The sequence below is a fragment of the Pollicipes pollicipes genome, unplaced genomic scaffold, assembly GCF_011947565.3.
Source record: "Pollicipes pollicipes isolate AB1234 unplaced genomic scaffold, Ppol_2.1 Scaffold_3447;HRSCAF=4054_pilon_pilon_pilon, whole genome shotgun sequence".
Taxonomy (NCBI): Eukaryota; Metazoa; Arthropoda; class Thecostraca; order Pollicipedomorpha; family Pollicipedidae; genus Pollicipes; species Pollicipes pollicipes.
In genome coordinates this window covers 14413616-14485704 of record NW_023596297.1, presented here as the reverse complement: position 1 = coordinate 14485704, position 72089 = coordinate 14413616, and the positions used below count along the sequence as shown (strand labels likewise).

Below are 72089 nucleotides of genomic sequence, written 5' to 3'. Positions count from 1 at the left end.
GGTCATCCTGACATTTAAAAGGTCAAACAAGGTCACCGACCTTAACGGAGCATGTGAAATTTTACTTAGAACAGTTGCCCAGTTTCTAGGGACCCTTAGGAGACCAATCTGAAATTTAACCTTGTTTGACATTATTTGACCCGAAGGTCATGACCTAGGAACCTCAAACTTCGAACTAAGACAGTTCACGTACAGGTCAACACACCTTATTGAATTCGGTGTCTCTAGCTCTCTTAGTTCCCGAGATCTCACTGGGAGGGTCACATTGACCCCCCCCCCCCAACCCGAGCGAAGGGTATCCAACCGGCCACCCGAGCGCATGCTAACACCCAAATAAAAAGCCGAATACCGCGAAGTTTCGGTACCCCACGTTGTATTACTAACACAAAAAACACATCTTCTGATAGAACCCCTGATGACACTGGCATTGCAATTCAACCTGGTCTATCCCCGGTGGAGCATGCATCGACCGATTTTTTGTATAAAACCAAAGATATGTTTTAGGTGTGAACGTTCGTGATAAATAATTCACGTACCACAAGCAACGGTCGATCAGAGTCGGAATGAACGACCACGATTCCGCACGCAACGTGTGCCAAATGTGAATTTCGTGCTGAATATCAAAGCAAGGTCGTTAGTAAGGTCGCCAGATACAAAATCGAATCAGGCCACCCAGCCTGCAGGTTACGACGGCCGTTGAAATGAGACCGCTAAATATGCTGCATCACTTCCAATAAGTCAACAAAAACTATGAGCAATAAGTTTAAGGCTGGGTGTAACTAGAATACGTACCAATGGAACTATGGTCTTAAAACTCTTCAGAAGCCTGTCTCTGCCATACCTCAGTTTTCGAAACGTTGTGAAACCTGTGTGATTCACATACACTGCCAGCAGTCAACTTCACAGGCTCACCAACTCATTTCAGGTCAAAATTGATATGGTTCTCTTGTTATCTAAAAGCAGCAGATCACTTCCGCATTTGCCGGTTATCTAAATCTCAGTTTTTCTCCCTAACGAATAGCGCGAAATTCATAGTAAGTAAAACAAACGCACGTACCTCGTGACTAAAACACGCCGATCTCACACAACAACCGCCTGCCAAGCCTAGTAAAAACCGCTCTCTGCTGCCGAACACTGTGTGCAAACCAGGCGTAGAGCTCCCAACGTGATCAAGTTGCGCCTTTGGTAGAAGGCATTGCGACCTTTGACCGGCAGGAAAATGACTGAAGTAAAAGCAAGGCTCGCACGTCCTCTCGCTGGTTCGTGAAACCTTAAACTGGAGCAGAACATCGAAGTTTCCCGGAAAAGCGCATCCTGACATCAAATGCCTCAATGTTAGAGAATCCTGACTACGTTTTTGTTTCGAAGCTTACAGGGAAACACGACACATATCATGATGGATCAAGGTAAAATAAGACAAGGTAAATGAACGAAAAAGGATGAGAGATCCCTCCAACATTGCCAGGATATATCTGCCCCTTAGCTCGTGGCAAAAGCTCAGACAAACGGGCGGAAAATTTTGCTGTAACTGGCGCTATCTGTACACTTTACCATAATGAAGAATTATGGTATAGTGTACCTCCCAAGGCAGAGTTTTGAAAATAACCCACTGTCAATATACCAATGTGTGCTGCATAAACGAAGGCATTGACATATCACTGGGACATTTCAGCTGACAACTGACGTTTTAAGGTAGAACTCATGGTCACAAGACAATGTCAAGCAGAAATAAGGATATAAAACCAAGGGTGCCTGACGAATAGAAGATGATCCGGAACTGAACAACCTATGCAAGTTAAACAAATAAGCCATTCAAACTACATCTCCACACGACACACAACAAATATAACTTAGGGCTCCCCAGTACACGACTAAGACAAGCAAGCCATTCAAGCCACCGCATCCTCATACCGTACGCAGCAAAATAATGCTAAGGTCTGCCCAGAACACGGCTAAACAGAAAGCTCCCAAAGGAAAAACAACGAGCACTAGGTAAGGAGGACACTTACCAAGCCATCGCTTCAGACGATAGCCATTCAGACTCCCGCATCCTAACATCCGGTGCGCGGCATCGCGCTAAGGGCTGCACGAACCGCAGGCGGCAAAGGCTCGTTGACCCGCGCTGAATACACAGCTAGGAAGTAACTTGGTGCAGGACATCAGCGTTTAAAGGAACGACTGGCAAACTAAAGAAACGACTGAAGATAACGACTAGCAATTTCCAGGCGTACCATATCTGGAAAATCCCGCACGAGTCAAGCCTCAGGACAACGTGTGTGTGTGTGTGTGTGTGTGTGTGTGTGTGTGTGTGTGTGTGTGTGTGTGTGTGTGTGTGTGTGTGTGTGTGTGTGTGTGTGTGTGTGTGTGTGTGTGTGTGTGTGTGTGTGTGTGTGTGTGTGTGTGTGTGTGTGTGTGTGTGTGTGTGTGTGTTGTGTGTGTGTGTGTGTGTGTGTGTGTGTGTGTGTGTGTGTGTGTGTGTGTGTGTGTGTGTGTGTGTGTGTGTGTGTGTGTGTGTGTGTGTGTGTGTGTGTGTGTGTGTGTGTGTGTGTGTGTGTGTGTGTGTGTGTGTGTGTGTGTGTGTGTGGTGTGTGTGTGTGTGTGTGTGTGTGTGTGTGTGTGTGTGTGTGTGTGTGTGTGTGTGTTCGGCCACGTGTCTGTCTGATGTGTCTGATGTGATTTTACTTTACTCTATTACGTAATTATGACAGATTCTACGTGCAGCCGGACCAGCTTGGGCCCCCAAAGCTGCTGGGATAAAAATGTTCTTTAAACTAGGAGCGCTAGCCGACGCTGCGCTAAGGCCGCGCAAACCGCCAAACCGTGTGACGGCATTCACCTGTTTGCGATCCCGTCATCCATGAACAGGAGATGCACATTTCCAGAATCGTTTTTTTTTTCTTGTTCACGGTGGTCTTGATTTGGAGTTGCATCAAGGATGGGCAGCACATGCAGCAGAGAACACTTGTGCTGGATATCCGTTATCCCGGAAATGGGGGGCGTTGTAGCTAGACTATACTCAGGTGACGAGGATCAGAAGAAACGCACGCCACTCTCCGCATTTGCGATATTAGCACCGCTTTCTCCGTGCCCTTTGAGTGCGCCAAATTATAACACAGCATCGTCGCGGCGACCGTTGAATTAAGGTACAGCTGCGTGACGTAGCTCCCGCACGGCTGCACCGCTAAGTGTTGGGGGATGGGAATCGACATATTTTGTGTGGTGAGCTCCAGCGTCATAGAAATCGTAGGTGGTTGTTCAGGGTTTTCTATGGGCAGAGTCCACCCATGGGCCCGGATGTCATAAATATTGTTCAAATATCGCATGCACAACGTCGGTCTTAACAAACATTTAATTCCGCTCGTTCAAAGTCCGCCCCCAATCAACGACAGGCCCTTTTTTGGTCGACATCTGATCCACTCGGAATTTGGCAGACGGCGGTTCATGTGCCGTTGTGCAGCTGTGTTCATTTAGCTGCCCCCTGAGGCTGGAGGTCGCCCATCACAGGCCTTTAGAGAGAAGCAGCATCTCAGTCTGACCTTCCTTTGATTCTTATGTAAGTGATAAATCAAGATGTGTTTATTAGCTATGCCATGCCGAGTGTATTCGTGTCTGTGCGCGTGGTTTGGGTGCGTGTTTCTGTTCTCTGGACCTCTTTCTTGTATCCACTCGAGCTCAATAATAACCCCTAATCTGAGTAAGCTTTGAAATGCGAATAATAATGTTGTTCATTCCCATACAAGGCGAGGCTCATTCTAACCACCAAACTTAAGGTACATCAAGAGCCAAGGGCCTGATTGTTGGTTCTTCGCACGTAGCTTTTATTCTTTATCATACCAATTTTAATACCACCTTTTAACAACAACGACGTGGCATTCTCGTGCACAGTCGCGGAGGCAAAGGCGAATATTTCAATTGAATTTCCGCCAAGAGCACCCATTCCAGGAATACAATCTGGGCTACAAAAGGAAAGAAATACTTTGTGTACCAAAATGTCAACGATGTGATTCGAACTTAACATAAGTTCAAAATTCTTAGCTCATCACGTCTTGGTAGTGCTGAAGTACCACTACTCAGTGCAGTTGTGAGACATAACTGTCCGTGAGGTTTCACCAGGCTATGCTTTTGAGCTTTGTCCCAAAGGTGGCACACTCTCTTAAGAATATAAACATTCTTGTAAGAGCCAGAATAAGGCAGAGAGGCTCCCTTGGACTACTCCTTGCATGGGCGATGATATCGGTCAAGCCTTGGTACGATGCTGGTGAGCACGACAGTACTGCTCTTATGCGTTCTACTCGAGTCCAGTAAATGGCTTGCAAGGCTTCTGATATAACATATTCTTACATTTTGCAGCGGAATCTCGCCAAAAGCACTCGTTGCGGAATATCAAGTAAAATATTCGATGCAACTAAAAGTATATGGTCGAGGCCCTTCGACATGGAAGACTACGGGTACTGCATGGCAAACATGCATTTGAGAGCCGCCTGGACATGCCTCCCAGTCCGTTCAACATAGAAGTTCGGTCCGTCTGAACCGCACTCCCGGTCCGTCTGAACTGCACTCTCGGTCCGTCTGAGCTGCACTCTCGGCCCGTCTGAACTGCACCCTCGGTCGGTCTAACCACACACTCTGAGAGAGCCTGAGCACGCATTCTGAAGCTGTCTAGACACGCTCTTCCTGCTCGAATCAGAGGTTTACAACATGACACAGCGGAGTACGCTCTTAGAAGCCCGAGCCGTGCGGCGGTGTCACCGAGCATAACGGTGTCGTAGCCGGCGCTGAGGGCGTCCGGCTGCCACCTGAGCCCTCCCATTTCGCCGCGGGCTACACGCTGACCCCCGTTTGACTGCTCTGGTCTCCACAAAACGCCCGCGATGGCGCCGTGGGCCGCTGGGGCTCGCTTCGGGATGTGATGTGGCCGGTTCAGACCCGACGGCCTCGAAAGCGTCCGCCCCTGGTCCCTGCTGGACGTCCCTGTGGAAACGGTGTCGGCGAAGGCGTGATCGCGACAGCGGGAGTGATTACGTCTGGGGGTACGACACGTCCGGCCTCCGTAAGGGACATCTCATATTCAGCAGCCCCCATGAGCTCACGCGTGACAGCTCGGTGAGGTGTCGTTGTCAGTTGCAGCACGTTTTGGCACTCAAGTGCACTCGGGTGCGCAGCTTGTATGTAAAGTGCGAGCTAGCAGCCCAGTGTCGCTCGTGGTATGTCGCCACCTACAATCACGTGGGAGGGGGGGGGGGGGGGGGAGGGCATCTAAAGCTGTCATGCTGCTGTGTGTAATGATGGGATCGAAGAACTCGGATGAAACGAGTTGCCTCAGACCGCTTGAGCATTCATAACTACAGGCACTGCAAATCGGCTGGGCCGACCGGAAACGGTCCGCAACGTATTCCCGGAGCTTGAACTTTGCTACTTTTAAACCCCGGAAAGTGGCGGGTTGAATGAGTTCAGCTGAGAAGGGCTTTACCAACGGTCTTGAAATGATGCTTAAGTCGTGTGCTGCACTTAACTCAGGTGTGACGAGGAGGCTGTGGATCAAGAGGATTCGCTATAAAATGCAGGATATTACATGTGTGAGAGCCGACACCGCCGGTGTTCCCAGCTCTCAATAATCCAGCATATACCACGTTCAAAGGGTTATGTCTCCTCTACAGCACTCGAAGGCATTATTCTACGCTTGTCGGTATGCTTATTCAACGAATCGATGAAACCAGTCTGCCGTAGAAAAACTTGGCCGGGTATTTTGCTATGATTATTTGGGGATCAGAGTACTAGCCAGGTGCAGTTTGTTGCTGCCAGCCCGATCCCGCCATCACAACAGACAAATTCCAGCGCAGCACTTCTGGGGTGTCCGCACCTCTTGCCATCGTGGATCGAACAATCTTGATTGCGTCATGAAACTCTGCGACACGGCCGCCCCGTGCCGCTGTGATCCGCTGTTAGCCAGAGTTAGCCGCCTTCTCCGAGCCCGGTGATTGCACTGGTTCTGGGACGGGAAACCAAAGGTCTGTCACCTATGGTGACCCGATGTGCAGGTCTTAAGTCAGCTGATCAACGGCACGGGTCGCAAATTCAAAGCGATCTGAATGGTTTACGTTTTTGCAGGAAAAGGGGATGCAAAATAGTATGCAAATGTCTCTGCTAGTGGTCAAGCCAAATCTGCCTGAAAATCATAGGCTATAGGGTATGGTAATATAGGTATATATATATATATATATATATATATATATATATATATATAATGGTATATAGTATATAATAAGGAAATATAGGTATATAAAACATAGGGTAGTGACGTCATTTGATACAAGGATTATATTATATACCTATATATATATATATATATATATATATATATATATATATATATGTGTGTGTGTGTGTGTGTGTGTGTGTGTGGTGTTCATAAGGTATTTAGATCCATTAAGTATTCATGATGCTCTATCCAGTTAATAGTAAAATACCAACGTTCTGCCTCGATACGTTTCAGTTCGGGTTGAGCCTGCTTCAGTCTGGACAACCCGTTCGTTCCACGTTCTATCGTAAAACTCCTGATCCTCGCGCGTGCATTGGTTGTGGGGTAGCCCCCTCCTAGGGCACTTCTTTAACACATTTTGCACATCATGTTTTGTTTTTACGTTGAGCTCCCCTTGAAAGTGCTATGTTTCTAGCAAATCAATGCACTTTTTCTCCCTGACCTATATATCACATTTTTGCTCTACACCCTCTCCAAACGAACAAATTTTACATAATTAATCGAGCGGCCCAGTGGGTACAAGTGGATAGACACGGAGTGGTACACCAATGCCCTTTCTGTCCTGACAATTCATAAATGGTGTGCCGAAAGGGTATGTAGAGTCCCCGCCGTCCCTTCGATATAGCATACACATTCACACATTACAATGGACACCATGTGTAGCGTTGATTGCTTTACATAGTCACTCGATCACACGTACACAAAATTTTAAGTTCCTTTTCTGAACAACGACCCTGATCAATCCGCCGGCGGAGGACGTGGTCTCTTGGACAGGAGGTTCAGAGAAGGTGGATTTATATGCTTGGAACATCACACCTTCAACGGGAACCCGACGTAAAAACAAAATTTAATGTACAACACATGCTAAAGAAGTGTCGTAGGAGGGTGCTATCCTAAGCGGCACACCTGCATATGCAAGGGGCTGCTGGTACTGTTACGCCTTTCGCTGGCCCCTTCCGCGAGCCGCGGCTTCATTGCCGAGCTCATGGGAAATGCCGGCGCTTCCTCTTCCGCACTCGCCACGGGATAGCGCTCACGACAGCTGAGATTGCGTCCGCTCCCGGGCGGGTCCGCGACACCCAGCTAATCAGGCGGTACGGGAGACCCCGACGACCCCACTAGTTCCCGCCGGCTCCCTGTGGCTCCCGACAGCTCCCGCCGGGTCCCAGTGGCTCCCATCACTCCCCGTCGGCTCCCGTCAGCTTCCGGCGGCTCCCAGCGGCTCCCGCCGGCCATGGCAGCTCCCGCCAGCTCCAGCCGGCTCCCGACAGCTCCCACTGGCTCTCGTCAACTTCTGGTGACTTCCACTAGCTCTAACCAGCTTCCGGTGGCTCCCGCCAGCTCCCGCCGGCCCCTGGGGCTTCCGCCAGCTCCCACCGGCTCCCGGTAGCTCCCGCCAGTCCCCGGCGACTCCCACCGGCTCACAGTCGCTCCCGGTGACTCCCGGTGGCGCCGGCTCGTCGCCGACAGGCCACAACTCGGCACCCATTAGCGCGCCGACATGTCCGGATTACTTTCGGATGGAGTCAGCCGCGGCGGCAGCGCGCCCAAGTTGGCGGCTGGAACGGGCCAAGTTGGCGGCCTCCTGCCGACACCCGCCGCCAGACCGCGCCGCCTCGGCCCGCTGCGGGAGCCCGCACTCCGAGCAAAGGAACACCGGGTGCAGGAACTCCGAGGGCAGGAACTTCGGGCGGAGGAGCCCCGCGGACCTGAGGCCCGGGAGTTTGGAACTCTAGGAAGCAGCCGCTCTGGTGATGTGACAATCCAAAGGCCCGGTATTCCTGTGGGACTGACACTCCAGCAAGCTGGCTCTCCGGGCTCACTCGAGGGGAAAGATGGTACTCTGGAGAGGTACCACTCCTTAGAGGTCCGGGTGGCTGGTACTCCCGGAAGACGACACTCCGGGAGATGGCACTTCTTGAAGATGTTGTCTCTAACGTGCCGGGGAGGCAGCGTTCCGGGGACCTTTTACTCCAAGAGCTGCCACTTCGCCGATATGGATACCGGAGATCTGATTATCAGGTAAAGGGTGCTCCGAAGACATTGTGCGCCAGAGAGTGACACATCGACCTCTGGTTAACGGAAATGGTACCACGGCGAGAACTGGTGCTCAGGGTAGCTGGTGCTCCGATCCGTAGTACCCGGATATGACGCCGTGGCGAGAGCTGGTGCTCAGGGCGGATAGAGCTTCGGTCTTTGGTACCCGGATATGACGCCACGGCGAGAGCTGGTGCTCAGGGCGGATAGAGCTTCGGTCTTTGGTACCCGGATATGACACCACGGCGAGAGCTGGTGCTCAGCGTAGCTGGTGCTCCTGTCTGTGGTAGTCGGATATGACACCGCAGCGAAAATTCGTGCATAGGATAGCTGGCACTCCGTCCTCTGGTACCTGCGTATTATACAACGGCGAGAACTGGTCTTCAAGGCAGCTGGCATTTGGTCGCCATTCTAAAAAACTATACGCCACAATCAAGCGGCTTCAGAACCCGCGTAATGCGGAAAATCGCTAACCAAAACCATCATCTTATCCCGCGCTGTAGGACTCCGTAACAGCACAATCGCCGCGCAATATTCGCGGTGCCACTCACTCAAGAACTGAGCATTGCTCTGCAGCTGGCCAGACCCGGCCTCGGGTAAGGCCGACCGCGCCACAACGAGGGCGGCGGAGCGATCCGGCAGCTAGCGGCAGTTGGCGCGCCATTTTTCAAGCGCGCGAGTGGCGCGTCGCGCGTTCCGGTGGCCGGGCGGCCCGCGCCCTACAATAGTCGGCCGGATGATTTGTGTGTTGTTTGGCGGACACAGCTGGGGGCCGCTCCAACTTCCCGGCTAATATCTGGCATTTATCGGGATTTACAAGTTTTGAAAATCGCTTAGGCCCAGGCGGAAGTGTTGAGCGATGTGCCGGCGCAGCGTTGGTGCCGTCGACGCCGTCGGCGGACGGCCTCGACGGAAGCGACGGCCGCTCAACGGCCGGGCGGTGCGTGGACGTGCGATCGGCCGCGAGGAAGGTTGTGGCGCGTAATCTGCTGTGCGGAAAGGCTGTGGCGTGTGATCGGCTGTGTGACGAAGCTGTGGCATGTCATCGGCTGTGTGGCAAAAGCTGTGGTGATCGGCTGTGTGGCAAAGCTGTGGCGTGTGATCGGCTAGTGGCAGAGCTGTGGCGTGTGATAGGCTCTGCGGCAAAGCTTAGTCGTGTGATCGGTTGTGTGGCAAAGCCTGGGCATGTAATCTGCTGTGCGGCAAGGTTGTGGTGTGTGTTCGACTGCGTGGCAAAGCTGTGGCATGTCATCGGCTGTGTGGCAAAAGCTGTGGTGATCGGCTGTGTGGCAAAGCTGGGGCATGCCATCAGCTGTGTGGCAAAGCTGTAACGTGTGATCGGCTAGTGGCAAAGCTGTAGCGTGTGATCGGCTAGTGGCAAAGCTGTGGCGTGTGATCGGCTAGTGGCAAGGCTGTGATGTGTGATCGGCTGTGTGGCAAAGCTGTGGCGCGTGATCGACTGCGCGGCAAATCTGTGTCGTGTGATCTGCCGGTATTTTGATCACGCGTTGTATAGCTCTAACTTAGTGACAGTGTTTTGGAGGCCGTCATGGTAACATCAGCCCTTGTCAAATGTCAGGATGGGGAAAAATAATTTTAGTTCGTTTCTTTGCATGCACCACCATAGGGCTCATGCTAGATCTTTCCTACGTTGGGGTTCCTAATTGCTTCGCCTCTGTCCCGTAATCCAACGCCCCTGTTTGGAAGTTGGGACGGGAGATGAAGGCGCCAGCTGTCCGTAGTACGATGGTCACGTAACGCGTTAACATGCATTAGCCGCACATAATGCCGCCCTTCAAAAGGCGGGCAACATTAACATAACAAATGTGAGATGCTAGGCCCAACTGACGACCATGAACGTTGCCCTAAGTTGGTTAGAAGCATATATAACAGAGATCGTGTCTGGCATGCAATGGCACGCGAAGATAGAGGATCCGTGTTTGGAATGCTTGGCTTTAAAGACAGGTCCAGCCAGACAGCAGTCTACCATTCACTTGTGAGAACTTTGTCCCACGCAGCAGTCTACCATTCACTTGTGAGAACTCTGTCCCACGCAGCAGTCTACCATTCACTTGTGAGAACTCTGTCCCACGCAGCAGTCTACCATTCACTTGTGAGAACTCTGTCCCACGCAGCAGTCTACCATTCACTTGTGAAAACTCTGTCCCACGCAGCAGTCTACCATTCACTTGTGAGAACTCTATCCCACGCAGCAAGTATCAAACATTCCTGTTTGGGATCAAGAAGGGCTTTAATGGTTTGATCCCACCGAAAGCATTATTTTGTGGGTGAATGTCTCGAAAGCTGCGCAATTGTCTACTAATTCGTACGACATTCTCCTTTATGCCAGGCGTTTCCCTTCCTCTTGCTCTCTGCGCCTTTCATAACCCAGCGAGGTTTTTGACTTCATTATGGAGCTCCATGGGATAAAAGTGGCAATTTCAACTGCGGAAACACTGGAGGTACTCCAAATACGGCAGCACTGTCGGCTACAGTGTCATGATGAGCCTAACTCAACAAAACAATGCAGATTCAGTAACTCCTTGTTTTTCTGCATCTTTCGGGTCTGAAAATATATTTCAATAATTATAGCTTTTGTCTCGTTGCATGATAGACAAATCTGATAACATCTGTAACAGGAGCAGTCTTTTTCGACCACTTTAGGGCAATTTGAACGAAATGGTTCACTTCTGAGTGTGTTATTGCGACGTTCAGAAGTGCATTAGGGCGACCGCGATACATTTTCAACGTTTAAAACAGACATCCGAGTTTCGAACGGGAGCAGATATTACGATTGCCCAGGAGCAAGTCATATCAAAATGTGTGCACAAATATTTTCGAAGTCACTGTGGCTGTGTAACTGAACGCTTGATGACGTGTCTTTACTTACTTATGTGTAAATATGAAGACACTCATTAGACGAAGTGAAACTGAAAATTGAATGAATCAGAGTACCTAGGGTTCAATGTCATTCTGATTCTCTAAAAATATACCACTATAATTATAAAAATGTACGCCGGCTATCAGCGTGCCCGCAATATCTTAATGCAGCAAACACTCGACGACAGGCTTCTGCATGCTTCCACTGAACCTCATGGCAATATGTTCCTTCTGTGTGAGACCGCGACACAATGGCGCGCTTTTATGCATGCCATTCCTTAAATGGATGTAAATGTGCTGAAACAGTGTATGATTGCGCCATTCATTTTTTCTCTTGAGTATTACGTTCAGACGGTTTGAGCATAGGGGTCTTCTAGCACTGGACTGAATTACGTGAACATTACTGGGCATTACGGAGAGATATGCCACCGTGTAAGGTTGGCCCTCTAGACACAAGCCCACGGGGTATCAACCATACGGGTTATATAAGGGGTTGCTTACTTGCTATCCACTCCCAATTAGTTCTACGCACCTGTTTGCCATTTCACCAGCCTTGGTTATAATTTACAAGAAGCAGAGGAGGATTTGCGTCCATTTTCAGTATCGTTCCTTTCATGACGCCAACCTCAGCGCATGTATACAACTTGTGATATAAATAAGCACGACCAGTAATATTCAAATTATGCGCAACGTACACTGCAGGCATTTGTGGATGACCTTACCAATATTGGTACGCGTATCCAGACTTTTCCGAAAACATCTTCCCAAACCAGCAGTTGCCCATTCCACACGGTCGCCCATGGACGTAGCCAACTTAGGCCACTACAGAAAAGGCTGGCTGTTCGAAGTGCGCGAACCAACTAGCGTTGGTCCAAGCCCCTTGATCTTATTACCCCGCAGCGTTGTCGATAATATTTTGCCTTCTATCAATCTTATCGTGCTTACGCAATTTGTTGCCGGGCGTATGAAAGTGCTGCATCTTCCAACGCCGGTTGCTGTTGAGCTATGTCGCTGCAATCGCTGTGTCGCCTTTGAAAAGACTGACCAGGTTGAATTGCACGGGCGCTATCTCACCTACGAATCATTCCAAAGCAAAGCTACCGATGATAAAATTCTGGCCACCTTCAGAAAATCAGAACTCTTCGCGCGGCGGACGAATCAGAAGCTCCGGAATCAGGCGCCGGCGGCGCGTTGTTTGACTTCGCCCGCCCTGGCAAACTTAGCAACCGTCGGGTGCGCCCGATTGGAGCAATGCACGCGCCTTGTTTGGCCGATGATGTGATTAGCTGATGGTGTTTCGGTTCGTGTTCCTCCTCGGGCGGGGGCGAAATGGGGCGCGCTTCAACGTTGGCTAACGTTTACGCCCAAAACGGCGGGGAAAAGGCAGATAAATAGAGTAGTAGATGCGTGTGTGTTGGGCCTATGAACAAGTCTACGAAAGCACATTGGTATTGATTATCTCATGCGTTGCTTGTGTTGTAGATATTCATACGAACCTCATCTTATCATAAAAGCATGCTCGATGCTCTTATCTCCCAAGAAATAGTTATAAATGTAAAGTTAATGCATGTGTATAATCTCTGCGTCCGTGCAGAAAAATGCTGCACACATGTACGCCGTCACTCGTCTGAAAAGAGAGGGTTTCCGACGGAGCTTATGGGTCCCTGGAGTGCGGGAGTGTCCTCTTATCGTCACAGCCACAAGAAACGGGCGGCGAGCTCGCCGACTCCCCAGCGGGCTTGCGGCGCACTGGGGCCATTTTGGTGTCACGATTACACTCGACTCCGATCGGCATACTAAACGGTGTTGACGGCGTCACTCTGCGCCCCGACCAGCCCAGTTCTGTCGAGACAAGACGACCGGGATCATTCCAGTGGCGCCCCGGCCAGGCGCCTGGTGTCCTGCTTACAAATGGCGACCGGGCTGCGGGAGGAGGGAGAGATGTCACGACTCGCTAACGGAAAAATGTCACGGACGTGTGCGGCTGGCATGAGTGTCATTTCGTGAAGATGACATTATTGGTCAAAACCCAAAGCGCATGGTACCGTTAGAAGGGCGAATAAGCACCCACGCACAGATGAAGGCACTCCGAGTTTTGGTTGAGAGCTAAATTAGCGAGTACTCTTGCTACTGTTAACAGTGTCAAAAAGAACTTCGCTTTAGATTCAAGAGGTCAAGGCTTTGAACCTTCTGCATGGCAGCATGCGGGGGATAAAGCGAAACTCTGCGCATACGTAACGCGAGTGAATGCGGATCTGCCGAGCTCCAGCAATATCAACAGTAGCCTGCTGAAAAGCCGTCAGCAGTTATACTATTAGTTAACCGTCGACGACTTGACTTTTAACTTGTCTTGACCAGGAATAGCAATATCATTTCTGTCACGAAACGAGCACAAGAGCATGTGTTATGCGTTAAAAGGTAAATGCTCTAATCTGTTCGTTTAAGTTATGCCAGAACTTTTGGATTGAACAGATTTTTGACATCAGTGACACTATGCAGTGCTTGGTGTAAGCCTGACCTTGGTCTGATCCTACCATCTCATCGTAAAACGCTAAGTCCGTGGAAGAATTTCAAGGAGAAACTTTCAATGGGCCGTTCCATATTTGAAGATATTGGGGCAAACGTTAGATTTCACGGAAATAGCTCACTTGTAATTATCGACATGCTTTGATGTGCAAAAGGCGTTCTAAATACCATAATTGCACTAATTAGTGGATGTGGTCAGCATTTTTCATTTCGGTTAAGGCAATTTCCTAAAGTTGTGCTATTCTCAGCCACATGCCCGTCATATCCAGGCTCGCCCAAACATCTACGTTATTTATGGCGAAGCCCGGTTCCTGTTCGAGTCATGCAATTAGCAGCGTAAGCCCCTACGCGCCATGTGCGTGGTAGGTTTCTATCAGCACCCTCCGACCGCGGCCGGCGGGACCTCTATGACCCCTGTGCTGCTGCGCGGCACACCGCTCGCCCTGCTGGCCATATTGGTGTCACTGGTCCACCGTGTGGACAGCGTCGGTGGACAGAGCAGCTATGCCCCACCGCCCATGTTTGCTGTCAATCCTGCGCTCGGGCTGGGAACTACGCCCCTGGAGGTGGTCATGGGGTAACATGACCTGGCCCGAGACGACCTATCGCTGTTTGGTCACGTCGGCTGCTGACTGATCGCGGGGCTAACCGGACATCCCCAGGACGTGTGGTCAATGGATGGGACATCGGAGAGGCGTTGGCGATTAATGCACCGCGGCGCCCGGCGTCCTGCGATTTTGCCGTAATCCGCTATCGGCGTACATACATATGATTTCAGCTTTGTGTGCTGTTTGTATGCGCGGATGAAAGCTAGACCTAATTCAAATCAAATCAGAGTTAGCATAATAAGCACATTTAGAACGCCAAACTTCAGTGGTGCGGAGACAAAAACGATGCTTATTCTCATGAAACCCTCTAAATGTAGAATCCTTTAGACTAGCGTTCAATGCAAATTTTTAAAACTTGTGATATATTCTTAGACACATTGTTACCAACGTAGCAGAATCAGTGAATGCTAGCAGATTTCCAGCAGAACCCACACGGTTTTTGGAAAGCTAGTTTGGAACCGTTTTCAACATGGTGCAAGCATGATTGAGTGGATCAGTTTGCAGCAATTTGTACTAATCTCGTCAAGACGTCGTCCCTAGCCTTCAGGCGCGTCGCTTCTGACACCTTTGTCCAGGTCTTGTTAGCTGAGTTTGTCACATACTGCACCAAATATCATTCCTTCCTTCTCTACATTATATGTATATGCAATATATATATATATATATATACACACACACACACACACACACACATATATATATATATATATATATATATATATATATATATATATATATATATATATTGCACTTTCCCGGATTTTGTCCGGCCTTTATTTGTTCAGCTTTATCAGACAGATGACAACGCAGTACTGCCAAAGGCAATTAAGGGGACTGATCTTCCAAGGCCAAATCAGGTCAAGATTTATAACTGATAATATTCCTGAGGGGAGGTGTTGTTTAAGCCATGGCCGAATTTGATGCTCGAGCCTTTATCACAGCTCATATCAGCGTATCACTGACGCGGTTTGAGGAGACCTTTCCAGCGAAGCTCTTGTTATTACAGGGTGCCGCGATTAGTTCGGAAAATAGCGGATGTACACGTACGCTAGGGATACACTCGTGACGTGACCGCACACGTGGCATACCACACTCACCGATGTGTGCCAATGGCCACCCAAGGGCATTTACCGTGACTTGACGCGGCGCACATCTTGACGAAATGCGACGGATCGTTTCCGCTTCACCACAATGCTGTCAGTACAGTCATGGTCGAGATCAACGACCTAAGCAGGTCCCATACAGGCTATTCAATGGCACTCCTCCCTTACAGCTTTGCGAGGGCTATGCGATACTGCTGTTGACTGCGGCACGCGCGCGTTTCTGAGCAGCCTAAATTCGCGAGGGCGGCTTTAGGTTTCTCGGCATTGCCTGTTTGTATGCAACGCGCCGCTGGCATGTTGACTTTAGTGTTCGATATAGATTTTGTAGCGAAGCTATTTAAAGCGGCCGGTATATGCGGAGACAAAGCATAAATGCGCCAACCATGGCGTGTTAGTTTGGATCTAGCCAGATTAGCTTTTGCAAAACGATAACGATGCATTCAGGTTATGAACAAATCTACAAATTATGATAACTGTCAAACAAAAGATCCTTTACAACCGCTCATTTGCATGAAGTGGTGTAGTTTAAACTTCAATCAGAGAATGGAACACATGTGTTGACATTGTAATGTGTCAACCATGTACCAGAAACGTCTCGGGTCAAAAGGTGTAAAAACAAAGTCAAAAGACAAGAGAGGAAGCTACAAGGCGCTACAAAACACAATGAACACACGACCGGTGGCAACGCACACACATGCATGTTCACGAGGGCAAGCAGGAACAGATCCTTTCAAGTGAGTGAGAGTCTACGCCCAGGGACGTAACTCTGAAGGTGTCGCCAGTGTTATATGACCACCTCGTTGCAGCTCACCGCTCTCCCCCCCACTTCAGTTTGACGAGCTACGGCAAACCACCACATTCACGGTCAAATGTCTAAGGCATGACCACCGCGTGCTCTCGTAGATATACTGAAGCCGCGAGTCTGGGTGCTGATTTTTGGTACAGAACTTTAAATCCATGTTATCCATGGTTCAGTGTGTTAAGTTTGAAAGGTGTAAAGCTGCTAACGAAGCCCTAATTGCCCACGCCTACGCTCACATACACACACACACACACACACACACACACACACACACACACACACACACACACACACACACACACACACACACACACACACACACACACACACACACGTACGCACGCACGCACGCACGACCGCACTCACGTGAAGAGCAATTTTGATCTAAGAAAATTGGCAACCGAAGGCTTTTGTTTTCTGAACTTGGAAAAAACATGAACAAGATTAATCCGAAACGAGCTTGCGAGGAACACCAGCAACCAGATGCAAGCCGGTTGGGTGCGACTCGTTTCCGGCCGCGCTCCGCCGAGCGCGGCTTGGCGCCGGTCGTGCTCCCCTGGATCCTGGATCCTGGATCCCTGATCCTGGATCCCTGATCCTAGATCCCTGATCCTAGATCCCTGATCCTGGATCCCTGATCCCTGATCCTGGATCCCTGGATACTGGATCCGAAACAGCCGCCAAACGAGCGTGGGAGCCGCGGACCCCATGGGCGCCGGGTAAGACGGCCGTCCTGGAGACGCCAGGCCGCAGCCGCGTCCCCAGGAGGCGACTCGGACCACCGTGTTCCAGCTGTTGACGGACGTCATCGGCGGGCCGCCGGTGTCGGCATGGCACGAGTCCTCACCGCCATCGGCTGCTCCGGCACAACTCATCGTCGGGATGATCTCGCACAGCGCACGGAGGCGCTGGGCGCTGGTCTGAGCGCGAACGGTCGCCTCGAGGAAGACCGTGGCCTGCGAGCCGTTCTGGGAAGCGGTCCGCCAGCCACTGGCGACGGCGTCGACGCTGGCAGTCGTCGCGGGCGGGGAGCCAGGTGGGAGCCACTGCGTTGTTCAGCGCCCCCGTAGGTGATCGGCGTGGGCAAGCTCAGCAGCTCGAAGTGGCGGTCGGTCGTGACCGACTTGTAGAGGCGGTGAACGATCACCCGCGAACTGTTAATTAAAGCGGAGCTCGTTGTCCAGGCAGTCGATCCGGTGTCCACTAAGCAGCGCCGGGGCCTGAGCAGCCGGGACATTGCAGTGGGCCGCCGTCAGCACGTACCGATCTTTAATGACTGTGCCTTCACAGAAAGTCCTGTTGCCACCGGCCGTCACCAGGCCGGCCTGCCACGGAGACTCATTGATCTTGGTCTCCGCGCCGCCGACATTGCGGAACGATCTGTTGGGAATGCCACGTCTCTGCTAGGTGCGGTTAGGCATCGAGCGTCAGCTGGCTAATTTTCCCACGGCTGGACCTAAATAAAAATGAGACTACTGATATTTTTGTAATCGTCTTATTGTTGCAAGGCTGGATCTAAATTACGGAAGTTGTTTGCAAGTTTGCATTTGCAAGCAACGTTATGCTCATAGCGACATGTAGCTGACTGTTCGGTGTTGGTGGTCTCTGGCCGAAATAGAGATCCTCGTTGTCCCAAAGGATCCCCAATCGATGCAACAGATCCTATGACATTTGGGGCCCGGCCTTACCGTCTGGGGTTTTAACGTAGCATACAGTAACCCTTCAGTCCCTTCAACCCTCCAATCGGGCCTTTGGTCGTCGGTCCCTATCTACCGGTCGGTCGTCGGTCGAGGGCTCTTCGGGCCCTCCTCGGGCCTCCTCAAAGACTGTCCATTGCCGACTCGAGGCCCTTTGCCAATACGGGACCCCTTTTAGGCGCTGGGGACCCTGGCTGATGAAGTGGGCCGAAAAATGTAAATTGCGGGCCCCGGCCCTGTCCCGCCTATGAAATGGGCCATAAAGCCCGTTTCACTCATTCAAGACACGGAGCGTGTTCGGTAGTGGTGGTGCCTGACATAGTAAACTTTACGGACTAAGGGAGCCCCAATCGGTGCAAAGAGCGCTCTGACTGGCATTTAAAGGCCATGTCGTGCGGCCCGGGGCCCCTTAATACGACATCCAGCGCACCATTCGGGCTCTCCGAGCCCTCATATCGCGTACTAAAACTTTGGTCCTGCCACCCCTCCCCCGGACCTACGGAAGAGTGGAGCAGTTGCTCCTGTCCCCCTGCCGGTGCCACTGCATCCCCCGGCGGCCTGCAGTCTGTAGAATAAACAGCTGCTTTGAGCTGGTATCCCAAAAAATAACCAACTTTCAATATATCAGGATAACTTCCACCGCCTCAAAGTATGAAGCAAACATTGTGCCAGCAGATTCACAACCAGGAAAGACGCGTGGCGCCTAGACCACCTTCCTATTCCTTCCGGATGGTGTCACTCGTGAGCAAGACCACTGCCTTGAAATGCCCGTCATTATCATAAGATGTCCCACTGATTGATGTTCTCATATAACCAGACCCTCCTGGTATTTCGAAGGCTTTTTATTTTCGACATCGAAGTGTATAAAGCCGAAACACCAAGATTATAAGGCCGTTCTTGCTCGCTTTAAGAATAAATCGACATAGATACCAATCACTGAGCCGCCTTTCGTGGTGTAGCACGAGCAAGGTCATACCAGAAGTGGGTGTTATCGCCACGTGGATGTAATCAGACTAGCGGGAATAACTCATCTTTCCAGTCATCTTTGGAAAACTAAGTGTGCCAAGGTGAAATGATTTTATCACCGCAATGGAATATCCATATTTCATGAGGTTGGCAGGCGGCGATGCACCGATTTTAGCGCCTTGTACGCACACAATTAAAAAACATATTTTGTTAACTGTCCTTGAACGTAGCAAACCTGACTATTACAATGGACGAAGTCCAAACTTCAGAATGGTTTTTGGTGACCGTGGCCAAAGTAGTATGAAAACGGGATCATTTGGGTAGCAGTCGGCTTCAACGCGCTGGGTGTTGCAGTAGCATGTCCAGGGCGGTCAACATGGCCAAAACTTTCTCGGTTTAGCCTAGGAAGTGTTTATTTTTAGCCCGGTTTTAGCAGATGTGGCATTGACCATATTGCATACACGTTGGCAAGACCTGCCACAAATGAAACAGCTGACGGCGCGTACTCTGCTTAGCCAAATACCGGGCAGCTCAACCAAATACCGGGCAGCTCAACCAAATACCAGCCAGCCCAACCAAACACCAGGCAGCTTATCCAAATGCCGCCTTTCATCGTCCGCACTAAAGCTTTATATGCATTGCGGACTGGCAGCCATTCAGGACCAGGCCTGCAACACTTTATGAGAAGTTTTGCGAGATTCTGTTTCCTTGACGTATTACCTTGCTTACGGCTTACTGCCATAAATTTGTGACTCACCAAACTCATCCAGTTCTAAATGCAACTTTGGTCGTTCTCACGTTGTTGGCCTACAAGCATCATTCAATTTTACGGTCCTGCCCGCTTAACACGAAAATGCATTTCTCCCGTCATCTTTGACACTTCACTTTCAATTTATTGCTTTCTTCACCCGCCACAGTTGCACACTAAATGTTTCAATGCTCTTACACCTTGACGTCTCAGATTTATTAGCCGAAGGAATAAAGGTGCTCGACAATACAAGTATACTTATATTCATGTGACTTCACACGCTGCAGGAAAGTTGGGTAAGCATAGTGATATTATACGGTCTACGTAGACTCCCCACAAGATTATGTATTATTCTGCTCTTACATGGCCCGTTTACTAAAATTTAAGATTCCCTTCGAGTTTTCATTCGGATGCAGATAGACTTAGTTTTGATACGATGGTACTTTCACGAAGACTTATCGCGCCAAATGTCTTTCAGAGGATGTTCCACATTTGAAGATATTGAAGCAAGCATCAGATATGATCCAACAAGCTCACATATAACTTTTCGTATACTTTTGCGTGGAAAAACTGTTTTAGACAGCACAATTTCTTTATTTAGTAAATGAGTTCCCCAATGCGTTATGGTTTCGTCGCGGCACCGTACCTCTCACAACATTGAATGAAAGTCAAATGGCGGCCGTTACATCTGGAGATTGTGCTTGCCACCGCCAGATATGAACAACTTGGCTCATATTTTGTTGCCTTCGATCGCCCCATAACCAGTGGAATGATACGACTTGAACGACGTTAGTATGGCGTCATTGATGCCAGGGTGACCTTAAATAGTATCCCGCAATAGTCTGCATTTCTTCGCATATCTGCATATCAAAACCTACGCGAGTGCGTAGCTCAGAAACTAGAGGGGCCCAGGTCTTAAAAAGGGCAGGGCTATGAACTGCACCGAGTGATCTTCAAGATGGCCATTTCAGTGCAAAATCCGGTACAAATGTGGAACACCCCCCCTCAACACGTGTCACTACAAAAACCTGCGTAGCAACAAAAATAGTAGAAATGAAACTAATATAGCCAGGCAAATAACGCTGCAATGCATTTCAATTAATTTCGTTAGGGGTGGTCCTTATGATGCTGTTTGACTCGCCGTAGGTTGCTGGCCTTTTTAATATCAGTGGTGAGGGCAGGGTGTTGCATGAGTACCGGTGGTACAGCCAGAGTGTCGGATGAGTCGCATTGCGCGAGCATTTAAACATGTGACAGGAACTCCCTCACACGGCGCCACGGAAGAAAAAGAGCCGTGTGAGATGGGCTAGACGAACAGCTGGTGAGCAAAAATCGAGGATATGTAGATCGCAAACTTTGACATCGGTGGGAACTAGGGCCACTGGGCGTCTCAGACGAGATATGACCAATAGGCGCCAACCAACCTGACCTGGCGTGGCCCAAGAAAATGCTGCATGATGGGGCCACCAGCTATCTCGTCGCAGTGGTAAGGAATTTGTGGCGGGCTGGACTCTACCTGGATTAACGAAACATAAACTCAGCTGTCAAACAGTGTATTTTCTGAATCTGTAAAAAGTCCGCACCGCTTCCACTTACTTAGTTTGTTTTTTAGTTTGTGTCCGCCATTTTCATTTGGAAGCAAGAACAGTGGCACAACACGAACATCGCTATGAGCATGGCGCCGCGTGTCCCGTGGCGTAAATTGTAATGGAGAGGCGCTGGACTTGCAATGCAGTGGCGCTGGGTGCGAGCTCCAGTGTGGGGGCGTTGTTCTGCCCGACTGTCGGAGACAGGTTTGCTGGCGACTGCCAAACACGGTCACCCTGACCCGTCCGGCCGTGTTGGAATGCTCTCCGGTACAGAAAGCCCCACAGTCCTGTCTGGCAAGAAGATCGTACAGAAGAATATCGGTTAAGCTGGGTCGGCCTATCTTTGGTGGTGGTATCAGGGAAATGCAATAACCTATGCTTAGCAAAAATTACAAACACAAAAACATCCTGCCAACACATCCAATAACGCCTTTTTAATTTGGGAGGGGTTGAGCAGCGGCGGAATTCCAAGGACGCAAGGAAGAGGAAAAACTGCGGGGAGCGGCGGGTCAAGTGAGTTTTTTTTCGAACTGATAACATCGCAATGCGACTTTGTATTTAGGCTTCTGTTCTGTTGAATACCCTAGGCGCAAAACATTTACAGAGAATATCACGAGGACGTTGAAAACATACGAAATGTTTCGTGGGTGTATGTCCGCTGATCTCCCGTCATTCTCGAACACAACTGTGCGATTATCATGAAAGGAAAGAACCGGGGCGAGAGCAGCTTGCGACCATTGGACAATGTGGACCGAGTGTCCGCAGGACTTCCACAGATTCTGCTCGGCAGACGCAAGGGTGGAGTTCATAATGTCAGCCACGCCTAACACCTAACGACAATTCTGGCTGAGTTCTGGCCTGGCCGCCTCTGCAGCCGCACCGTATGGATACCGCAACAATTTAATTTTCGCCGTGGTGTCATTTTGATCCTCACTTTGATCTGGTATAATCCATGTCGTCTGTCCGGGTGGCAATGCGGAAGCCCGGGTGGCGCAAGCCCGACTCCCAGGAGGGTCACTGCCCGGTCCTGCACGTGGCAGACTGGCTGCGTAATCTCCACGGATTGGATGGCAGTGGACCAGGGCGGTATGGCCGCCCTCAGTATCATAAATTGTATTATTCTTCAGCATGCATGCACACATGTAGGTGTGGCTGGATTCGGGATGGAGCCGAATTGCCGGCGTTTGATTTCCGCATGTATCTGCACATCACGGACACGTGAATTTAAAACCCTGGCGAGCAGCAACACCTAATCAGTGCATGTCAATTCCAATCCCGTTTAATTGCATTTGAGTCTCAGACACGAAAAGCTATGCTAATTATCCCTTCGGCGAAGATCTAAGTAAGTTGGCTTGCGGCAGGCATTGCGCATATAACTGTCCAACTCGAGTTAGGCTGCGGTCGGTGGCTCAGCGCGCTAACTGAAGCACTTCGATTCGGCCGGGAATGGTTGACATTTTCAACGGCGAGCTCGATTCTCAACAGGCGCCGGACGTGCTCGGATTTCAGAGCCTCTTAAAGGTGGCTAATTTTATCAGAATGCAGCAATAAATTGCCCGCAGGCATTTGTGCGGTGTCGGTTTATAGGGAGATAATGCACTTGGGAGAATTTATTTTTCATTGACGGCCGCCCAGTCAGCGTATAACGGCGAATGTAAATCACTGCCCAGGAGGTGTGAGTCATTCGGGACCACTTGTGAGAACAATAAAAGCCTGTTAAATACGATTTTACGTTCCAGGTAAGGGTGCCATATGGAGCCCAAATATCTGGCGTGCCGTTCGTGGCAGCGGTATGGCAGGCTGACAGAGCATCAGCTGGTGAAAACGACGAAGGAGTTTCGCCATGTTTCCACAGCTCAGGACACCGTCGCTCTCGGCATTCGGGCTTTGTTTAGGCGCGCATTCAAAACAGACTGACTTGCCTTCACGTAAGGGATTGTTTATCTTTGTGACTCGTGAGGCACTTAAGTGCTGAACAAATGACCAAAGCAGAACATTGGTGACGGTGCAGGCCAGTATTCCTGTGAGACGCCATGGAGCTGCCGGTTATTCCTTCAGTCATGGTTCGTCAGACCGGTTCCGCCATCTTCCACCGCGTATGTGTGCGTGTGTGTGGCGGATGGGGAGGGGGCTACGAATCTCTTGACGATTTTGCACCCAATGTGCTTTTACATTTTTACGTGGATCATTCTTCAGCAGATTTTGCGGTTCATCTGTTCGATTTGGTCAAACGAGGTCATCCAGGGGTTTTTGTCATATCTACGAATCTATGTACTGGCTCACAGTTAAGAGCTGATGTAAGTCAAATCACACCATCATTTACTAGGAATAGTGTGAGGCGACCTGATGTGACTGCTTAATCTCGGATGGTATTGAAGTGGGATGACCTTGCACGTACGTTACACATATATGACAGTGCTGTTTGTGAATCGTGAAAGGCTTACTAAGGACTAACACTATATTAGAGACAGACATGTGCCTGGATATCAAGGATGAAAACAGGCTTTTCATGCTGATGAGATGCTCAATTTTTTTGGGGGGGTCTGAGTACACGTATTACCAGAGGGATTCAGATGCTCTACCCGACGTGACCTAGACCCAAAATAAAATTAACACAATCCTTGACACACCTCGGACGCATTCATTCGTGAAATTATTTATCAACAGCAAATTTTGCGCTTTTTCAAATTTGATCTGATGTGACATTGACCTTGACCTTGGCCTTACCTCAACAGAGTGGAGCCCTTAAAGGAGCGAAGCCCTAACTCCTGGGAGTGGGGTCAAACCACAGGGAGTCGTGCCGCCGACGGCAAGGCCCACCAAGGGCCCTAGGGCATTGGACCAGCAGCTCCACCTGCTAATCAGCAGCTCCGCCACCTGCTGCTAGCACCTGGAAACAGGACTGATTAAGGACTCGTGGGGCCGAATCGACTTCGCGGCCCCCACAGAGATGTGGGAGCTGAGTTCGGCGGAGCTGCGCCGAGGGCGGCCGGTGCGGCGCTGGGGCTGCTGTGGTCGCAGCGTCAACATCGACCGCAGCTGCGGCGACAAACCATCGCGCAGACACAGATTCTTCGACCAGTAGGGCATTTCGGGTGAGGCCGTCCGATGGCAGGAGGTCAGCTGACTGGTGCACATGTTTCAGGAGTCTTGCCTTATTGCTGTTGGTGATTTTGCCCTCATGAGGAAATCTGCTCTTTCCCTGTCCAAAGATTTGTCAAGGACGACTCCAGGGCTGGAGAGAGGGGGGTGTTGTGACTGGTCGGAGAACGCTAGCCATCACACAAGATCCCAACTGGCCCGTTTACACCATGACCTTGTGACCCCTCCCCAGACTGAGGTTTACGGGGACGGACGGCCGCGGCCGATTCAGGCGCTAGAACAGCATGCACGCGCCCAGGATGAGGTGCAGCTTGTTTACGAGAGCGTGGCGCATGACCGGCTCAGACGCTCGCGAGAGTGGGCCGTAAGTGTGGCCCGGTAAATACGCGTTGTAGTGCATGGAGTAGTCGGGTACTACTGAGCTATCGATGAACGAAGTGGTCGCATGCCAGCAAATGTGACCAGTACTACTCGAGCTGCGATTCTCTTGTGTGGCTTTGAACAACAGAGGTTTTGTCCGCTTTTACCACCACTCTGACTTCAAACTTTGTATGTCTGCGTCTGTGATAGTAATATAGGATCGGTCGCCTGAACCCAAATATGGCAGTTTGTAAGCAGATACCGGAACATTGAATCACGCCTCGGTTTTTATTCCCCAATACATGATCACATATCACAGCAAATGCCATTATAAAATATCACAGTAAACACCCAGTTCCACGATCAGAAACGCCAAGATCCGCGAATACTGCACACGCTATTCCAGAGCACGATGATAACTAGATCCAAATACAATGGAAAGTACAGCAGCCACGCAGCTGCACAAGCCAAGACGCTTAAGTGTGACGCTACGCCTCAAGTAGCAGCATGGACATGTTGAGATGCCTTTAATTGAGTTGCAGCCACCCAGTGTTTAACCTAGTGGCTTCTGTCAGACTTGCGACAATTCCAGCCTTCCCTCGCATACACAATGTGTAAGACATCATAAGAACATTTCTACACTTTGTACACGACGTCTTGCGTGGCCCATCTGTGAGTAGTTACACTCATTTACAGACACTTTCATGCTCCCCGGCACCGCAGCATGAGACTGTAGAAATCTCGTCGCTGCTAGCATGAATCCGGCCACCTAAGGACGTCCAGAGTATGAGATCCGGCAGCACACTTGACGGCGACTTTTGAGACGTCTTATCTGTATAGCAATTACGCATCGAGCACACGTCCCACCGGCAGCTGCGACCCACACTCCAGCCGGGTCAAATGAGGCTACATTCACAGTCGCAGCGTGCTGCTACTGTTACCATATTCCCGATGGTCCCTCAGTCTCAGAGTGGGCACAGACTCTGGCTGGGCTGGAAACCCCAACTTGAGCGGAAGCCAGCAGCGTACGACCACATACGAAAGGGCGCACTCAGGCAGTAGCTCAACGCACTTTCCCCCAAGTTCACTGCAGGAACTCTTTTCATCGAGTCACCCCTGTTGCGCACCCGACAGACTCGACAACCCCTCGGTTGGTGGCGCACATTCTACGGACTCGACAGGTCTTCACCGACGTCCACCACGAAACTCTCCATGCCGTCGGGCGGGATCCTGACGAGAGTGTCGCTGCAGCGCACGGACCGCTGGCGCTGGCACGTGCCGCCCTTCTTCAGGATCGACTTCAGCGTCGGACGGGGCACGTCCGTCACGTCGGGTGGAGGCGGAGGCGGCGGCGGCGGCAGCGACGGCGGGCCACAGCCGCCGGCCACCAGCGCCTCCGCCGCCCGGTACAGCAGCAGGAAGTCGTCCTGCACCCGCCACACGCCCGGCCGCCGCGTGTGGTACAGTCGCGCGTACATGTACACGTCGGCGTGCGACTCGTACTCCAGCTGCTTCATCAGCGTGGTCAGGCAGCAGAAGGTGGCGGCCTCGGTGCCGCCGAAGCGGTCTACCACCACGCACGGCCCGTTCTGGTACTCCAGGTGCCAGCGCTGCACCACCTGGATCAGGTCGAACACATGACCGACGGGCGAGCAGGTCGCCGGCCAGTTGGAGCACTGGATGATGCGCACCGCCAGCTCGTAGTCGTCCTGCGGCGACAAAAATCGCAGCGTTAGCACTGTTGGAGGCGGGTCTAATACGGATAGACAGCCGCCCTGGGCGAATATGCTATGACGAGCAGAGCTCTCTGAAATCACCATTCCGTGCCTTACCGTGTGTGATTGTAAGGTAAAGTCCCGCAGCACGTAGTGTCCACCCTGAGCCTCGGCCGTGAAGCGGACCCGGAACTGCTCGCAGTCAATGTCGTCGTGTTCCAGCGGCCAGAAGATGCAGTACTCCTGGAACACAGCCAACGGGGCGACCAGATCAGTACAGCTAATCACAAAGTCATCGTTAAAATGCATGCCAAGAAGACTTTGCTTTGAGATGCATCGTTGTTTCTTTCTCTGAGCCAGAATCTGACTTTCTTAGGTTGATCATCCACGTGCGGTCAGGATGTGGGCGGTCGTTTGGACGTTACGATCCCCGTCGCCTCTCACCTGGTCATCCACAGGACTGAGCAGAACGATCGTCTGGGCGTTGTGATCCCAGACCATCTGCCAGAAGGCGGCCAGCGTCGAGGCCAGCGGGTGCTGCGTCACCACGAACTCCCGCAGCCGGCTGAAGCCCGGCAGCCAGGAGGCGTTGATATAGTCGGAGCATTCGACGCCCGGCCGCGGCGTGACGCACACGCGGCTCGCCTCGGTGGGCAGCAGCTCACCTCGCCGGCTCTTGTGCACGTTGGCCGGGTGACGCCCCGAGGTCATGTTGAAGTCCGACGCCTGGTCGTAAGTGACCAGCTGGGAAACGTAACATACCTCAATAAGGGAACAAGCTTTCCATTGACTAATTCTGGCAGACAGGGACATCAACAACATTGTGCCCTCAAGCTCAGAAAAAGAAGTGCATTCGATGCTTCAAAAGACTGCAGATCACAGTAAGAATTATAGACGAACCTTCCAGTTAAACTGCACCGTTCCTTCTTCGGGGCATCGTGCAAAGGGACCTTCTTCATCTATACGCAAAACTGTAAAACTCACCCTGAACTGTCTGTCGAGGTTGTACCAAGGATAGACATCCTCCTCTGTGGTTAGGAGGTTGTGCAAATATCGCCGCAGAAAAGTACGGTGTATATCGGTCTCGCCACTTTCGATCAGCTCCAGCAGAGCGTCGTGCAGGAATATGTACTGCTCCTCGGTCTGCACCAGGAAGTTGCGTTGCGTCCGGATGTACTTGAGGAAGCCAAAGACGTTCAGTTCGCCCTTCGCCCGGATCATCCGCATCATCGAGTCCAGGACAATGTAGGTGCCGGTCCGCCCAACACCCGCACTGGAAGCGAAAACATCACGAATTTGTGATGGTCTGTAACTACCCGGAATTTCAAGAGCTACATTAAACGTCAAACATTAAAGGTACGTTAAACGTTAAAAATTAGGTCGTCGATAATGAGTTGCATGTGGCTACAACAACCATCTGTATTTCATCCATCTCACCAAGCGTCAGCTGGCTTGCTCAGCTGGCTCATCAACGGCCAGCGAAGCAAACCACCCCGTTTAAAGCCAAGGTATTCAAGCCTCCAGAGGCGACGATATCCTACAAATACCTCGCCGGTTGCCCCCCCCCCCCCATCCCCCTCCGGCGGACACACCGCCGCACCGGCCCCGACGTCAGTCCGCCGGGCCGCACCTGAAGTCGGCCACCGCGGCTCACCTGCAGTGGACCATGATGGTCCCAGTTCCCTCCCCTCCGGCGGACACACCGCCGCACCAGCCCCGACGTCAGTCCGCCGAGCCGCACCTGAAGCCGGCCACCGCGGCTCACCTGCAGTGGACCACGATGGGCCCGGCTCCCTCCGGGTTGGCGGCGGCCGACTTCCGGACGAAGCTGAGGATCGGCAGCGGACTCTCGGGGATGCCGTGGTCCGGCCAGTTGGTGTAGTGGTACTGGTACACCGTCCTCTCCGTCGACGCCCGGCGCTTCTTCTTCAGCTGGAAACGTACGCGCACGCTGATGCGGACGTGCTGCAGTGTGCAGCCTGTCCAAAAATCCTGCCGCTTCTACTCTCAAACGTCTCTTGTTTTCAATATGACCAGATTTTTCTTGACCATCGTAAGCTTGGTGTGTGATTTGGGCCAACGTCGTTATAAAGCGAACCATATGGCAGATATTCATATAAGTAGCCTTCACCTTAGTGATATTAGTCGCAAGTACCGTGCTATTATTACCAGCGTATCAGACTAGAAATAGCGCTTAACTATTAACGTCCCGCAAAATGACTAGTGTGCTGCCGGGCTATATATGCTGAAGGCTCTATCCCTGTCAACTTATCATCAAATGTTTGAATCATGGTCTGAAACAAGACAGACATTTGCGACATACCAAACCCGCGTATCCACAACAGTTTTCACGCGTGCTCATTCGTGTTTTCTCATTACCTTCATGTGTTGTACTCGGAATTTCCTGATGGTGTACGTCGCCATGACATCTTGGCCTAGAGAGGTGACCTGAATGACTCCAAAAGTCTCCGTTCCCTCCTGCGGCCAGTACATGTCGCACTTTTTCTGAAAGGATATCTCTGATCAGAGAAGTGAAACTTTTTGGTGCACACTCAACAGCATGCGATGCCAACAACGATTTGTCACCAAGTAAGCTCACTGCTGGCCTTATGATCCTATCGCGCGTCACTCATGAGGTAGGGTCAGAACATGGTACTTCGATGTCGCTTTCAGATACGAGTGGGTTTTCTAGGGATTTAAATTTTTAAGCTCCAAATCAAAGAACCTGCATAGCTCCAGTAACATCCTGCAACAAGGGTGAGACAACGGCATGAACTCTAAGGCTTGTTTTCATTGAACCCAACACCACCTCATCGGTAGCACAATAAAACACAAATACGTGTCAGGAAAGTAAGCGTCTCGCTGAATCAAAACAGAACGCCGAAAACCACATGAGGTGCTAACGCCTCGTTTACAGCAGAACACTCAGTTTTGCAAAATACAGCGATGTCAACCGGTTAGAGTCAGTGACGTCACGAGCGTCAAAGTCTGAAGAAAAATAAATGAGTGACGAACAGTGACGGTGTCAGTGACAAACTCTGAAGTCAAAAATCCAATGTTCCGACCTTTTTGATTACCTCAAAGTGCGCCCCGGATGGCTCTTTGTCCGAATCCTATCCGAACAGACATGAAATACACAACACAAGTGTTCACGGCAGGACAGATCAACAGCAGCAGTCGGCAGGAGTCGCGGATAGTGCACTTGGGGTGACGCGATAAAAAATATCCCACGTATTTTGCCATGCAACTAGAATGCTCTATGTTGATGTACCTTGCAACATAGTACGAACCATCGCGTCCCGATGAATGCCCGAGAAACTACGATATTTCACGATATTACGATATTCCAATAAAATATTGTGAGATTTGCGTAGGGTGTCTGCTGAACTAGCCGCTGTTCAGGCGCCCATGGCCTCGGAGACATAAAAAAGCCTAGCGACATGAAAGCAATGGAACAAAACTATTATAATATCATATCGACGTAAAGTGTTATGATATCAAAGTATGCAAAGAATTGCCGAACATTACTATGAATGAAATCCTTCTCGGCGCCCAAAACTTGCCAACCCAGGTCCACTTACAGGATAAAGACGGCATCCTGTCCCCCATTTCTGGTTTGTGACACAACAGAAAATGCATTAAACGACAAACTTTCTCACAAAGCACGAGTTTCTATGCCGGTACAAAAAGTCACCCTGCAAGCTCACTGCACCATTCACGACGCCTTCCACGTTGCATGGAATCACTGAGGCAAACGCTCTGCAACTCATCCAATGTTGACAAAGAGATCACGGCTAGACATACCCTGCCTCGCTCCACCAGATTGGTGATCATGACGAGAACGTGGACGTTCTGTTCCCACACCATCCTCCAGAAGCTGTCAAACGTGGCCGGCAGCGGGCCTTGAGTGCCGATGTAGACCCGTCTCCTCTGATAGCCGTCAATGTAATTGGCGTTCACGTAGTCACACTGCTTCTGCGACCCCATCAGCTGCAGAGGCACCCGCGTGTGGTCGTCTGTGAACGCAGGTAAAGGTTTTTACAGCGGTTTCGGGATTTTGCTAGAAATGATCGTGCATGCACTGGGTGATGAGTCGCTGGTAAATTTTTACACTCCAGTAAGCCAGCATGGCCAGCCAGCCAGCCAGTCTGTGTTTTGGAAAGATTATGGTAAGTAACTTTTGATTGTCTGGATTACAATATGAGCGCTTGTTCAAGAGGCTGCTGAAGTAAGAAGCTGAGGCCACTCACAAGCCACAATGTTGAGGTATCTGTTCTTGTCCTTGTTTTCGGTATGCTGGCTGAGGTCGGACGCGTAGCCGTCCAGCAACGTCTGCGTCTGGATCGCCTCGTACTCTTTGCTGAAGCCGATGTCGCCGTCGGCGTGTAGTCTACTGACGTGTTTGGGGAACAGGTGGACAGGGATGGGACCGGCCGTGCTGCCGTCCGGGGAGTCGTTCTCCCATTCGGTGGAGAGTGTGCTACACGTCTTGCTCGGCTCGTCCAGGTAGTTATAGGCCGCCTGAAAGTATTTCCTGGGGAGGAAAAATGCCCTCGTCGTTACCGCGAGCAATGCTTAGAATCCGAGAACAAGCTAGCACTGGTTCTAACAAGCTTCCCGAAAGCCCCGAGCGCCGAAAGGCTTTTCAACCTCACAGCCAATCCAGTTGCAACACCATACGTTACTGGGGCGACCAGACCCCGGTAAGACCACACAGCCTCAGCAAACAGCGTTTCCAAACCCTGGCCATATATTTCCATCCCTAGATACAACCACGTAAATCAGAAACCCCCAAAACGCAGGTGCCCAACGATTTTCACCTCCAAACGAAGAACGCCGTCATGGCGAGAAGCAAGGCGAAACTGGCGCAGGCTACGCCAGCGACCATGCCCGAGCTGAGATCCCAGCCGGTCCGCCGGGAGTTCATCATCTTCAGGTACTGGATCTTCTCACAGTCGGGCTGCAGCATCACCTTCCTGGATTCCGACGACTGGCCCCAGTACAGGACAGAGGTGTTGAACCGAGATTTAGTGACGCCGACCACGCTGACTTCGTACATGGTGTCCGTTGTCAGGTTCTTGAGTGCGAGCTGCGAAACAGAATCAAAGGTTTAAGGAACAAGCTGCAGCACGCACTAGAGGGGGGGAGATCTCTTGAACGTTGCCTTGGAACAAAATCGCGTTTGCATTTACAGTATAAACAGTTCATCGCATCCCTATATACGCTTAACCTGAACGCCTGCAAGCAGTGTGGCAGGATATTCTCTTGCCGCTATAATGTAAAGGTGGAATAAGAAGACCAGAAATGTCCCCATGAAGAGCAAAAACTTACCTGCTCTTGCTCGACGCTGACGGCCGTAGGAATCTGGATCTGCTCGAAGTCCGTGTCGTACTCGCTCCGGTAGCGCACGTAGTACAGGTCGATGGAGCCCCGTACCCGCTCCGGCCGCCGCCAGCGCACGTAGATGGAGGTGTCGGCCTGGCACGTGACGTTGGACAAGAGCGGCGCGCTCGGCCCGCCCACGTCCGTGCGGAACACCAGGTTCTCCGACTTCTGGCCCTCGTGCTTGCTCGTCTTGGCGTGAACCCAAGCTGTGTAACGCGTGTAAGCAGCTGGAATAAATGAAAAGCAAACATCGGTGGGAGCAAAGTAGTGGGAACACTACGTAGCATCCAACCCCATGGTACAACACGTACCGTTTTGGACGACTTTGGCTGGAAGGGTTTTTCTGTTAAAGCCATTTTGAAAATAGCTGGACTGAAACCAGCTGTTCTATGCGCAAAATATTCTACGATAATCTATGTTAGACGTGATCTTGAAATTAAGCCAGTTACGTCAGCCGACCCAGTAAGTCGACGTTTTGCTTACATTTGTTTCAAGGGTCTTTCTTAGACCAATCCTTAATAGAATAAAAGACATCAGCTGGCTCACAATTATTTCGATCCGGACTGGGGACATCACCCTAAGTGGGAATACCGCCTCGTATACCCGGCTCTTAAGTGCCGAGGGTTATTGACTGAAGTGCCCACAACTGGTGGTAAAATAAATGGACTTCTGTGCGGCGAGGCAAGCGACCTGCATCAATAATAACCATTCCAAAGGCGTCTTGAGATCCATTTACATCCATCACCTACGATGCAGCAGTTGGAGTTAAGGATCGGTTCGCAGACTTTGCACTTCATCAAAGTTTTCATGAAACTTACCTAACCCTGTCAAGTTATAAGCCATTTGCGGCCTGGCCTCCCTGATGATCCTGTTGTCTGTGATGCTCCTGATTCCCCGAGTGAACTCGAAGTAAAGGTAGTACCCCACTATGACGCCGTTGGGATGCACCGGCTCCTTCCACGTTAGCAACGCCCAGCTGTCCCCGACCAGCGAGTGCGTGAGGTTTTCCGGCCGGTCTGGAACTAGAACACAACAACATGCGTAACAGTCACGAAAACCGGCAGCTCAAAATAAATGCCTAGATGATGTCCAGATGCCCTCAAAATAGATAGATGCTCAAAATTTCAGATGCCCGTCATCCGCATAGCAGCCTGCTGTGGGAACCCAGAATGCCACGCCACTGTAAACTTTAAATAGGCGTGAGAGGAGGTCACCGGCAGTGGAAGTGTTGAGAATTGCATGAGGAGTGCGCAGCATCTGTTCTTGACCGATGATTTCAAAGTAATTATGGTTTCTCATCATATCAACCCACTCATCTTATGCTAATTTTCAGTGACGTCATAACAAGACTACACTTTAAAGGATCAGAGTGTTTCACTGGCTCTGCGTGGCCTTGGGCAATTATAATCTTGACATTTGCACTCGCACTCGCACAAGTGTTTGGTATGACACCGTTCAGTGTAAGGCTTGGATAATTTTTTTAAAAAAGAACTTACCTCCTTCCAAGGTCGTTTCCCTGACGACGGCGTACGGTCCGAGTCCCACCATGTTCTTGATGCCGACTCGTATTAGGTACTCCGTATAGGGCGTCAAGTCCTCGATTATATAGCTCTGGGAAACGCATGCCTGATGTAGGTCTGCATATTGCACATACACGGCGGCGCGAATCTTACAATCTGACTTTATGCATGGTGGCAATGATGTCAAAAATACGCGACGTTTCGGTTAAGAGCTGTGGGAAACGGCACCCAGAAAAGAAATTCCGATCAGCGTCTTGTGCACCTTACGGACATGTTCCATACTTGATCAGCAATATGGTGAAATGCGGTGTATGCAAGGTGAACATCCAGCACAAGTTTTGTTCTCGCACAAACACATTGATGAAACCCAACTTTTTGAAAACAGCCTGTAAATTTTTGGATCCGCAAATGTTGCGCTGATTTTCTCCTTACAACACCAAGAGTGTGTGGTGCCGAATTCACACCTTCGTGCAGAAGGTGGGGCAGCCACAGATTTAAATGCTCCAACATTATGACCAAGGCGCACATGATCCGAGATCGCACCCAACCCTGACACGTTGGCCCCAAATTTACAGCGTTTTCAGCACGCTGCAAGTTGCGCAATAACACCACCGAGCATCATTCTAAGAAATGGAGCGCCGAGATAGCATATTTGACGACATGATGCTCCTTCTCGTAAACCGCGTGCACGGCCATCTCCCGGCACTGCCACAAACGACATAAATCAGCAGGAAAATAGTCAACATACTCACTGTGGTTTCGTTCACGTTGCCGGGTAGGTCGATCGTAGTCCACTCCGCCCCGTCCAGGTCACGTGGTCGGTACGCAATCACGTGACCGATGAACTCTCCGTTCATCTCGGAGCGGTCCGGCGGCCTCCAGATGACCTCAATGGTGTCAGCGGTGGGACTGAACGTTTTGACGACGGTGGGCTTGCCGCTCGGCGCTGCGGGAACGTCAACTCGCTACAGTCCCGACTACGATAGTTCCAGGCTTACTAGGCCAGAGAGATGATCTACTGATATTGAATATGAGCGTTTACTGCCTGCGCATTTGCTGGTCGGGTTTTGAGAACAATCGTTGCCTATTGCTAGGTACAAAGATCTGGCGTAGGATATTTTGCGATAATGGGAAACATCGAGTAGAGTGCAGAATGCCCTCAAAACACATTCAGCTGCGACAACCAAGCAACCACGTATAATGAGTCCAAGTTATCCAAGTTATCCCAGTTATCGATCTTTAATGAAACAGGAGGTGCTTGTTTAAAAGTCCCAAAGGGCACACCTTAGTTATGTTAATGTGCATATTGATGACCAAATAAGGAAATGACTGCGCTTGAGGATATAGGAAGTAGAAATACAAAACACGATGTGCAGAGCTATAAAATTACGCAAAGGGAGAACTTAAATTTACATGATGGTCAGGCGAATATGAAGAATGGAGGACAGAAAGTACAGTCGTAGCCGCAGTCGGCACGCACACTCCACTAGTCTATCCATAGGTCGCACTGTCGCCAAGGATGCAGTAATAGCTCACGGGCTCTATGGTATTAATGCTGACATTTTCCACATTACAGAACTGCTCAGCTGTCGGATGTCCTCCTTAAGTTGATGCACGACACCAAGCCCTTCTTCGAAGGCTTGAACCCATTAATTTGAGCTGTTGAAGCGCGACGATACTGGATGCTTTACCTCGAGAGGCGCTCTCAAAGACCTGACTGCTGCATGGCCTTGTTGCCAACTACGCCTGCCCCCCCCCCCCCCTCCCACCCCCGTCCCGATGGGGCCGTCCGGTAGGCCAGCGTCTACGGAAGCGCCTGGCGCCCGAGAGAGTCATGTCCTGAATGGAACACGACGGCGACGGAGCTGGTGCGGGCGGGGTCGAGGCGGCGGCCGCGGCACGACATCGACCCACGTGTCGGGGCAGCCGAATGGGGCGAGGCGGAGCCGGCGCCGCTCGCCACGATCCCGTCGTTGACACTCGGGACGATCGGCGTGAGCGGCGCACGGTGGTGCCGCTCACGCTAGATGGTACCCGACGGCGATCACGCCAGGTATCTATCACCGAGTGAACGTCACAGGGGCTCACAACGGCTGCACATTGGCACCTGTCTGCTGAACAGAATCCCACTACTCGTGGCTTCGATTGTGGTTGATCGGCAACCACCCTCTTTAGGAACCCAACCACCCAGCCCTCTTTAGGAATCTAGCCTTGCACCCTTCGGTTGCCCTGTTATTTTCTACGTATCTCTCGCTGACGGATGTGACCTGTTAGCTATCTTGCGCCATGGATAGACGCAGCTGGCGTGTCCGTGCTTCGACACGTGATTCATTTTTTGGTGGGGGGTTTCTTGGCAACTGCCTGATGCATTAACTCTTTTGCCGCTACCATTACTAGACAGAAACCTAGCTTAGTACCACATCTGAAATGCACGATAACTAGGATAAACAAAAGCGAAACCGTGATAGTTTGCCGTGCCTATAAAAAAGCTAGTTCATCTTGCCCGGAAACCTCTTTGGTCATTATGCACTTACTCGTTATGTCATGTCTCCGACCATTGTTATGTGGTTGTGAACTTGACATAAGAACGTTGAACTCATAATTCCAAAACACCAGGAGCTCAGGTCTTTCGAGATGACGACGAAACAAAGACGTTTAGGTAGCACAAATGGCTATGGCTACTTTGATAGGTCCGACACGGATAGGTTCCTCTCTTGGTCGTATTTTTTTACCATTTTAGATTTGGCACCAAATTAGGTTTCTGTCTAATCTTGCAACCGTGTAAAGGACTATTGCGTTGAAAACAGACCCAGAACTTCTTGAGCAGGCCTTGCTTGCAAAAGCGTCATATGGTGCATCGGTGCACCGTCGTGCACGTTAGGTATATACCATTATACAGCCTCCATTAACTTTATGAAATTCACGCCCCGAGGGGGGTCAGCACCGCGCACTCCCGTCGGGTCAGGCAAAACCAAGCCTCGACCAGTAAACCTCAGCTTATTGGCGGGCATCAAGCGTATGCAAACGACATTACACAAAGTGCTATAGCGAGCGCTGCAGCGCACTTTCCCAGAGGACGTTTTGATTGATTCGAACACTATGGACTGGTTTGCAGTTGCAGCCGACAAATGGCCGCCGTTAATGTGTGACATGTGGCAGCAGCCGTTTTAACGGTATGCTGTCACAGCGGCATACAAAACTCCGGCAACACAACCTTCTGGCAGCGGCAAAGCGAACAGCATTACGCTGAAATACAGCAGACGTTTCAACCGGCTTTCACAGGAGTAGCACGGCTTGCCAGCATTAGGTGCACTTAGACTTCGTTGCCCTCCAACTTTGGACGCTTCCAAAAACAAAGCGGGCGTCGACAACTCGCCGGAGCAGTTTCAGGCAGACGGAAGGCCCGCGATGCCCGTCCAATGTCGAGGCTGCCGCTGGGAGACCCGGGCCTCGAGGCACGGCCTATTTTGCATGCTGTTCCTGCGAACTTCACTCGAGGCACGGCCTATTTTGCATGCTGTTCCTGCGAACTTCACTCGAGGCACCGTCTATTTCGCATGCTGTTCCTGCGAACCTCACGCGTGATTCGTCAGCGGCTTGGACTTGGCGTTCGGCCGGGCCCGATTACCCTCTGGTCCCCCGCCAGTATTTCGCTGGAAAGCTAAGTGCCGCACTCTGCCAGGCGCCAGCGCGTTTCCAGGCCGTGTCAACAGCCCTCCACGCAGAGTGGCAGACGATTTGGGAATTCATTGGACGCCTCCAGCACGCGACAGCCGCGCTGGGAAGGCGCCGAGGTTAGCCGCCGCGCTGGCGATCGGTGGATGCTGGGTTGAATGGGAGCGCTTAGCTGCGAGCCTGGCTTGGGTTTGAGAGTATATAAAGCCGGTAAGTCAGCAGTATTTTGTGAGCCACGCTGCAGATGGGGAATAGTTGTTCCAATATTTATACTATCTGACAGGTTCCGAGACGATTTGGTTAGCTGTCTTTTCTCCGCGTATTTTGTTTAAATCTGTCTGCAACCACCACAAGCTACCCTGCAATCAGCAGGTAATAGATATTAAAATCGACGACCTACTTAGCGTGGAGCAAGTAATTCTTGCTCAGCAGTCTTCCGCAACGCAGCTGCCTCTCCTATGCGCCATAAGCCCGAGTAAACAATCGGTCCCCAGTGCTGCATTCCGCACGTCCCACCGGGCCGGATGGAGATGGACCAGGTACAGCATCTGAATACGGCGTAATAGCTGAGTTGAAGCCAATAAGTCCGCAGAGTGTCACACGCGCACACACACACACACACACACACACACACACACCACACACACACACACACACACACACACACACACACACACACACACACACACACACACACACACACACACACGCACGCACGCACGCACGCACGCACGCACGCACGTACGCACGCACGCACGCACGCACGCACGCATATATATATATATATATATATATATATATCTCTCTCTCTCTCTCTCTCTCTCTCTCTCTCTCTCTCTCTCTCTCTCTCTCTCTCTCTCTCTCTCTCTCTTTCCCCATGCATTTAGTTCACATCTGTCTGAAATAAGCACGACAAATACATGTTAAAAAAGACTTGCTGAATGTAGAACACTTATTTCCAACTGTCATTGAGACTTTCTGGCGTTTTTAGCAACCAAAACTACCACCTACCCCGCAAAATACCCGGGAAAACTGAGAAAGTAAATAAAATCCGAAACAATTCAGATTAAAACCAGTGTCTTGGTCTGAGCCGCCATCAGGAGCTGTCCATCCTCCACCTTATTAAGGAAACACGACGCATATTATCGCCCGCCCTTTTATGCAGCGCCGACGGCTGCAGGGTCTATATTGGCGCTCAGAGTACATGGCGTAGCCGGGGTTTGAACCCGAGCCCCACGTGGGAGCCGGCTACGCTTACCACTGGACCTTTACCATCCGTCCATGTTCAACTCCCCCCCCCCCAATAAATATTTCTATGGCGAAGCATCGGACCCCGCCCGACTATCACATTTATCCACTTCCACAAACCACTATCCACTATCCACAAACAGATCCTGCCGCAGTATATTGTAAGCCGACTATTGATTGCGCTGACAGCACTGGAACACCATGGTGCTCCGACTAGCCAGGGCTGTCTGGATTGACAAATCGGTCTGTTTCATCCTTCGGAAGGTCTAGATTTCTGTTAGACATGGTAACAACTGCCAAGCAACTGCTACGCCACGAAGCTCACGTCACGTCATGGTTTATGCGCGCAATGGAACACCCATAGAGCTCAAGTAAAGCGCTTGAATCACCGTGATCGCAAACTCCTTACGAAATTCGTGTCGTTGTGAGGAGAAGGACCTATAGAGCTTCTTGGTGCAAGGCACAGCGTCGGAAAGCGTTTGCACTTCATTTAAATGCGCTTAGAGGAATGGTACACAACACAAGTCATTACAGCTTAACTTGATAGAACGCAAAGTTTAGGTTTGAATCACGATGAAAGAAGGAACAAAGTCTCGGGGCATATAAAGATGAGCCAAAAACAGGGCGGTCACTTTACCGTTACGCCTTCCTCAGGGACAGCTGTTTTCAAAAATAAGAACAATTATGAATCACGTTTTTTGACGTCAAGGACAAGTAGAGGCTTTTAAAAGGCTGACAGTGAGGAAGCCGCAATGGTGGAACATATGTTCTGTTTGTAGCATGCTTGACCACTTCCATTATATGTCATGGGACTTATGGTTATTGTTGCTCGGTAATACAGTTCTTAGCGATTAAAACTTTGGTAAAAGTTGAACATTCCAAACTAGAGCTTTACCTAGATTACAATTCGTTGAGCTGATTAATTTTCATCACCACTGGATTTCAGCTCAGCAGCAGAGCAGGTTCGCGGCATTTCTTGTCCCATGACAACGAAAGACATCGCTATCCCTTTTAACTACCCTTTGCTTCTTCGCTTTTATGTTGTCTCTTCTACTCACGTTCTCGGTGCGTGACCATCGGGTAGGAGGGCTCGCTGGCCAGGCTGCGGCCGACTTTGTTGACCGAGAAGATGCGGAAGCTGTAGGCGGTGAAAGGCTTGAGGCCGGTGACGTTGAAGGTGGTCCTGTTATCCGGGATGGTGATCTCGTGCTGCAGGTCCCACGGCGCCGGCGGGTCGTACCGGCTGCGGACCGAGCAACGGCGAGGTCAAATTCAACACGGCTACGCTTCGCATGCTTGAGCGGTGACTGAAGCACTGCTAAGAATAAACTTAGCAGGAAATCCTTCCAGCGAGGGTGGTAAGCTCAAGCGTGAAGTTGGTCGACACTTTGCAACTGACAGTTTCACGGAAGGATGGTGACAAGGTATGCGCATCACGGGTGTGATAACTGCTCGCACCGTCTTCACCTGGCGAGTCGGGTGTGTGCATCTTTACATACCGGACAAGAACGATAGAACAATTATTCCATCCGTGCTTTTGCGATATAATGAATGTATTTAGAACTAAACAATCGCCATCGGGGTTTGGACTTCCACCCCGCAGTGGCTACTTCCGCTCGATAGAAAACAAATAAGAAAAAGCGTTTACAGAAGCAGTAAAGTACGGATGGTTTCGAAATTCATTTTCATTTACTTATGCAAGGATTCCTAATTCTAATGCAATGTTGGGGATCAGTGCTCTTAAAACCTGTGGATCTTTTCAGGAAAAAACAAGACATTACTGTACAAAAAGCCTGCTGTTGTGGTGTCTTTACAGTGCTACATTGCATTGGATCTGTCATTCCAAGTTCTGAGCATGCATTCCAAGCTTCCTTCGACCTTCCCCCTGTCCGTCGGCATGGTCCCGATCAGGTCCTTCCGGTAAGCGAGGATGACGAAGTCACATCCAACTAGACTGCACCATAGCGATGTACTGCACGGAAATTACACGTTACCACGTGATGACAAACGCACCGTTTCTGCAGGAGGTATCTGAGCGCAGAGGCGCCCGTCTGCGAGTACAGCGGGGCCCACGAGAGCTCGGCGGACCTGGAGGTGAAGCTGACCACCAGGGGGCGCTGCGGAGCCCGCGGCACGTCTGCAACACAGAGGCACCAATGATGTCGACACCGACACTGCGCAGTCATGGCAGGGGAAATCTGGCACTTAATACGTTTTCACCTCGCGTCCTTTACCGCCTATGCATATGACTATGCAAGTCCTAACTACTTCAACTGTTTTTAGCACACTTTACACCCAACTTCACGCTCACTTGCATATGCCGCTGATGCTTGTTCAGATTATACTCCCCGCGGCGCATCAACCCCGTCTAGCAACTCGTTTGATACACTTATAAACCCGGTTAGGAACTTATCATATCAATAAGCCTTCGAATGCCGAATGAACTGCCTGCCGGCTTAAATCAATCTGTGCTGGGTTAAGTATGCTGCACTTATGCTGTACCGTTAACTTTCCAAATTATTTTAACATTGGGAGTCATGCTTCAATATTCAAGCAGGCTTGCTTTCCGTGGGCTCGCAGAAGTTTACAACCAGGGTGGTCTCTTGCTATTCGAAATATTTGATCGTCCAAACAAGAATTGATGGGCGCAGGAGTAAATCCACAACAACATGATGGATGGTAGTTCTTTGTCGAGGGCAACCTGTGGACACGCAGATAACGTCTTCACCTGTGAAAATGCATTAAAGCGCAACATAATTTGCTGTAGGTAAGAACGTAATGCGTGGAATTTCCAACCCGTTCGCAGGCGATAAACAACCATTCACAGCGAAGCTCTATTTATTCAGTCCCATTTGCTAGATCAAAGTACTGATGTCCCATTCTTAGGTTCATACCACGCAGAATGCGGATTGTAGATAATTTGCATATCAAAACCCAAGTTTCGCAGTCAAATTTACAAAAACAGGATAAAAATGTAGTTTCGTTCGATGCTTGTTTTTTTGCCTAGCACCACATATTGTGACAAAGGAAGTTACTAAACCCGAATTAACACATCGCATAAGACTCACCTCTAAAAAACGTAAAATAGAAATGTCCCTAGTGACACATGGCTGATCCCAAATCGGGATTACCATACCGGCTCTTATACTGAATAGCGTGGACGAAAGGTCCCGCGGCGTTTCCAGATACCTGGACCCCCGCGCTTTCCAACAGCGTCCCCCAGACGCAAACCGGTTTGGCCTAAACCTCCAGACACAAACCGGTTTGGCCTAAACCTCCAGACACAAACCGGTTTGGCCTAAACCTCCAGACACAAACCGGATGGGTGGCGGGTGGCGGGCGGCTCCGCCTGGTCCCATGACGGGCGATGGGCCGCTCCCCTCTCCCTCCCCCCCCCCCCCCCTGCAGTCGGACCCTCCGCGGGGCGGCGCGTGCCAGGCCCCCGCGGTGACGGCCGCTGATGGTCGGGCGTTTTACACCTGAGTCGGCGCGCCCCTCCGGCTGAGAGTGCGCCCACCCTGCTCGAGGAAGCAGGGCGGTCGGCCGGCGGCAAGGAATGCGTGTCCTGGGGGTGCGGTCCCAATCATTAGCCGCCCACGGAGAGGTTCGGACTGCTGTTGGCGTGATGGGGGCGACAGCGTATCGGAAAAGGGTCAAATTGTATTCGGGAGGTCAACCACCTGGCCACCGGACGGTGGTCCAGCCGTTGTGTTTTTGAACAGAGGTTTAAGTCGATATCAATGCCACGGTGCGTTGGGCTGTACGAAATGAACTTGCTACATTTATACTGTTCGTTCCCCACTATAAACGGGATTGGGTGGCGTCGAAAGAAGAGAGTATCTTACCTTGCTACGTTTTAGCAGAAATGTTGTCAATGATGCTTACAAGTCGATGGGTCGACGTATAAAAGCCGCCACAGAAGCAGAGAAACACGGCGAAGCTTTTCCGGTCCAGACCAGTCCATCCAGGATGTGGGGGCGTGGGGAGGGGTCAGGGGCAGTGGGAGGCGACGAACTAGCTCGGCCACTGGGCGGTGACTGCTGACCTTTGTCATCGGGCACGATGATACTGGGGTAAGAAAACTCGCCCACGCCGGTCATATGCCGTCCACATGACCTGTAAGTGGTGGGTAGGTCGGTATCCGGTGATTATATGACACTGATGGCCAGCCGGCTACTCGGCTGAGAGAACTGTCCTCTGATATGCTGAATAATCACCCCGATGTTCAGTGTGGTATGCCCTTAGGCCGGCTCACGCACTGTTGACGTGATCCCAAAAACAATGTTGACGTCGCAGGTCTGAACGGTCTGCCTGCTTCAGCTATCAGTGAACATTCCCATTTCGACACAATAAATTAAGGATGACAACTTTGTCTGCTGGCTGTCATTTGGTGGCTCACATTAGGTACGGAATAGAAATACTCGCTTGTGTTTTAAGAATATATGCTGTAAAGAGCAGAATGACCATTAATGAATGTGCTTACGCGATTGTTTAAGACCAATGAAGTGCATGCTGAGGCAGCATATCAATTGTTAGGTGATCAAGAAGTGGCTGCGTTACAAGATGCGGGAATAATAAGCGTTCTGGCACTGTTTCCACAAACGAAAGGAAAATCAATCTACTTTGTGCTATGGGTCAGGGCTACTGGAGGTTTAAAACAGCTAAGTATTCAGCGTTCCGTCCACGAGGCTTCCGCAGGTTCTGATGATCGATTCCGATGATGACTTCGGTTGAAATGTTTGTTGACCTCCAATATACGGCAAATCCGGTGTTGTCCATTTCGCCGCATTGACCGTGGTGTATTGCATGCTGTTCACTGCGTTTGCGTTCATGTGTCTTGCCTTTCCCACGCATTATTTATCTTCATCGCCGTGTCCTGCATGTCGCAAACATTACTGGTCCATCAAACGTGAAGGAAGTAACTGATGTATTTCACAAATCGGCACGTTTTAACTATTAAGCGGCACTGTTTTAACGTAAGGCATTGCAGAACCACACTACTTTCATGTTGCTGTATCTTCCCTCTCACATACAAGCAAGAGCAGCTTGCTTTAACCCTCGTCTAACGAAATTTTGCTTTTGTTTATAAAGCGCACGCATCAGGCGTACGTAACATTAGTGTGTGTAAAAGTAGTTAAAACATCACCTAAAAGGTCAGAAAGATCGTCACTATCTTTTTATCCCTGTTGAAAATCGAATAAATAGTATTTTTCAAAAGACGCAGCTTTCCCACTTCAAAAAATTCAGAACATCTCCAGTCTTGCCAATTTTGCTGTTTGTATTCGCCTGTAGCGCTTGAGACAAAGGGACCGCCACAAGGCGGGCACCAGTGTCGCATAACCTTTCCCCACAGAAGCCAAATTAAGACTAAAATGGTAGGATCGGTAAGCAGATGAGAGAAAGTCCTACCACAAATGAGAACAAAGAATAAATTAGAAGCGGATGACGTCGATCGCACCTCTCTTAGTATTTAACTAAACAACTATGGTCCTATCAAACTATTTAACTAACTATTGTCATATCAAACTATTTAACTAACTATTGTCATATCAAACCATTCTTCGGAGGGCCAGCCCATGTCAATACGTGGCACATCGTTTCAAAGCAGGGTCTTCAGAAATACGTCTAGCTTCCTTCTTGACACGAAAGAAGACTGTCATTGGCATTTAACAACACACACCGTGCCATCTAAGGAGAGACAGCTGACACTCAACGATGTCGCACGGTACCCTTCGGGCTTTGGGTTCTTCCGGTGCCAAATTGCTCTGGGCGACTGCAGCAACGTCTTCATGGCATCACCTAAAGCTGATGTGTGTTCAATATAAAATAACATGAAACATCGACACGGAGCATGCAACTGACTGCTCTCTATAATTTTTATTAATGTACGTAACTAAACAGAAAGTCAGCACGGATATCAAAACGTAACAACAACTAACAACTGTCACTGATTTAAACCACTATTTCCGATGGCAGCATTCGCAAGTACACCTCGCCATTCCCGAACGCCCAGCAGGACGCAGATGGCGACGATATCCGTAAGTGGCAGCGGCTGACGCCCAACATGGCATTGCAGCAAGCGAGGCGCAAATCTCGGCTTTTTCTCCTCCTTCCCCAGCCAAACGCCTCGCTGTCCGTGTATGGAACGAGCGGCGCCATTCACAACGCTATTCAGGCGGCGGTGCTCATTCACTCCGCATTACAGCTACATCTGCTGCACTGCCGCGTTTCCGAGGACGCCACGCCGCACTCCCGCGCCTCGCGCGCTGCGGGCAGGCGGGAGCGATCTGGTCCACGGCGTTAGTGCTTCAACAAAAACTACAGATGCGAGTGCTACGACACTACTTCTAGCGCCAATACTTGCACACGACGTTAGTTCTACGCGACAAAAAGGAGGCTTCAAAAACTTCCAGTATACTCGTCATACTGCTACTGCAAAAACTGTACGCGACGTAAGTGTTACACGACAAAATTTATGCTTCAAAAATGTGTGGTTGTCATTTACCGTCATTACTTATAAACGACTTTATGTCTGCTGTAAAGACTGCTACGCGGCATTAGTGCCACATGACAAAACTTACACCCGTCATTACCGCTACCGCGAAACCTTATGCACCATTGCTTACGCACGGCATTCCTCCTACTACAAATACTTTTGCGCGACATTAGCGTTACCGTGAAGACTTGAGGTCAAGTATTTGCTGCAGAAGTAATCATTGGTACATGTTTCTGCGGTTGAAGTTGCGTCATGTAATACTCATGTGGTGTATAAGATTCTGCAGAAGTAATGCCAGGTATGAGTGAAAACTGAATGAGTCCTCGCTTTATAATTTTGTCGTGTAGCACTAATTTCTTGCATGAATTTTTGCAATAGAAGTAATGTCGCGTACAAGGAAAGTCTGTGCAAGTTTTTGCAATGAAATTACTGTCACATACCACCGATGTAGCACTTCTGTCGGTAGGAATTTTTACCGTGGCACTGATGTGACATCCGTGTGACGCGTCTGGCGGCCGAGCCTCTCTGACACGCGTGCGTGGTTCCCAGGACGCAGCAGCTCGTCCGCATGCTCCGCTGTCGCCCTAGCCAGGGTCCTGGCCATTCTCGGCCAGGTCTGAGTCGCGGGGAGACCATGCCGCCGCCGCCAGAGGTCGTGCGAGGCATGCCACGTCGCCGCAGCCAGGGGTCGTGCGAGGCATGCCATGTCGTCGCGGCTAGGGGTCGTGCGAGGCATGCCATGTAGCCGCGGCCAGGGGTCGTGCGAGGCATGCTATGCCGCCGCGGCCAGGGGTCGTGCGAGGCATGCCATGTCGCCGCAGCCAGGGGTCGTGCGAGGCATGCAATGCCGCCGCGGCCAGGAGTCGTGTGAGGCATGCTGCGGTGGCGTCGGCGGTGGCTCTGCCGGCCGCCCTGCGTGGGTGCTGACGGTGGTGAGGACGCTTCACGTGCGACCAAACAACCCCGGACCGAGTTATGAGAGCAGTGACACCCGCACGTGGGGCAGCCCATGCTCGCCAATCGCCATGAAACATCCGCTCACGCGAGGGCAAAACAGTGGGTGTGACCAGCCGTAACAAATGTCATAAGACGGACAAAAGGTGAAGCATGTGACAACCTGAGGGGACGTGTCGAGTAGATCTGTCATATCTACTAGCAGCTTGGGTGCCAGCACTCTGCCGGCATCAGCCGCCACTTACTGCCATCGGCCTAAAGACCCCGAGGGTTTTGCTGCTCCGGCACTAGAACCAACTTTCAATGTATTCAAATCCGCCAACAGTTTCTGGTGCTAAAAGAAGCCCGGCACTGTCAATCCGGGCAACATCCTCATAACGAGGGCGCCGGCAGAACACCGCTGGCTGGTATAGCACGGGGCTGAAATTTTATTCTGTAGCCCGTAACTCGGAGTACGGGGTCGGGCCTCCACAACTGATAGCATGCACGTGCCATATACCTGTCATGTTGCGGAGGAAAGCTCGCTCCGGATGCAAGGGTAGGTGGATGACACAGGGAGCGGTACATTACTTTTGCGTTCCTGCCAGCGCTGTCCCCCCCCCCCCCCCGAAAGAGGATCGGCTTTCGCCTCCGGACATGCCCCGAGCCCGACGGACCGTGTCGTAGTCGCGCTACACTGCCGCCGGCGCCACGCGCGGCGTGCGTCCGACTCGCGCCAAAATACGGCGCCGTATCTCAGGCGCGCCTGGGACGTCCCGCGGCGGCCGCCGGCTGCCCGCGGCACCGCCGTGAGGCACGGCCGACACACATTCATACCAGGTCTTAATCACGAGTCGCCATGTCGTCGGGAGCGACGCGGCGCTGAAGTTCGGAACAGCGCTGCCGGGGCGGCGTTACTGCCGGCCGCTGGGAGCGCCGCGCCCGGCCAGCACGTGGGGCATTTGCTGTAAAGCCGCGGGTGCGCGAGGTTGGCTTTAGGGGTGGAATCACGGTACGCCCGTGACGACTGCATCAGCCGGCACTCAGATCAGCCGGGTCATTTTGCTCCAGGCCCTTTCGCCTCGACAGAGGTGCTGGCGTCGTGCTATGCAAAGCCCGGCCGTCGGCCGATTCCTGTCCGAAGCCGTGAATAGGGTGTCAGCGGCGTTGTTTGTTTGTATGTTGCGCTGACAACCGCGTGTTTCTCGCATCACAAACATGTATTAAGCCACAGCCCATGCTGACAGCCCATGCTACAGTCACCAGCCGTCAGAGGGTTGCCAAAAAAGCTCTCTGACGTTATGTTTCCAGGACAAACCAAATGATTCCATCAAGAAGCAGTTTCAACCCGATCAAATCCTGACTAGCTGACATGATGCTGCTTTTGTGCCTCGTTTCAGGCCGTAACGCGATGGATTAAAACGGTGCAAAAACTGAAGCACCATTATCGCTCACTCGCACCCCATAGGGACACCACATCGTGATGAATAAATGCAGAGTAACGGGAACAACTCCCGGCGATTGAGTACATGCCAATCAATCAGGAGGAAACGCCCACAACTGCTCACAAATCTAGTTCAGACAAGAGTTCTGTTATCCTTTCAACAAAAATACCTCATTTCAGATGTAGGTCTGCACATGAAATTGTTTCCGCCGTCGGCCAAGTTTTTGCCGACAAAACGCCATTTCACAAGCCCCACCAGGATCCCAGTCCGCATTACTCCGTAAGTTCAAAAGTTTGCAACCGGAGGCGAATTGATACAATGACGCAAAAAGTTGCAGAAATGCGACAACTTGGTCACGAGGCCGTTTCAGACTTAGAGCATTGCAGGTTCGCATTTAATCAAGCGCCTTTGTGCACACATTGTCAGCCAAGTTACGCGGCAATATGGTCGGTCACCGGATACCAAGCACTCTGTCAACTGGGCCGGCAGGCTAACTCCCGCGGAAGCTTATATGAGCCCGTGATTCCGCAATAGCGGGCGGCTCCGGCGCCTGTGGCAATCAATCTTCATTTCAGCCGCCTGTGCCGCTCCAAGCCATCGAACGTCACGACTCTAAGTCGGCACCAGTCGCAGGCCGGCCAGGCGGTGGCCCGGGTCATATCTCGCCACGCGCGCTCGCAGGTCACGTGCCGGCATGCACGCTTGGGGAAAAGTTGGGGACTCATTAAAAATGCAGGGCTGCTGGGAAACTGTTCCGCCACATTCGGGCGAGGCGTCGATATGGCAGCACCCAGTCGACGTCCGGATATCGACTCTTTGGACCGGGTCAGCGCTCGGAACGATCACATCGAAATCGGTGCTGCTCAGATCCAGTCGTCGATCTGAATCTATGGTCGGGTGGTCCGCTAAAAACCGTTACGGCTCGGATAAACTTTAGACCACAGCGCAGTCCAGTCCGACCGGATCGGAGCCAATCCGATGGAGCTCCTCTGATGGGTCCGTGACGACCTCGGTGCGATCGCATTCAATCCGATGAGATCCCTTTCCATCGCGTCCGTTCGCATCACGAGCGTTCGGATGCATCTGCGTGGCGGGCCGGCTTCGCGCCGTATTTTTGGCGCGTCCCCGAACGTCGCCGGCTGGAGGCCTGCCAGCGCGGACGCGTCGCGCGCGCCCGCAGCCTCCGGGCCGCGGCGGGGCCGGACGCTCTGTCGACCGGGCTTCCGACTCCCGGGGGCGGCTCCGCTCCGCCGCTCGGCGGAGCGCCGACCCGGTCAGAGGCGTGGCATCAACACCGACCGGCGGCCGGTCTGGCGGTCGGCCCGGTCGGGGTCGTGCTGAGCTGACAGCTGCGGCGGCGTATTACCCTGTGCGGCTGCGACAGGCGAGCTGTTCAAATCGTGACAAATGTTGGAATCGTGAGCTTTTCGTCCGACGTCGGAAGCCGTCAGACCCAGCGTTTCCGGCGCTGTTCTGAACGCCGCTCAGGTCAGTTGGCTATGTCAGGTCTTCAATAGAGATGGTGCCTCAAGCAACTCATGCAGCGAGAGCCTGATTTTCGAATCAACTATGTGAGGTTACTTGAGCTTTTTAGCTGGTTTTCTGGTGATTCAGATTCCTCGACGGAGGGTGAAGGACCAGAAAGAAATGAATTGGGAGGGGAAAGGGTGAGCCATGGACACATAGCTCAGCGTACGGTTCCAATCAGCCGCCCGGATAGCCCCTGACATGCGTTGCCAAGGTCACCTGCGTCCTCCGACGGAGTCCCAGGGTCAGCTGACCAAGTCAGCTGACCAGGTCAGCCGCCCGGGTCAGCTGCACCCCGGCCGGCGGCCCGGCGGCGGGCGCGGCGGCGGCTCCGAAGCCGCCGCTGCTCTCGGACGTTCGATTCGGTCGGCGGTGCCGCGCCCGTCCCGGCGGGCTGCCGTCGCCCTGATATTGAGTGCGGCGGTCGCACGCGCGACAGGCCCGCCGCCGAGATCCCGGACGACGGCCGAGCTCTGCCGGGCGGGCGGCCGAAGCCGTGGGGCGCCACCCGGCTGCCGCTCGGCCAATGCCCAGCTCAGGGCGCGCAGAAGAGGAAGACTCCCCAACCAGGGCGCGGAGATATGGGGATGAAAGGCACGCTGTTGACGAGAGCGTCCGCAGAGACGGCGGACAATTCGAAATTCTGACGGTTGCTGTGGGTAACTTCTTGTCTTGCAGGCGGTTTCATTATCACCGTTAGTTAGCTCGGTCTGACAACGAGTTTTGCTTCGTCCTTTGAGTGTAATCAAGGCTGATGCTCTCTAAAGTTTTCCGAGCGCAGTGTGGTGGGGAGATCGGTGGACTCAATTAAGCGCCAGCCCCAGAACGGAAGTTGCTTTTGATGTGAAGAGGCATGGTATGTGTGAGTACCGCAGCCGCTGCGACTAATGAGGATGGCAGAGATGACAGAGATCACAAGAATATCTAAAGCGAAGATCGCATCGTGCTGCGAGAGTTGAAGCGCCCGAGATGTTGCAGTCTGAGAGGCAACCCACATGAATTGAAAGCGGTTTTAGGGACGCAACGTGACCTAGAACTGACAGCGAAATTGTTCGATGATGCGCAGATTGAATGATGGGATGAGAAACCCCGGTAAGTTTAATGAGTTATCGTTAACATTTTTCCAGGCAAACATGTTCCTTTATTAGCCGTTTTGTTGCATTGGTTTACCGATTAAAATATGATGAAAGCTCAGCTGTGCCGGTAAAAGCTCTGCACTAAATGAGTTGTCGAGAAAACATAACAGCTCACACCTGCTGACATTCGGCTATGGCGTTGACGGATTCTGCACTGAAACGTGCATCCTTTCGCTCAAGCACGTGCATCCTTTCGCTCACCTTCCAGTGTAATGGTGATGGCTCTGCGCTGTAGTATGCTGATCAAGCATCGAACGCGTGTCAATTTACACCTTTCGCTCACCTTCCAGTGTAATGGTGATGGCTCTGCACTGCAGTATGCTGATCAAGCATCGAACGCGTGTCAGTTTACACCTTTCGCTCACCTTCCAGTGCAATGGTGATGGCTCCGCACTGTAGTATGCTGATCAAGCATCGAACGCGTGTCAGTTTACACCTTTCACTCACCTTCCACCGTGACGGTGATGGACTCGGCGCTGGGTGCGTTGTTGACGGAGCACACGTACACCCCGGCGTCCTGGGTGCTGGCCGGGTAGATGTGCAGCTGGAAGGTGGGCAGCACCAGTCGCACGCGGCCGTCGGACCGACTGACGCTGCCGTCTCGGCCGTACTGGGCGACGGTGACCGGAGCCGGGCCGCGGCCGCAGCCGCGACACGACCACGTCACCATCAGCGGGTCAGCCACCTCCGAGTGGTGCGGACAGGGGAGGGTCAGGTTGGCGCCGGCGAACACACGCAGCGCACCGTCCTCGGCTGAAACAGAGACAACACCGGGATCAGCGTGACGCCTTTTAGGCTACTGAAGTGCATAAGCGTGTTCCTCAGGAGCCCGTCACGCATGACAGACGCGACGTCCGTGTAGTTGTAACATTAGGCAGCGGTGAAGCGGGGAAAATGCGCTTAAAAACTGTTGGCCTTTTCACTTTTTGAAACGTTCTTTGACGCCTTTATCAACACATTTCTTTGACTCCGCAGGCCCCAGGAAACGTCCGATCCTTGAAATGGCCGTTGCCTGGGGCGCCGCGGCGGCCGGCGGGGGTCGGGATGATGCCGGCTAATCGTAGCGCGCAGGCGGCCGGCCGGGCGGGGGCGTCGCCACCATTCGTCACGCTCGTCGATAAGCGGCAGCGCCATCCGGCGGCGGACCATCCCAGGCTGTCCTGATCACCAGGCCTGCAGGCGGGCGCCGGCAGGCGGAGGCGGCGGCCCTCGGCGCCGACACCCCGCAACAGGGGCGTACTTAACAGTAAAGCTAAGCAACGCAGACGCACCCGGAGGTGCTCTGCTCTGGGTGCTCTGAGTGCGTCCCTGCTGCTCTGCATGAGGGACGCACTCAGAGGTGACACTCACCAACAGTAACGTACTCAAAAGTGACACTCCGCAATGATGTTCACAGAGGTGGTGCTATGCAAACAGAGCGTACGCGGTGACGTTCTGCAAAGTGAGTTATATCTTGTTGAATCAGGGTCGGGATCGAATCAAAATTTTGCTTCGCTGCCCGGGATCGAGGTTGGAACGAAATGTTCCAACTGTACTATAAAACTATGTAATGCACGATGAGTCGGAGTTGGAATCGGTGTGATGTGGCACATGCGCAAGTTTCATATCAGCCAAGGTGGCCTTTTGTAATTTCATAGACAACGGATGAGCTTGGGGAGCAACCTGCCTGAAAATAAGCATACATATATATATATATATATATATATATATATATATATATATATCTATATATATATATCTATATATATATCTATATATATATATATATATACATATATATATATATATAGGTATGCAAATCAGCGGCCTTCCAGACCCACTGGCGTCTAGGAGATCAGAAACAAAAATCGAGGCAAGAATCTAACCTCTCGTTGCCTCTACGCCTCACTTACTGATGTTATTCACGCATTCTTGGGTCCTACTGGTTTCTTAAAGCGTCATTCTTAACAAATACAACTAAAAAAGAAGTCTTCAAGTGTTGGAAGCAATGCTCGTCAGAAACGCCGCACCAACAAATATTGTGAGGTCGAATAACCAGAAAATTAGTGTTGTATGACATGTTTCGGCGTTGCGATTTTCTTGCTTTCTTGGTGCCGGTCTGTTTTTGAGTATGCCGCAGCTATCGCTTCCCCGAATATGTCGCTGGAGGTATGAAACTTCCCCTCCGAGATGTAGTCGTGAGTTTCACATAACCTACTTGTATGTGCTGCATGCGTGTTTTAACGGTGCTTGGCTTGCTGAGCTAGCTGCCTGGGCTTGAAGACATCCTTTGATGACTGGCAGGTTGCATTTTAAAGACAACAAAACGAAAGACCTTCTTCCATGGTGTTTTATAGTACACCAATTTTCGCTGTTTCTAATGCTATCGGATGGTGACATCATCTCCGAACATGAGCCTAACGTAAGGCCTTTTCTCAGCGAGATTGGAATCCGGCGTAAAAATACTATCAATGGGAAACGGCATGCCACGTTCAAACGTGTATTGATGACACACATACATAAAAACACATGTATATATATGCATGTATGTATGCATGCATGTATGCATGTATACTTTAGGAGCAGGCTGCCATGGCCCTACTGTTGAACAAACACCAAAGCCGCTCAGCAGTTATGGGCATTTTACGCGGACTCTCAAGCCTGCCGATAATTAAAGCCTTACGTTAAGTTCATGTTCACGAATGACATCACTGATCGACACCATTAAAATGCAGCAATGTTTGAACTATCAACACCATCGAGTAATAAGGTTCGTTCGCTGTATTGTCCTTGAATTGCTTCGTTTCAGTCACCATAGATTATATTCAGGCGTAGGTAACAAGCAAGGTAAGCAAGCTACACAGCTGTAAGATGGGGGCATACATTTAGCGGCACGTTGGGGAAAGTTATGGCTTAACAGGCAACTTAACAATTTTAGCAACAGTGTACATCCGCATCACCTATAACTCACCCGAGGACATCGCTGAAGATACCCTCATCACATATTCGTATATTTTGGTCGAACAATTGGGACATTTTGCATATGTGTTTCCACGGTGCCTTCCCTGCTTAACTTGCTGCCTAATTCTAGCTGCCCGAAGCTAGGCTATGATGAATGAAATAAAGCAATTCAGTGCAAAAACGACCACTGTTGTTGATGGGGTTAGTTTCATAAACAGTTATAATGCTTTTAATATCATTGTTCGGTGACCTTATTTAATTATATGATAAAGGCTTCTGTGCAAGGGCTGATGCCGACCACATTCCCATGGGACCGGAATTCTGAGTTAAAACCCATGCTTGAACAAGCTGGGCCAAATGAAATCTTCCAGCCGTAATTCAAATCCCTTGAAATTATGTCATGCAACTCGATGTGTTAAAGGCAGATTTTAGTTCACATTTCATACAATGTAGAACCAAGGGCCAAGAGGACACCGATTACAGGACTCCTTTTCAGCAAAGATAATGACGTTCGGTGCAAAAACCACGGGAGATATTCGAGCATGTTAAAAGGGTCGGGGCAGGCAAAACAAACATCATCAGCTCATTTGTGAAACAAACAGAATAACTTAAGAACGGAAAAGTGACTCCAGTCGCAACTCATGGAAAACAACGGGAATATCGATGCTTGTACGCTGGGGATTTTCGTGTAATTTATCATCCGTTGTCCTATCCACACAGTGGATAGGACAATTGCACCGAATTGGCAAAAGCACCATGCTGGACTGGTGCCCGGGAAAATCAGTGCTCAAGACAGCTTTGCAAAAATACTGAAGCGCAAGGATGAACTCCTAACGAAAATAAGGATCACTTGAATCAGGGGAGGCGAAAAATGTTCTAAATGTGTAGACAAATAGCAATGCTTTGCCAGGCCATTTGAATACAGGAAACCAGAAGACCCGAGCAATTCAAAGGCGTCTTTCGTAACCTGAACCCACCCAATTCACCAAAGCAACGTTATACCAGGAACAATCAGAGCCATGAGCGTCACGCAGTGTCCGCCGGGGAGCACTATTTCGCGAGCCGTCCACCCGACCTCGGCGCGAGCGGCGCCGCCGCCAGCCGTGTTGGCAGCCAATGCCGGGTCCCGATCACAGCAAGATTTAGACCCGCAGGCGGCGTCCACCCGACCCGCGCACTGACAGTTCTCTTATCTCCCGTCATAGCGGCGCCCATCAATCAGGCCGAGAAATGCGTCGGCCCGGCCGGTCGGCCGGGCCGGCCGGGCCGCGACGCCGGCCCCGCCGCGACGAGCGACTGCCCACCGCGTGACGAGCGCGCTGCCGACCGCGTGACGAGCGGGGCGCGCGATCGATAATTGACCCCGCACTATCCGTCATCGGCACGCGCGTCCCGCGGCGCGCGGCCGCGGCCCGCCGGCCGACGCGACAACACCGGCACAGGCCGGGGACAAACACCGACCACCCCGTCGGAAGGCCGGTTGGGCGCGGGAGAGACGCGGGGCGACTCCGCTGACACCGCGCGCGGTCGGATGTGTGCGACTTCCTCTCTGTCACTGGGTGAGCGAGGCGCATGTCCAGCACTCTCGGTGCTGTTCCTCTCTTGTGGACAGACGTGTGCGCTACGTGGGAAACGTGAACTTCGGCTGACTTCAGTCTTCGGTGACTATCGGCTTTGGTTCGTGAAGGGAGCTGAAGTGTTGATACACGTATGCATCAAGCTTTGGTTGAACTTGTCTTGTTCCATGATCCATATGGAACGACGTGCCTTTTGAATTGCCCAGTTCCGAGCTGAAGCACAGCTGGGCTGCAATGCGTGGCTGGCATTGGTGTGGCCTGTTACAACTACAACATTTTCCACAGCACTGGAAGGAAGTCTAATAAAAATCATGGTGCCCTCTCACGGCTCCAGAATATCCCCGGTTTACAAGAATAACACTCCTTCCACTTCCAAGTCAAGAGAGCCTCAAGGGAACCTTGCTAATGGCGCATAAAACAGCTGGATGGCCCGGCGAGACTATTCCGGCTCCGTTCGTCGGAGGCGTCACCCCCGCTACTCTCGAAAGCTACGAAACTGGCCTCCGGCGTTACCTAACAGGCGGCTTGGAAATGTAAACAGCTGGTCTCAGGCGACAAGCAGGGAGGGCCTGCTCATTTACACTATTAGATTCCCCACCAGCGCTTAAGGGCCGTCTTGCATGTCACGCAAAGTGTTCAGACATCCATGATCGGATAATAGACCCGGATGTTGAATGCTGTCTAGTTAATCACCTTGAGTGTTCAATGCCTGACCTTGCCTTTTGAATTATCCTAGTGTCCAATAGGTCTTATGCTGTACAACCAGTAACGTGTTGCAACCACGACCAGAGATACGATTGCCATTTGATCGCACCGCAGTGAATATCAACATCAAATCTATCTGAGTTGTGATAGTTAAATACTCTATGGAGTGCTTCACTTCAAGCGACCCCACATCGCCTGTCTCCTTTTCACAGCGCACAGTCCACCGAAAGCGGCCGGAACGACGCCCTGGGCGCCGTCCAGCAGCGCTCGGCTCCAGGCAATCGGCGGTCCCCGACCCCCCGCCGGCCGTGTCGCCGTGTGCGGCGGACGGCCGGCGGCCGGCGGCGCCGTCTGATATCTCGCCATTACGGCCCGGGAGGGGGCGGGGCGGGGCGGGGGCCCTCTCCGGCCGGCCGACGGCTGGAGCAGACCGACGCTGACGGATCGCCGGGCGGGACGGCGTTTTTTGGTGCGCACTCCAGCTGCCGCCGCGCCCGGCCCGGCCGGCCCGGCGGAGGACACATGACGCACCGGGCTTTTTGCCGACCGACAGCCAGCCGAGAGGCGAGGCCGAGGAGGAAGAAAAACGCGCTCGGAAATACCGCTGGAGGGGGGGGGGAATGCAAGAGGTGTGGGATTTACGCTAATCGGACACCAGGGACCAGACAGCGCCACACCTCAGCAGGAGCGTGAGATTGGTCTCAGCCTCATCCCTGAACTCTGCCAGACAGCGGGCCAAGGCGAGGGTGTCAATCCGTCTCTGCCGCCATGTCTCCTCTGCAGCAGGTTCAGTGCCGTGACTGAAGCAGTCGATGTTTGGGCCTGACTCGATGCAGTCGGACGGATCTGCCCGCCCTCCGCGGCGGAGCACCAGCGGCCCCCTCGCATCCGGCAGCCGACCGCGCTCTGCAATTGGGGCTCCATTCCACCCCACAAACGGCGCGGCGCCGTTGACGACGAGCGGTTACAGAGTCCGTTTACGGATTTGGACCCCGCATTTGGGTGACGACTTTCCAGATCGCCGCATTATGTTGCACGATTTCGGTGACAACTGCGGCTGGCGCGGACGTATTTCGCTGGAACCAGACACCGTAAAAAGCAACCGGTAATTTGCACCCTATCATTTCATTTCCTCACCGCATTCTCCTGCCCCCCTCATCGTTAAATTGTCACAGCAAGGCCGGTCCCATCTGCCGCATAATTTGCTCCACGACCAATTTCCCAGCCCTAAAAATCACCCAAACGACTCGGACCGACCCTGTGCGGACATGAACACGCTCGCCCACATCCGTCGCCGGCCTCGACCGCCGCCCGCCTGACGCGCGCGCAAGCTGCGCCCGCCGACCGCCGTCCGCTCGCTGACGACACGATAATGACCGGACCGCGCCGCCTGAGAACGCGCCGCGCCCACGGAAGGCCTGCGCCGATAATCGGCGCCGACGGCGGCGCGCCGCCGGCGCCGGCGAGCGCCCGCGCGCCCTAATTGCGGCTAATGTCGCCGCGCTGGCGGTGACGCGGCCGGGTCGGCCGGGGTGGCCCCGCTTCCAGTGTCTTTGTCCGGCCGGTGTCGCGGCGTCACCTGTCGCCGCTGACTGGGTGGGCGGGGACGGCGGTTGGCCCTGCCGGAGACGGCGGCGGCTCCAGCTGGACGGTGGGGCCGGAGGCGACGCTCGAGTTTGCAAGGTGAGGGGGAAGGGCGCGGCTGCAGCGGCGCGCCTGCGTGACGGATATTCGAGGCAGTCGCGCAGAGGCATCATCTGGGTGCCAACAACGCATTAAAAGTGATTATTTACCGTCAGTCGTTGAGCTATTTTCAGCCAAGTACCAGGGGCCGCTCACATTCTAGCGCTTCAGACATCACGTACTAGCAGCGATGCCGTCCACGTTGCGCCAAACCACTGTCGTTTTCGAACACTAAGGACATACCAATATAGGCTGTCGAGTGTCGTTAGGAAGCACAACCACTAACTGCGGACAGTGTCCAACGAGCCGCCAAAAGCGACAGCGGCTAAGAAAACATCCACAAAAGTGCACCATCACTCTACCGCATCGCACCTATCATTATGCAGCCCTCCTTTCGCCCACGGAGCCGCCCGTCCTGCGGCGCACCAACACTGCCGTTTGAAAACATTCGCGAGTGAGCTGTCCCACAAAGCGCTAATAAACGGCTGATCCTGCCGGCGTCATTCTTCAGCGCTCATTAGTGCCACTTGAGCGGAGAGGCGGACACGGGGCGGCGGCGGGCGGGCGGCGCGCGCGCCGCTTTGAAGCCCGGCGCGGCCGCCGCCGCCGGCCGAGCAGCGCGCGTGATTTGTGAGGGTATTGTTTACCGTGTCCACGGCGATACCATCTGTGCCGAGCGACCGCCGCCGCTCGGCCGCATTGTGCCGTCAGCGTCGACAAATACGCGCCGTCAAACAGAGCTCGCCGTCGCGGCGCCGGGCGGCAGACGCGGCGCGGCGGAACGGGACGACGCGGGCGCCGATGAGTTCTGCGTCCCCAGCCGTCCACTGCGGGGGTGGACGCGGTGCATGCCTCGCCAAACCACTACGCAACAGCACAGTCCGAGGGCTCTGTGGGTTAGGCAGTGGCTGAGGCGGAGCAGGGCTCGTGTTCGTGCAACTGTCTCATGTATTTCTATCCGGCTGTCAGAAAATACCTGTTGCAGAGGCTGAGCGTAAAAGATGTGAACATGACGCCGTTTATTTCGCTGTGTGTGCATTTAGCATCTTTGTTTTCAAGTGTGTCTGTTTTTCAATGTATGCATGTAGAAATATATATGTGTGTGTATAAATATATGTATATATCGCGTATGTATATATGTATATATCTATACATGCATATATATATATATATATATATATACCCGTTGGCATATGTCAATGAATGTAATGTGCGGCATCCAAAAAGGCATTTAATGCACTCGAAGTGACGTTTATGAAGCGCCGTAGGAAGAGACCAAACGTTTTAATAACCACTTCAGTTGGATTCAACTCATGAGGTGAGGAAGGACGGGCGACCAAAAGATGCGAACTCCAAGACCACATCCCTCAAATAGTTAGGCAGGATAATACATACAGTGATGACAACGGTCGTCAAAATCAAAATCGCCGCCTTGAACAAAGACATATTTTAAAATGTCACGTTAATAGCTTAGTTCATTCCTTGTGACTGTATTCCTGGAGGGCTGGAGGGCAGGTACGCTTGACGACCAAACGATCTTTGTCCAGTCTTTTACAAGGGGCTTTTGATTACAGCTGAGACAATTCAGGACAAGGAAGAATCACAGTTCGGGTATTCAAACAAAACAGTGGAATGTTGCGGATACGTTTCATCGCGTAACGATGCGTAATGAAACTCATTAGTCCACTGGGAACAAGGATATAATTTCGCGCAAAAGACTTGTTTGCCTGCGCAGAGCGATTTGTTACCCACGCCGCGGACGCCGCCATGTGTTTTACCTACCACTGTCATCAAATCCAATCCGAAAACGAGCACTCGCACGGCGCCGCCGTGAAATTACGGGCACGGTTTGCTGGTGCGAATCACGCGGAGCCGCCATGTCGGATGGGACGGCGACGTCCGCCAGCGGGACGCGTCGCCCGCGCCCAACCGCCACTTGAGCGTGGCCGGCGCCCACCGACCACATGACTCCCCGCGCCGCCGGCACCTCCCACCCCGGCGCGCAGCCGCCGCGTCACCACTTCATTAAAGCCTCGGGGCGCGCGTTCGCGTGATGGCTTATCTGCGGCGGCGGCGCCGTCTTCCCTTCCCTCCCGCCCGGCGCCCGTCCGGCGTCAACAACGGCGACAGATCAACAGCCGCGTCGGAAGCTGTTAATCGCCGGGCGTGAAGCCGGAGCCGCGGCCCCCGGGGCCGGCCGCCGACGCGTGTTGTGCCGGCGCCGGCGACATGCGGCGGCCGTCCCATTCGCGGCGCGCGGCTCTGGCTCGGGGCCGCGCCACTCCGTCAGCGGCAGGCCGGCCTCGTTGCGCAGTCGAGTGGCCGGAAGCTTGGAGACGCCTGGCACACGAGGGTTCCGGGTGAGGTTCGAGAAGAATGGTGTGCTTCGCGGGTCAGGCGAGCTGATTCGGTAAATGGTTTAGGTTGTCAGGGAATGAGCGGTGTCGATCTTCGGCGACCAGCGCCGTCAGTCGTCAGCAACCAGCGCTGTCGATCGCCAGTCGTCAGCGACCGACAGACACCGACTGTGTTGTGCAACGCTAACGTGTATCAGCATGCATTGCTCTTACATCACTTATCGCGGAGCGTGAACAGCTTTAGGTCGACAATGAAATGGTCGTTATCGAGAACAAATGGCGAATCAATACTGGCTGATTTTGACTCAAACAATGGTCGGACTCCGCCACTGAGAAGTAGCAGAATGATAACGTTGTAATTATTAAAATATATTCCCTGTTATGGCCACGTCCGTAAGCTTCGGAAGGCCCCGCGTCTGCGTGTTATCGCTGATGTTGCCTCGCTTATGTGGTGAGGTACACGTGCGTGCCTCACCACGGCGTGCGAATTCAAATTTATCGGATGGCGTCCTGCTCGGAACAGCGTACAAGTACACGCACCAACATGGCCTCCTCCATGTTAACTAATGGCTTACGGAATGCTTGCGACTCGTTGTTTGCAGTGAGAACGATCGGTGGTGCTCAGACTGAGGGCGGCCGATCGCGAGGTTGTGGGCTCGACGCTCGAAGGAAGCAGAAGTTGTTGGAAAAAGAGGCGTATATCTGCCAAGAAGCGGCCCTCCCTTCCGTCTCGTACGCAGACTGCAGCGTGGGGTGCGTTGAGGAATCTCATTGCTTCCACATTATGATGACTTTCTTGTCCGTTCCGTCTGACCTCGCATCGCAGCGAGATGTGACCAGTGTGGGGCGGCCTTCATTTAGCGCGGCCGCTGCCACCGGCCACAGGCCAAACAGTCAGGAGCAAACTGCGAGCGCCTGGATCGACCCGAGCCCAGCAAGCCACGGGTGGGTGGATCGCCGTGCTGGCGCTCTAACCACCGGAGCTGTCGGGACTGAGCGGGACAATAGTCCGCATAAATATCCCGCCAGACATTATGCTAAACAACTTCCCTGACACTGGCAAGGGTTCTACCATCCCCCAGGAAACGAACCAGGCATTGACTTGTCTCATGAGCTAACGCCAGCGCTAACCATTGCAGTGCAGAACCGCAGTCGTTTGGCGTCGTGGCCTCGCGCATTACGCAGTTCCACTTAACGCAAAACCCTTAGGAACAGGCTTGTCACTTGCCGTTCACTCACCAGCTACCCATCAAAGTTCAGCACATGCCCGAAGTTCATCTTCAAAGCTCGCCTCCGACACCGCCAGACTACACGGCTGTCTGGCGACGCGCGCCTGACCTCTCACCCGGTCCCAAGCGACTGTGACGGTGGGAAGACGGCCCACGAGGACCGCGAGCGACGCCGGCGCTGATTCGATTAGCCGAGATAGCCAACACTCGGCCTGATGGGATTCTGAACGGGCCAGCCTGCCGGGCCGGCGGCGCGGCTGCCAGCCGGGCCCCGGTCGCCCGATGGATGACCTCCGGCCGGAGGGCCCCGGGAAGAGGGACCGTGGAGGGGCCTGGACGGGAAAGGGCCCGCGTCAGGTCGGTGGAGGGCCTCCGGGCAAAGCGAGGGCGGACCCGCATCAGAGCGGTGGAGGGCCCGCATACGGGGGCGCAGGGAGATCCTGTGTCAGGGGGTGCGGCGACCCCCCGCTGCTGCAGCAGGGCTGGACGGTGTGCAGCGGCAGCAGAGGGTGGTCCGTAACGGTAGCAGGGCGTGGTCCCCAGCTGCGGTACGGTATGGGAGAGACGGTGCGCAGCTGTAGCAGGGAATGTTCCATAAAGGCGTCATGCTTATACAGAGAATGGTTCCTAACTACAGCCGACCGGTAGCCACAGCTACAGCACAGATGGTCTGAAACTAGATTAGAAAGACGGTCAACACCTACAGCACTGGTTGGTGTTCAGCCATGTGGATGTTTCTCGTGTGCTTAGTTGAGCGACAAAATGCTTCATGGATTCCGCCATCCCCCCTTCCCTCCAGGCTCCAAGTACCCCTCCATTCCATTCTCAACATTGCTGACGACTGTTACTCCAGGCAACTCTAAACCGTCAAACATTATCATTATCATTACCAGGCAAGGCGCCGCACTGCTTTGCATACCATATAACATTGATACCCTTGGACCAGCCCTCCAGAAATAAGTGTGCCAGCAGTTCACAAACTGAGCGTTTCGCCGCTATGGGCGGCGCCCAGCGACTGCATTGAAACGGCCTATCGACCGCATTGTAATGCATGGGAGGCCGGATCACCATCAAGCGCTCGAATGCCTTTCAAATGGGTGTCCTCTGGCGCACATTGAGTGTCACTCACCCAGCCGGTTTCGGTCGTTTCGGAGGGCTTCAGCGGTTTCGCAGGTTTCATGCCCGCATATTCGGCGTTATTTGGGAACTTTGGCAGAATGGACACCAGCCGGAACAGGCACGACGGGACGTGATCGATTTCGTCCAATGCATAGATGGCTGTAAGCCGGCCAGAGCCGATTGTAAACCGGTCGACTGGAACTGACTGGAAGACGATTTGCCGGCCAGGCACTTATGTGACAACCACATCCTGGCGTGGACGCTCTGTTTAGTTAATGATCGGGAATTCAGCCACAAGACTATACCAATATCACAGTGCAATTTTACGCATTTTAACACCAAACCCCTGGCAACGATCTAGCAATATAACACAAACATCGTTCTCACGCTGTCATTACATAACAGCGGGCTGTCCGTCTCCACAAGCACGCTACACACAATGCCGATGACCCTGGCGCGCGTCGTCTGCACGCCTCTCCGGTAAGGCGGCGCCAGCCTGCAGAGACCCCGGCGTGCGGGCGGCTGACCAGGCCAACGTGTGACGTCATCCAGCGGCTGCAGACCGGGGTCGCGGACGTGACCCCGCCGCCCAGAGAAAGCAAAGGTCAGGGGTCAGCCGGCGGGCGCGGACGCCGCCGCACGACTCGGCCGGCCATCTCCTCCAGCGCGCGGCCGGGCGGCGTGCGGACGCCGGCGGCTTTTGGCAGTGTTCTCTGCGAGCACGAACGAAAGCTTTGCGACTGGTTTTGTTTGGACCCCGTCCAGGGTTGCCACGCGGCCCCACACAGACGTTCAGAGGGAGGGGCACGCATCACGGCAGCGGAAGATAGCGAGAGGAACAAGCCCAGCGGTGAACTCAAGGTGGGCGGTGACGTGCACGCCAAGCCAGACATGCTCCCAGATCATATATGAAGTCAAGATCTAGTCAGATGACAAGCCTACAGCTCTTTTCCTACATACGCAGTAAAAAGTCTGAAGGATTGATGGCATACCGCTGGCGTTAGTCGTGTCGCGGCAGCCATTTCCCCGGTCTCCCCCGCAGCTGCCGGGCAGCGACTGATAGCACGGCCAGCGCCCCAGCTCACATTTATCAAACGTTTCCCCGTGAGTGTTCCGGCTGCATCGGGACCGCCAGCCCACTTTTTCCTGGGGCAAATGCGCCGTCGGCCGCACGCCATCCCCAGGGATGGCCGCTGCCGCGCGGGATCGCATTACCTGAGAGGGCTACGCCGTGTTTTCACGGGGCCGCCGAGCGCCGGGAGTCCGGCGGCCGCTCAGGAAGCCGGGGCTGGCTCGGCCGCCAGACGGTGGTCGGCGCAGGCGGAAGCTCGCGCGTGTACGGACGCGGACAGAGCCGGCGGACGTGTAGCGCTTGCCGGTGAGCTGTCGGTTTTGGTTGCCAGCAAGAGATGCGTGAAGGTTCGTGCTCGGTTACCGTGCTCGGTTCGTGGGGATGGAGTTGTGCTTTGCTCACGCATGTTTGTCCTGCCAGGTCTACGCGGACGCGTAACCAAGTATTACATGCAAATGTCACTCAGTTTGCTTAGATGCTGTTTTGTAAGCTCTTAACAGAAAGTTTAGCTTCCCCAAAAGTTTCTCGTGTCCGGGCCCCATCGACCCCAGCAGGGACTACTACGCCCGTGGATCCGTGCCTGGGGCCTCACCGGGCACGACGCAGTAGGCCTCATCGAGAGGCAACTCGCTCTGAATACGAGAGGACCATCGCTTTAAAGGCCCATGCCCCGAGGTATCCGCCGTCCTCAGGGCCCACCTGCTGCCCGCTGGAACTCTCGACAGCGCTCCTTCCGCCGGCAGCAATGCGCCGTCCCCACGGCCTGCCCGCTGCCCGCCGGCAGCGCTGTGCCGTCCTCACGGCCTACCCGCTACCCGCTGAAACTCTCGACAGCGCTCCTCTCGCCGGCAGCGCTGCGCCGTCCTCGCGGCCTGCCCGCTGCCCGCTGGAACTCTCGACAGCGCTCCTCTCGCCGGCAGCGCTGTGCCGTCCTCACAGCCTGCCCGCTGCCCGTTGGAACTCTCAACAGCGCTCCTCTCGCCGGCAGCGCTGCGCCGTCCTCGCGGCCTGCCCGCTACCCGCTGGAACTCTCGACAGCGCTCCTCTCGCCGGCAGCGCTGTGCCGTCCTCACAGCCTGCCCGCTGCCCGTTGGAACTCTCAACAGCGCTCATCTCGCCGGCAGCGCTGTGCCGTCCTCACGGCCCGCCCGCTGCCCGCTGGAACTCTCGACAGCGCTCCTCTCGCCGGCAGCGCTGCGACGCGTGACACTTTAACTCAATCACGCATTGACGCACGTAGTCGCCATAGCCATTAGTGTAGAAGCCTCAAGGGCCAGCTGTCCCGCCAAGTTGCGAGAGGCGCCGTCGGCGGTTCGCCGGAGCCTTCCGGTCTCGGCGCGGGGAGCTCCCTCTGCGATGACCTCGTCTAGCGGATCATTCAGTCCCCTCAGGCCCCGGCCCAGCGTGAGGAGCTCCCTCGGCACAGACCTCGTCTAGCGGATCACCCAGTCCCTCAGGCCCCGGCCCAGCGCGTGGAGCTCCCTCGGCGCAGACCTCGTCTAGCGGATCGCTCAGCCCCCTCATGCCACGGCCCAGCGCGAGGAGCTCCCTCGGCGCAGACCTCGTCTAGCGAATCATTCAGTCCCCTCAGGCCCCGGCCCAGCGTGAGGAGCTCCCTCGGCGCAGACCTCGTCTAGCGGATCACCCAACCCCTCAGGCCCCGGCCCAGCGCGCGGAGCTCCCTCGGCGCAGACCTCGTCTAGCGGATCGCTCAGCCCCCTCATGCCACGGCCCAGCGCGAGGAGCTCCCTCGGCGCAGACCTCGTCTAGCGGATCATTCAGTCCCCTCAGGCCCCGGCCCAGCGTGAGGAGCTCTCTCGGCGCAGACCCCGTCTAGCGGATCACCCAGCCCCTCAGGCCCCGGCCCAGCACGTGGAGCTCCCTCGGCGCAGACCTCGTCTAGAGGATCGTCTAGATAGGGCGCTGCACGGCGACGGTCATCTCATGGCGACCGCTGCTTGAACCTGGCACTCGGCGGGCAGGCATCCGACAGGCGAACTCCCTCTTCAGCGGGGGCCTCCAGCCTTGCAATGCACGCGTGTGAGCAGAGGGAGGAGAGGACCCTGCAGTCGATTCGGGTCATCCATGAGGCTGACCCGGACCATCCGGCGCATGGCTATTCGCCTCCAGCGTGCTCACACCCGGCGCATGGCCACTGGCTGTGCCTCGCTCGGGATGCGAGAAAGCCACAGAAGGGGTCAACACGTGCTAGAACGTCACCCACCAGGTCCTGGGCGCGGAAACTGATGGAGGAGGAGCATAAAACGTCCGGAAGTGGGACAGTTCTGTCACAGTTGGGCAGCTAGTTTGAGTCTACATATGCCAAATTGGCCTGTCTCTGGGGACATCGCGAGGGAAGGTTGTCGTCCAAACAATCGCCGATCAATCAATGATGTGCCCGGCGTACCAGCACTTTCACCGATTGGTTCGGATCGGCCGCCACATGATCAGCACTCCGGCGTCTTGATATACCAGGCTCTCGAATAACGTGTATCAGCTCCTTCACATCTGGCTGCCCATGTGGGAGCATTCGATATCTTGACCCTCTTACAACATCGCTGCAGCTGCTTTGCGATAATTCATATTTCTGAGATGTGGCCTCCGGCGAACAGACGGCTTCACTGACTCGGGCGCCGTCAGTTAGCCTGAGTGATGCGCAAAACTGAGACGGTTCGGTGGGCGCAGCTTGCCGGCGGTCTGCGAGGCCATGAGTTACGTCCCACACTGGTTTGTTTCAACAAAGTCTGGTTCTTCAAGCGTTTCACGGGCATCTGCGGAGCAGGCAATCTACTCAACCCGTCAACGGGCTCCATCTTCCGTCGGGTGGGGACTGAATAGCGAGTCTCGGCAGCGCAACTCCGCGGCCATCTGCGAACTCCAGCCGTCAACGCCCTGCCGGGCCCGCTGACCGCTGCGCTCGTGAAAAAGTTTCGCCAACGTCCCCCGATCCGTCATCAAGGTGAATGGATCCTGGCCACCCATCGCAGGTGCTCTGAAACTGTGTCACACCCGGCAAGACGGAGGAAGATTGACCCTCCCTCTCGAGGTCAGACCCACTGGCGACGAGCGCGTCGACCCTTCCGAGGTCAGGCAGGGTCACCGGGTCAGGGCGGGGCGCACTGACAGCTCAGCCCTCGTCTCAGTTCTGGACGCGATTCAAATGATGGCGGCATCACCACGTTCGGCGCGCAATTTTCACAATTATCTGTAATTCAAGCTATTCTAATGGACGCTCCGGAACCAGATAAATGTCCTGCGATATTTTGTAAATAGCCTAAACAATGGACATATCTTCCCATTCAAATCGATATTCATGAGTCCTCGCTGCCCGCTACAATAGGGCTGACAGGAACATTTTAGCACAAAAGAACGACTGCGATTATTTGCAGTGGAGATGTTGTCGACCTAACAATGGCTGGCTTTTACGATGTCTTGTTACCAAGATACAGGTCTCTGTGTCCTTTTCCAACAGATATATTTTATTCGGGACGAGTCACAGAAATTCTGATTTTCCTACCCAAATGCACAAATAGCTGGCCGCTAACCCAAGCAGCCCATGCGGCACGTGCAAATGGATATGCACATACCACAATTCATGCACAACTTAAGACCATCCCCACACAAGGCCCTCCAGGCAGCCATCTCCCCCGCCCCCTGGGTAGACGAGGGGCGAGGAGCGTGAGGAGGGGGGGGGGGGGGGCGGCTGGCTTCCGGGGAACGCCTCCGGCACATCAGCATCACCCAGCCCGAGCCGAGGGGTGAGGGGCGCGGGGGAGGGGAGGGGCTGGCGTCCGGGGAACGCCTCCGGCACATCAGCGTCGCCCCCGCCCGAACCGGAGGGGGAGGAGCGCGGGGGGAGGGGGGCTGGCGTCCGGGGAACGCCTCCGGCACATCAGCGTCACCCAGCCCGATCCGGAGGCCGAGTGGCGCGGGGAGGGGAGGGGGGGGGGGCGCTGGCGTCCGGGGAACGCCTCCGGCACATCAGCGTCACCCCCGCCCGAGCCGGTCATCCGTCTGAGGGCCAGCGGCGCGCCGCTTCCGTGCGCGCCGCGTGCGCCGCCGTTGTGCGAGCATTCCTCTGGCACGAGCCGCCGCCGCTTCCGCCGCCGCCTCGGCCGTGTTTCGCCAGAGGCGACTCCAAGTGGGTCGCTGTCTGGGCGCCGTGCCCGCGCGCCGCGGGCGCGTTTCCTGAGCGTGTGGCGACCGGGCGCGGTCTGCGGCGTCGCGCGGCGGTCGGACAGCGCCTCTGATGCCGCATGATGACGCGCACGTCCTTCGAGGGCGTGCGGTGATCGCACGCCGTTACGGATGCCGTGTGCTGGTCGGACGCCATCTCTGACGACGTGCCCCTGCCAGAAGCTGTTTTTGATGCGTGCATGGACCGAAAGCCGTCTCTAGTGATGTAGGGTGATAGCGTACCGCTTCTAATGACGTAGGGTGACGGCATACCGTCTCTGATATTGGCAGGGGACAACAGTGGTGTTCGCGAAGGGACATCACCGATACCAGAAGCATGACGTAACCAGTACTTACCACCCACAAAGCACTTCTGACATTTACACAGAGCACTGCTGACGCCTGCACGGGAGCACTGCTGACGCCTGCACGGGAGCACTGCTGACGCCTGCACGGGAGCACTCCTGACACCGCAGCGGCGCGTCATCGACGCCGCGCTCCGGCTTGGACCGGACGGCCGGACCCGCAGCGAGACCGGTGCGGGTCTGGCGGTGACCGGAACGGGTCGGTCAGCGACCGGTAACCAGAACGGCCGGCGCCGGCCGCTGCGGGCGGCGGCCGACCGTTCCGTGTCCTCCGCACGGCGAGCCGCGCTCACCTCCAGCGCTCCTCAGTCCGCCCCCGGCGACCCGGCCCCCAGGGCCCGGCCTCTGGGACCTCGCCCCTGGGACCGGACCCCTGGGACCCCGCCCTGGCGGTCAACCGGATCGCGTCCGCACATGGCCGCCGGCAGGGCGGCGGAACCTAGGAGCTGGCCTGCTGCGGCAGCATAGTGCTGTCGGGAACGCAGGTAGATGTCCAGAATCTCGCAAACGGTAGCTGAGAGGGTCGGTGGTGTCGAGAGTCCTCATCTACTCCATATAAACTGTGTACTTTTGGAAGAGCTTCGTTTTTTAGTACTCATCGACATGCACAACGCAGATGTTTGTGACAATGTCATGGTCCGGTACAATAGCACGCCATGGTTTGACAAGCGGCAAAGCACAAATCAAACACGCACTGAACTCAATGACTTGTCACGAGGGCTCGACATACACAACGCGGTTTTTCGGAAATTAACCGTCATGAACTGAGCGAATTATGAAGAACGGTATGACATGAGGGAGAAAGCAATGATCAGGAAAGGTAATGAATGACTAGAGAAGAGGAATGATATGCGTCTCATTTACATCCAAAGAACATTCGACTGACGCACCGGATCTCCAAGCCCGAACAGTTTCTCCTTGACAGCGAGCATATCGATTAGTCGGTGCATCCAGCGTCTTCGGTATATCTGCATTGACCTGACCCTTGGCAATAGCGAATGCAACGAGTCCTTGATGGAGCAATACACGTGCAATATCCGTCACCTTGTCTTCAACCGCCTGACCGGCGCCCGGCGGCTGGCCCGAGGACAAGAGGATCGGGTCACCTCTGGCCATGGCGCTGGCGGCTCGCGTTGAGAGATAGGGTGCGACTGAGTTTCGTGTCAGGGCTGTCGGTCGGCCAACGGCCGCGGCACTGCGCGAGCTGGAGCTGGAGCACCGGCAATCAGCATCGCAGCCAGCACCGGAGCCAGCTTCAGCACCGGCACCAGCGCTGGCACCAGCACCGGCACCAGCAGAGGCACCCGAGTCGATTCCAACATTGGTAGCAGGAGTCGACCCCAGCACCGGCACGAGAAGTCGACTACGGCACCACCGGCACCACAGCCGCCTCCAGCACTACCGGCACCAAAGCCGGCTCCAGCACCAGTACCAGAGCCGGCTCCGGCAATGGCTTTGCCACAAATATCTGCACCGACAGCGGCACCATCACCAGCACGGGCACCGACACCGACAGCGGCACGATCACTAGTATCGGCACCAACACCGACGCTGGCATCGGCACCAGCACCAGCACCAACACCAACTTTAGCACCAGCACCGGCGCTTGAGTGTCTCCGCGCGGTCTCATGATAGATACGCGGCGAAGTGCAACTTTCTGGCGGCGTGCTCAGTTCCATAGCATTGTGCCATAAACGAGCTTAACGTTCCACAGACAGCTGTAAGAAGTGATTTGGAGTCTACTGTCCGAGATTTACGCTCGTTCTATAAAAGAATCTTGCAATGGTATGGCGGCCTATAAAGCAGAAAATATAACCGCCTCAAACAAGCTTCTAAAGCAATAAAAACGTGTGTTACGACTGGGTTATTAGATACGCTTCAGGACGGTGGTTCCTACTTAAGGTGAATTGAGAATAAGGCTTTCAGTCTCACGGACAAACACTCTACCACTTAACCCCCCCTCCCCCTTCAACACACACTGCCATCGTATTTTGCACCGTTTGTGTGTCCGACTTCAGCGTCACTAACCGTGGTGATCAATTTGGTGGGTTCAGAAACTATGAAGACGTCTAATTACAATGCCGGAGACACGGTCAGCTAATCAGCCAGCTAATGACACGGCCAGTTAGTCCTGATAGGATCACCCGAACCACAATCCGTGGCTATCTGATAACCGGAGCCAAGTCGGAGAAACGACCCCTTATCCGGAACAAACCACGACTTTTTAGACTCGCATGGGGCAGGGGAGCATAAACGCATGCGTTAGAATGCACGCCATTAAGCAGCGTTTTCTGAATTCCAAAAATTCCCGAATTTAACAATTCCTAGAGCCACCAGCCAACCAAGTTTGGTTTGGTCCAGTTTGGTACAACCATTTCGAAGGCAGTGGCACGATGTACTACTTCCCCTTCCACCAGCCGCACCCGCCCCCTTCCCCATGACACAAAACTAGACATGAATGCGGTCCTTACCTGAACAGGTGGTCCAGCACAGCAGCGCGACGGTTGAAACCGCGACAAACCGCCACATCTTGCCGGCGTGTGTTCGGCGGTCTGGTGCGAACACCAGGGCTACTGAGCACGCTGGCCCAGCGCCATCGCACAAGATATTGGGCGCAGAGTCCGGATCGCCGTCACCCAGCCGGAGCCGCAGCCGCAGCCGCCGCGGATGGACGCAGGCCAGCGCGGCGGAGAGCGCTGTAGGTCCGCTGGTCGCGCCGAGTTTGTGGCCGTCCCTCTCTCAGTCCGGTCGAGACAAAACTGATGCGTGCCGGGCGTCGGAGGCAGCGGAGCGGTGCTGATCGCAGCGCCTCTGGCGGCTGGCTGCGCAACTACACAGATTTGCCGTCGTTTCGCGCACCGGTCGGTGATGTGATGGTAAGATCGAACCGAGAAGGGTAAACCAGCCCGTCGGACGGTTGATTTGAAGTCAATATGGAGACGCAGTCATGTCTGTTCTCACCTAGTGATGCCACATTGACTTATGCTGTCCAGTCTGCCCCAGTGTTCTCGAAACAAAATATTCCTGCTTAATCTGACTGGATTTGAGCTGCTGTAGCCACAATTGAACTCAAATACTTATTTGGATCCTTTCACCCAGGACACCAATAGAAACAGACCTTCGTAAAACTCAGTGGTAGCCATCAGGAAATGACTGGCAGCGCCTTTGAACGCTTTGTGGCCATCCTAACTTGAAGTGGGCTGTGACGAGCATTCATCTATGTATGGAAATATGCCGCTGAAAGGCATGTTTAAGCACACTCGTCTCGGTATTCTGCTGTGCTCCAGTTAAGAACACTTTAAGACACCCTCTGAACTAATGGCCATATTATATATGCATATATATATAAATACATATAATCACATCATACAAACGTCTTTCCCGCACGGGGCCTTTCAAACATAAAAGAGACTGTTCAACATTTGAAGATATTGAAGCAAGCATGAAATATGATGAAATCAGCTCGCTGATAGCTATTGGTATATTTTTAGTGGGAAAAAATGTTCTAGGCAACACAATTTCTCTAGTTAGTAAATGACATACTCAGAACGTCATCGTTTGATTGTCTTATGAAGCATTTGTAAGTTGGCGAGGCGCCGCCAAAGTACCCTTGCGAAATTGTCAACGGGTGACATTCGGGTGACATTGTAGTGATCTGCACTAACAAGTTTGCCCATCTTCACGAGCGTTTTGCTCAGAAGCTAGAGGGTAAGGTTTTAAAAAGGGCAGGGCTGTGAGCTGTACCAAATGATCTTCAAAATGGCGATTTCAGTTCAAAGCCCCGTACGAATGCGAGACTTTCCATTTTAACGAGATTTAAGGGAATATTTCACATTTGAAGATATTAAGAAAAGCATCAGACATGATGGGAGAAGCTTGCTTGTAACTTTTGGTAGGATTGCAATGTTCCAAAATGAGCCTAAGTAGCGAAATTTCAAAGTTTATAAAAATGCGCCCCATTACGTCATCGTTTGATAGCGTCATGGAATCGTTTTGTAACGACAGCAATACCTGGCAGCATCTGCTAGCCAGTCCCTAAGAGTACCTCGAAACACACGAAAGCTGACGCCAGTCGGCCATTCTCGTCGCGGGCGCTGTGTCGGGTGGCGGATCAGTGGGTGGTTTGTTTGTAGATTTTTGGTCTTGGTACTGTTGCAAGAAAAAATTAAGTGAACTGTTTGACATACGCAACGTAGCGATCGCCAGCTTTTGTGGCAGATGTTAATATGAAAGCACTATATCCTGTGAAAGCTGTCATATAGCGTCATGAATCTCCTACCGAAACCTGCCAAGGACTGTTGATGATGTCAATACTGTATTGTCGACCCATCCTTGCCTGCAGTGCTGTAATCCTGACATTGATATCATGTGATGTGCACAGTTGTTACTTTCTTTATCATTTGTAACTGGAAATGCAGTTCCATGCAAAAACGAATAAATCTGTAACGTTGCTATGAATTGATTGCCAAAGCACTGCTATGGTAAAGTTGGTAAGGTTGACCTATCAATAACTTTGTTCTTGCTTAGGATTATTTATGCAATTACTAGTTAACCCTGATGCAACCATTGTGGCGCAACGGCATTCTCGCTGGTGATAGTCCTCTGGCGTTGTTAATTCAGTTGTTGCCAGTCACCCATAAATTATAAGCTGTTATCTCATAGACTTGACATAGCGTAGTCAACCAAGGTGGTGGTAACCACCGTGTAATGGCATGGGTCAACAGCGTCATTGCGGCACTGCCTCAATGCTGTACTCTGGCATGGTATAATGAACAACGACATGGTCTTTGCCATGCAATTCCCGCTGTTTTCATAACAAATTCCATCGTGAAAAGGTGGGCCAAGCATGCATCCTTGTATTAACTCCGCATCTGACATATGACTGACCAAAAAACATATGATACAATATGCAAATCAATTTCAACAAAGCACACAACAAACAAGTGGCTACAAGGCTTATGGTAAAAGCATTATTACGTGCTATCCACGAAACTAACAGCAATACTTTCCACCTTTCCCAGCACTCGGCATCTCACAGGAGTTGCAGTGACTATGACATTGATGATTCATATGATTCATTAGCAATGCTTGCCTGCATACAATATTGGT

The 72089-nt window shown here is 52.8% G+C and overlaps 1 protein-coding gene across 1 annotated transcript; it reads right to left on the bottom strand.

The window, feature by feature from the left end:
- Window positions 1-25843: 25843 nt before the first annotated feature.
- On the bottom strand, window positions 25844-69721 carry LOC119092171 (tyrosine-protein phosphatase 99A). The gene is made up of 19 exons (XM_037215147.1): window positions 69452-69721; window positions 50205-50510; window positions 40234-40357; window positions 39279-39463; window positions 34050-34243; window positions 33274-33388; window positions 32596-32799; window positions 31724-32004; window positions 31213-31481; window positions 30643-30926; window positions 30197-30408; window positions 29470-29505; window positions 28772-28897; window positions 28158-28324; window positions 27377-27665; window positions 26837-27136; window positions 26510-26635; window positions 26066-26386; window positions 25844-25975 (listed from the first exon to the last, which is right to left on the bottom strand). Exons 1-19 carry the CDS (start codon window positions 69507-69509, stop codon window positions 25844-25846), a joined length of 3729 nt encoding a protein of 1242 aa, XP_037071042.1. The 5' UTR covers window positions 69510-69721.
- Window positions 69722-72089: the final 2368 nt, after the last annotated feature.

Excerpts from the sequence above, each read along its gene's own strand:
- LOC119092171 (XM_037215147.1), bottom strand. The coding sequence starts at position 69,509 with ATGTGGCGGTTTGTCGCGGTTTCAACCGTCGCGCTGCTGTGCTGGACC. Across the intron at positions 32,005-32,595 it reads TTATAACTTGACAGGGTTAG|CTGCTTACACGCGTTACACA; the intron begins GTAAGTTTCATG and ends CATTTATTCCAG. Across the intron at positions 28,898-29,469 it reads CATCCGGGGCGCACTTTGAG|AAAAAGTGCGACATGTACTG; the intron begins GTAATCAAAAAG and ends ATATCCTTTCAG.